Consider the following 72,089-nt stretch of genomic DNA (forward strand, 5'->3'; position numbering starts at 1 on the left):
AGCTGCAAGTATTACCCGCAGTGCACGATGCACCACACTCACCGAACGTGACCGTAGGGTGCTATGAAGAATATGTAATATTCTTCGTATGTAAAAACTGCTATTCTTCCGCCGACACTTTGAATGCGGAGTTCTGGGCATTGACTGGAACACGAATCTGCACAAAAACATTCAGAACCTCACCTCACATTGATTTCCATGGTAGGATCGCAATTTGCAAACCCCACATTACCTGAACCGCATGTTGGTTCAGGTAATGTGGGGTTTACAAATTGCGGACATACGCTCTTTGCGCTTCAGTGATAGTATGTAGCGGGACGTAGAAGCTTGGAAAGTTGTGTTAGAGCGACGAATCACGGTACCGAGCAGTTAGAATGGCATGGGTGTGACGGATGCCCGGCGAACATCTCTTACCAGACTGAGTAACCCTAAGCATGAAATTCGGAGGTGGCGATGTGATGGTATGGTCCGATTTTTCCTGGTTTGACCTCTGAACTCTGTTTGTGATACCAAGAACATTAAACTCTGAGAGGTATCCGAACATTCTGGAAAATACAATGCTTCCTTCTTTGTGGCGTTTCTACGGAACTGACCGTTATCTTTAAGCAAAACAGCACACCGTGTCATAAGTTTGCTGCTGTAACTGCGTGGCTTGTGGAGATCAACGTCACAACCCTTGACTGGCCTCCACAGAGCCCTGATCTCAACTCTACTGAACATCTTTGGTCTGAACTGGAGCGCCGGGTGAAGTCAAGAGACCGGACTGCAACATCCAGTTCACAATGGTCGAAAATTCCCATCGATCGCTATCGTACAATTGCAGAAAGTATGCCCCCGTAGGATTGCTGTAGTCAGTGCAACGAAAGGAGGTCCTGCATTTTATTAAGGCGGGCCCACATGGCTGTTTGTTTCTCACAGTACAAAAAGTCCGTTGACTTCTTTTCAAGCAATATATCAGTCTGTTATAAATGCTTTTCCCCCTTCTTGTTTAATTAGTAAAAAAAAGCTCTATTCTGTTGTCCACATAGTAAATGCAATGTGGAACTTCTAGAATTCTGTCACGAATTCACTTTATCAGTTACAAAAATCAATATATGAAAAAAAAACAATAAAAAACATGCTTTTATTTGGAAATTTGCTTTCACGTTCTTATTAGTCTTCTTCTTTACTGCAACGAAGTACAATATGGTAGTGTAGAGTAGAATGCTAATGAAATCGTAGCAGTGAACGGAAGTCTCACTGCATAACATTATTGTGCTATTGAACTTAATTCCTTCTTCGATCCGCTGATAACTGATTTTGTTCACTTCTTCTTTAGTCATATTTTCACCTAAACAGGTGGATAATACGACAAGTTCTCGATTCCACAGTCCATTATTGCTAACGCTGATAATAATCGCTCTCGATGATGCCAGTGTTACCCGCGTTAAATAATCCAACGCTGGATCATTTTAATATATATTTTCTGTTGCTTGTCTGTGGAAACAATGGGACACGTCTTGTTAATATGGCATAAAGTATTTTAATTAAAAAACAACTATTTAGGAAATAATAATTTATATTAACCTTTACATTCATTTTTTATGTTTCATATATAACGTATTTACATTTTATAATTACATACTGATATATAATTCTGAAACAATCTCTGTAACGAAAGTGCAATTTTTCCCACTTTTTTGCCTCACGCCAACCCTGGTTCTCGTCAAATTATGATATTTTAATTATTTCATTCCATGGTTAATTTAGAAGTAGGAAAATTTAGAATGAAAAAACTAAATAAACTTATCATTGTTTACTTGAAGTTTATTTTTTTAAAGCTATTTAGATATTGAATTTCTTTTAAGCTAATCTGTGTAGAATGAAAGCATTCATGGAAGCTTCATGTCTCTGTGCACACAAAAACGAATCTCTCATCTTCTTTGCCTCGTTTAATGCCTAGATAGCAACGCCTCTGATTTTTGGATCACTTTTATGTGATCATTTCTCCCTCTTTCTCAGTGCTAGCAATTAGAAGTTTATTCTCCACAAATGTCGGTCATTAATGAGATTCAAGTGTCATGTCGAATAACTGCGAGTGTTCCACCTTCCGACCGATATATTTTACAGAAAGAAAACTCCTCTACCCCTCTATGAACCCATCTAACTCGGCTTCAACTGAAAAGGCTTTGCAAAGGTTCCTTCCTCGTAGATGAAATTCGAACCAACGACCCATTTTCGGCTTGTTTACGAAAATGAAAACGGAAGAAAATGCAACTGAAGAATGAACTGGCAAGGGCCAGCGAAGATAGGGACGCCAACCAGTAATATAAATCGAAGAAGTCGATTCGGCCTGAGAAGAGGAAGAGGAGTAACCTTTTCGGTAACTTGAAGGAAGGTGATAATTCTTGGGGAAACAAATGTGTTTATCCAACTTATAAGAAAATAAAATCATCACTCTATCAGAACACTGGTTTAGTAGCTGCGCCAATGAAATAAATACTTTAAAAATTACATTAGGAATTAGAATTTAGCTTTTTTTTTCCGGTTCCCATTACTGAACCAGTCGTACTTGAGTTTTCCATTAAGAGAACCATTCTTATTGTGTGATCATATTGCAATCTTTTATTGAATTTGAAGGAACATAATGACAACCTCTGCCTCTTGTGGAACATTTCAGATACGAGAGTATTTTTTTCTGTAACAACAAGGAACCTGACCTAATTTAATCCTACCGTCGATTATAGAGATGGCAAATCTGATTTATTTTGAATCCATTTCGCTCCGAACTTAAGGATCACTCACCTAACAGTACTCTAGACAATGGAAAATACGTTTTCGCCTAGAAAAGCCAATTTCACCAGAAAAGTGGAGAATAAAAGACATGAGAACTTGATCTACGACTTGAGAATAAATCTTATCTTCTTTGAAATGAAACACGTCCTTTTTTTTTTTTTTTCATTGCAAGCGAAGATAAAAGAGCATCTCCCAGAATAATACTGTTTAACTGCTCTGACTCGGGACATCCGAAACTAAAGGAAATCGAAAACGAAAATTTCGGATTTAAAGTATAATAAATATATCTACGTTTCATTTTGAAATAAAATTCAATAATGAATGAGACAAACGGTTAAGCTACAGTTAAGTTAATAACATATAAAAAGAAACATTATTCTTCGAATATTAAAATATCAAAGACAGTAACTCTTAGTGTGAAGATATTTTTCTTTCTAGAGGTCACAATGCATCCATTTATTTAGACAAAGCAGAAATAAATAAATAAATAAATAAAATGAAGATGAGTTAAGTGGATCTCATTCAGAGGCGGAATATTTCTCTTGGAAACTCGAACGCAGTATTTTATTCTTTAAAAATCAAACTGCCCAAGAATATATGTAATACTACACTTAAGAAATTAATAATACATAATGATATTCAGTTCATAGACATTATAGACTGGTTTGAATAGCCTTATCAGTTTCTTTCGTTGTAATATGTTCCAATCCAGCTCGACACAGAAAATTAAGAAAGAGGAGTTTTGGTATAAAAATTTGGATTTCGAAAGTATTATGATCACAGGTGTCCCTCAGATATCGTTTAATTATAATATGAGTATTTTTCGTCAAATTGGATTTACAAAAATTTCATATAATCGCCTGATCGATTAAATTATTACGTAAAATTTAGTCTTCACGATTAATGTTTATGTTAAATTTCTCGTTTATATCTTAAAGAATAAATTCATTTAAACAAGAAATAAATTTTTGTGATATTTATATATTTAAAATAAATTTATATGCAGTTAAATTTGTTTTGTTACTGTTATCAGTTAAAAGAGATAAAAAAAGTAAGAAATTGAAAATGAATTATCAGATTCATTAAGTATTAAATTTTATAAATATCTGATTCACTTTATTTTGTTTAAAACTGTTTTTATTTGGCCGATTAACGTTAAAGAAGAACTTTTTTCCGAAATTAATAAACCTTGAATCAAGGCATCTTATAAAAGAGTTCCATGAGATAGTCAATCCACATCAGATAAGTAAATATTGCATTGAGTTATTCTGTGCTAATTTCATTCTTACAGCTACGAGAATTATTTTAACGTGAAGTATGATTATTGTCAGTTAATTCCTGATTTATTTCTGATTTAATGTAATAAAATTATACTAAATCAGTTTTCCACTGAAGTGAATACCGCGGTGCACTCACTCTACGCTTCCAAATGGAGTGTACAGATGAGATCAACTTCGTGGTCTCTATACTCTTTAACAAAAGACTTCCAGAAATTAAAGAAAAAAAGGAACCTATTCTCACAATGACTGAGAAAAATTCCGCCCACGGTAATTTCACTAGCAGTTTCTCATCACACTTTAACATCGATTATTTTACTGACTGTAGCACTTGTTCTCGGTTTGCGTGCCTAAATGAAAGGAATATCAATCTTTCTCTGTAGCAAGCGTGCAACCTACTAGCACGGACATGTTAGCTCGAAAACAGCGAATGGCACTGTGGCAAATGAATCTAATGCAAATGGAGAAGGTATTATAATAAACATAACAGCGATTGAACGTTGAGGAAAGGCCACAGTGTCGCAGTTTATGAAGGAAAGTTCCGGTCTAGAAAATGAGAAACTTCCGGTGAATCAAAGCATGCTCTTATTAACTTTATCGAAAGTAAATTGTGTTTCCATTGGATGAGAAAACTTTTGCATTCTTTCGCTATTACACGAATGTGTTCATCGCTGTAACACAGTTCACGGTATGTTATAAAGACAAGTTCAGTGCTGTGCTTGCATGGCATTTGCATGACTAGGCATGTAGAGGTTTGTTCCGTATGACCTAAGTAAAGTTTGTTTCGTTATTATCAACTAGTCAAATTAAACATTCATGACAGGCTTTTATTGTTGGTCTAGTGTATATCTGAATAGAATATTTATTCTCACATTGAGATCCTCTCTGAAATACAGATGAAGAGTTGAGTTAAAATGAAAGAAAAAAAAAAGGTGTTTAACTATGACATTTATGTGGTTATTTTGGAGAACCTTAGGCATAGTTGGATTTCATCTGCTAGTAAAAGACCTCCACCCAACTTACTGAAGGCATGAAGCGGCTTGAAAAAGTTCAATCTTTGGTTTCTAGAGCAGAGTTTCCCTGCTTTTTCTAAGAATATAAATAACAATACAAAAAAAATAATTCTTTTAACCACCTTTCATTGGTGGGAATCGCCTTAAAAATGAACAGATATTCTTATCTTTAGAATCAGCAGTACTTTTCTTGTTTAAAAAAGTTTTTGAAGTTGATAAGATTTTCTTTAACACTGATTAAAAGGAATGTTCGTAGTGGTAATGGTTTTATTCAGAGCAGAATTAAATTAAAATTGAATTATTATTATTATTATTTGATATAATTTAAAAAAAAACAGATTTTCCTTAAATATCCCCCCCCCCCGAACTATCATTGCGATGCTCATTGAGAACAGATACGAAGAGGGAGCGTCTTCTTTTCATTCCGAAGATAAATCATGAAGGGAATAAAAGTGACAACTTCAGTATTTAATAACACTTTTCCATCTTCTAGCCAACGGCAATCAAAATATACTCGACATCACCATTTTTAAATTTGCCACTTGTTATTTTCACCAAGTACGAGTAGAACGAATAACACCTTTAACTACGGGAAGAAATTTAGTCTTTATTGCTACATATTTCGAACTATTTGTAAAGTTAAGAAGTAAATCTTCGGTTATGTTTAACATTTTGTTGTGCGACTTTCTTCGAAATTGTGAGCCATTTATTCATTACCACAACGTAATTGATGAAACGGGCTTGTGAAAAATGGAAGTTTTGTCTGGATGAAAACATGATAAGTGAGGTCAGTCGCGAGACCGATTATCTTAATAAATCCACGTTGACTTGAGAAATATCGAGAAATCTAAAAAAGAAAAAATCTGAAGAGTTTTGAAATCTTTACACAGCTCGACGCTTAACTGCAATTTAATAAATGGTGTCGACGAAATGTTAAAGATTTCAGTCTCGTAAGTAAATTGTTATAATGAAAACCTATTGCTCGTGAGACGAAAAGATGATTGTAATGGAATTTCCTTGATCGTTATGAAAGCAATTATATTTTTTATTTAATACTACTTTGCGCAATTAAAATTTTCCAACACGGAAAAATCTGGTTCAATTTTTCTTTACTACGAATAAGAGGGAGAAAGATAGAGAGAGATAATTACTAATTTGATAGAAGTTATCGAGAGTGACAAAAACAGGAAAGAAACATTAATAAATGATAAATGGATTGGCAAATTTTCATTGAACGAATGCAATGGATGAAGCAGAGAGCGACAATTGTCATCATAGTGGCAAAGATCTGAATTAAAAGTCACATTAGTTTGAATGAATGAACTGCTCGGAATACGTTTAAAATGAGATAAATTACAATGGAATGCAAACTTTGTTCACAAGACGTTTCCATATTTAAAGAATATACACTTAAAATATTGCTAATATAATTAACATTTCGAATCCTGAAAGAATTCAATTCTTGGAAATCAATAGTAACTGATTGATGTTATTAGAAACAAAAATGTTAATTCTTTTATCTATGAAATATGCTGCTCGTTACTGTGGTACGTATTTTAAAGAAACACGGAAGGTGATTTTTAAGTACCACATGACTATCGTATTAACGATATTACGAACAGAGCAAATCATTGCATCCTGTGCCTGTCCTACCTGAGCGTTAGCGACAGATTTAATCAAGCTCTTATATCTTGGTTGGATGGATGGTTGGTGTGGTTGGATGTACAGTAGAGGAATGAAAACTTCTTCCATCTTCTTTGGGAACAGGTGAATCAGTTTCAGTTGAAAGGCTCTAATGAAGGTTGTTCGCGTCCTATACATGATTCAGATCCAGTGTGTATAATTGTGTGTGTGTGTGTGTGTGTGTGTATTTTCAGTATAAAAGTAACCGTTGGCGTCTTACTCGCAGTATCGCTACAGAAGTCCGTATGTCTGACGCATTTTATTTCATACTTCACCATTACAACCCAGCATTTTCAGTACGATTGTGTCGAAATTCTAAGATATGGTATAATCCAAATCTGGTCGAATCTCGTTGAACAATACTACCTGTAGAGGTGTCCACGAGAAGAAAAATAAAGACGCTTTTCTTTCTTTCTAAGTGCTATGGTTCTTTTACGTACTGGATCTTATATTTCTGATTTGGTAATCTGCTTTGTTAAATAATTCTGTCGAATAAAATTAGTAAATGAATATTATTCATCTTGTTTCACAAGATCGAATTTAAATCATAAGGATTTTTATAATAAGAGAAATTAACTACATAATAGTTAACTAAATGTTGATTTGCAGCATTGGTAGGCATAATAGTTACCGCTGTAACTCTTGATAAAAATATTTTTTTTGAGAAATTATTATAAAGTTGTATTTTCACTAAAATATACTTAATGTAATCCTCGGGATATTCGGTGTAACGCAGTGTTATGTTTCACTGATCAATTTTCTGTTTGGAGACCTGTTTTGAGATTCACAAATTTCCCTTTCTCAAAAATGGATTTAAGAGAGAGAAACACAGATGAATATTACAGATAATTACTCCAACATCACATGCCTAGGTAACTTGTTTACATTTTCTAATATGCCTGAAAACCAAATTTACGACATCAAATTTTAATTAAATGGGAACCTTTACGATGCATAAATATTAAAGCGCGGACTTTAACTACAATTTTCGCATTATTGGATAATGAGATTGGTTTTGTTTATCCAATAATACTGGAGATAATCTGCTAGGCAGCATATGTGTGCAACCTATTGTTTCTATGGTTTTCACGGATATATTTCTCCATTTTCAAATTTATTTTCGATTTTTTTTTTTTAAATGGCGAATTTTGTTCCTTAAACGGATTGCAATAATAATAATGAGGTTTACGTGCCTTACTTTTGCTTGTCTTTATTTTATATTTAATTTAATGGAAATTAGAGTTTCCTTTAGAAAGTTGTCGGTTATAGTGCGCCATTTAATTAAAAGCCAGAGGGGAAAAAGAATTAAGGTGATTAACCAGCAATTGAACGATGCTTGTGCAATACATTTGAAATATTGAAAGAATCCACATTCTTAGAGGTCAAAAGGAGCTGATTGATGTTCCTAACAATACCAACTGTAAAGATCCACCTGCATGATCTATTTATCATAGTCACAACCTCCTTTAACGTCACACGTGTGAATAATTTGTATGCTTTGCTGTAACCATTAAGAGGTAGCGTGGGAAACAACCAGTAGCTCACTTTTATTTATTGGCACGAAACGACAGGACTAGGAGAAATGAAAAAAAAAAAAAAAGCTTTCGGAAAAAGATGCGGTGTGTACAGAACAAAGCTTGGTTGGAAATCTAAAGGGACACATTCACGTTTCCATCGCGTCAAAATTTCATAACTGCAAACATTATAATGTCACCTTAAGGAAATGCAAAGTTAGTCCTACTCGAAGTAAACTCATTTTCGACTCATTCTCCACAATCAGATTAATTTTGTAATAGATCACAAATCAACTTAAAAATTCAGTGCACATGGAATGATTCAGAAGTATGTATTTTGAAAATATTATTAGTGACTTAGACCTACTCTCAATAAGAACTGACTGTGATTAATATGCAGATTGCGTGAATTCAGTTTTATCACACGAAATTATGCTAAACGAAATTCGTGTCAGAAAATGTGCAGTGTGAGTTGGTTAAATGTAAAAAATAAATTCATAAGTATTTTTAAGTGGACACTGTCTTCTACAATAGCAACACCAGATTAGAAACTGCTGTTATTTTCATTTATGACGAATGAAAGAAGCCACTGGCGAATATAATAGTGGACGGTGATTTCACAATAATGCATGAAAATTCCCTAATGATTTACGAGTGGTAGGGAAGAAAGGAGGTTCTCTTTTCCATTTTAGCACTCTGTTCAAAAGACAAAAGTGACAAGAAGCGTTCAGAATTCTTCGTATATCTGGGACGTCTTGGGCGATGTGTTTATATGTACTATTTCCTAGCTATAAGCTGGATGGATTAAATATTTCTCATCTCTGAAATACGTTTTGATTGGACTAACCCATATAGATAATTTCGGCGTGGCTGAATTTGAATTATTTTTTAAATTTATTTAACAAGGGGTACTCGTTTACAGCAAACTCTGATGTAAATTCGTATTTAAACTTTCATTATTTAAACTTTCATTTGCAAACTGCCAGTTTTCGGTTCTAGTTTAAGAACCGAAATCATTCAGTACATCTTCGACAACTAACTACAGTACTTGAATTAGAAGCGAGGCAAAAATATTAAAGCATCGATATGTTATTGCTGTCAAATAAGGGATGATTTTGCTTTCCTGTAGAGCGAAACGAAATAGCTGTCGTAGCCCGAATTCGTCACATGCATTTTCCTGAAAAATACTTAGAAAAAGGTTCCTCGATAGGAAACGAACTTCCCATCGACTATCGTCCGTATCACAGAAGAGTATTTAGAAAGTTAATCATATTGCATTTCATTAATTGTTCAAATGACGAAATAACAAAATCTCCAATCGTATTTGTTATAAAACTGTCCCTTCGTTATCATTGCCTGTTTGGAGGATAAAATTCTTTTAATATTTTACGATAAATCACTTTCCACACCACTCAGAAACGATGTTCTTTTTCGGCCAAACAGTATTCGTTCGCCCTGTCGGCGTACGGGCCATGGATAATGATCCGCACTCCGATGCGTGATATTTCAGACATTTCTTATGTTTAATGCAGCACTTTAATTCTATGTAATGAACTAGTCTCTCCAGACAAATTGTTTCATGCAAAACGTCGACCTTCACAGGGCTAAAACTAGTTGTTAAACAACGAGAATATTTGAAAGGTGGACGCACTCATTTTAAACTGAATGCGTCTACCTCAAGTGCGATTAACATGCAGGGAACAATGAGAGGTTTTGCATCGAAATGCTGCTTTCTTTAGGCACATACTTGATAATCAACAAATTCACACTTAATTCCCATATAAAAATCGCATGATAATTTTTAAAAGATCCGGAATATACAGTTTCAAGAAAGATAAGTAAAACAAAGTTCGTTCTCCGTAATATAATTTCTGTTTCCGTTCCGTGGCAACCCTCCAATAGTTTGTAGTACTACTACTACTAATAATAATAATATACACTGTGGATGGTCAGTGGATTTTGTATATTGAATAGCAACCAATTAATAAATCCTCTAATAAATCGTCAAAAAGAAAGCGGTTATTTTTATCCCCAACTTTCATTGGAGATGCGTAAGTCGTTTTCCACATTTCATATAGTCGTAAGTCGTTTTCCATATGCTAGATGGGAGGCGATGTTCTACAGTAACCAGGATGTGATGAACTGGAGTCTTCTATTCTATGGTAGATTTTGTTGCAGGATTAAAAAGTCGAGTTACATGAAAAAAAAAAAAACTTATTAGACATATGAAGAGCCAAAGGCTTCAATTCGGCGACATATAACTTGTTTAAGTTAAGGGATATATATATCCCATATCGTTTCTTAGCCAAATAAGAAACTCAAAGAGTTTCATGCCGAATATAGTGGAAACTATATAAAGTTCGGCGATTCCAAGCGTAAGCAAATACCTGGATACTGCAGCAACTGATCATTAAGGTAGTGCAAGCTAAGGCAACTCATGTCTAAGGTGGAGTAAGATCCGATCACTATTCTTGATATTTACCCATAATGTGAACTTAGCAAACGATATAGGATATATATCCCTTAACTTAAACAAAAAAAAACTGTTTACCTGCATCGAACATTAACTAGCTTTGAAAATGGCTGAAAATAATAAAACAGCTTAGCAAATGAAACCCTTTCTTAACAAATTTAGCGTCACCTTGAAAATATGTATAAGAATTAAAAAAACTATGAAGCAATTAATCATCTGTAATTGAACCATGATAACTGCTATTACTGACCCCCCCTACTAAAATAAATAAATAAATAAACAAACAGAAACAAAGGATACAGATACAATATCGCATTGGTGTTCAAATTGCGAAATAAAAATATTTTTATTTTTATAATTAGGATGACTATCCAATTTGAATTATACAGCACTACAGATAATAAACGAATTAATTTATTTCTTCAGGTAAAAAATAAATCCCTTTCTGCATCACAATTCATAACCGATTACTTATTTCCTCTTAGTTTCAATCAACCACAAGAAAAGTCTGTAGGCATCATCAAGAAAGATTCGTTTCTGGAACTCTCGTACGATTTGTACCGAAAATAACCGCACATGCAAAAAAGAAATTTCAAACGAGATTATTCTTCATACTTTATGCTGAGCTTTCTGTAGTCAGCTACGAAATCTAAACAAAAATTCCATCATGGAATGACTGACGATTATAGTAAATTCTGTTGACGGTTTAATGTTTTCCAGTTGATTCATGGATCGAAGAGGTTTCTGAATTGAGCGGGGTTTGCAGAAACTTTATTTTCTTTCAGTCAAATGCATAGATCATGAATCTGTGTATGACACGCTCCATTGATGTGGTGGCATGTTTAATATAGAGGGATGCTTTTAGAAAAGATTCCGTGTTTTTCATTTCTTCCCCTTCTCCCCTCCAATCTGTTGCGATATAAATCGATTGGGAAAACCAGGTGGATGCAGTTGCATACAATCTCTCCGTTCGGGAAGGTTATGGTTTTTTCCCAGAAAGAGGGTCTATTACCAAAGCGAATAATGTAGAGGTACTGGATTAATTTGTAGAATATATCGGAATGATGAAAACAACCGTATCAGGTATGACCGAGACAGCTCTGTTACGAAAAGAATGATGTCCGTTTTATTCTAAGATGCTCAAATTTTAGTTGTCGAAATAGCAGAATAAGTTTTCCATTTTTAGCAACTAAAATGTATTTCATTATTTTATTCTATTACTTATTTGATAACCGAATTTGAAACCTTATTTATTTATATACTTTTATGTTTGATTTATAACTGAATGAATTTTAAGTTTAATTTCTTTCCCCAAATTGCAAGAAACACAACTAAACTTCTAAAAAAGGAATTATGCTCGACAAGGCTAAGCCACAGTTAATTTCAAGTTATTCTCTCGATATCAACATGTTTGTGTCCGAATCAGTAAATTAACACGCAAATTGTATTATGTTATTATGGATACTGGTAACGAACTAACGAGTAATGAAATAGCATAATGCTAATAGTAATAACACATGCGTTGTCGATTAGCAGCGGTATATACGTAAGGTGCATACTAATTAGTGGATATACAGTTTATCGAAACAGCCATATTGACAGTCAACGTCAATATCATTAGTTTCTCATACGAATAGTGCTACACGTAATTAATATAAACTAGATCTGCATATTATTTAGGAGTTTTTATATTTTGATAACTTTATCAAAATTGAATATATTCTTGAATATATTCTATATTCAAGATCAATAATGATAGACCGACCATTAAAATTAACCAACAATCAACTAACATCGATGTTGTTTATCAAAGTTAGCTTGCATTTTCATTTACAAGAAATGCACACTACACCCGACATTTACGTAAATGTGCATTGCTGGTAGTAATTGGTAATTGGTACACTTATATCTATCATGATAGATATAAACATATAATAGGTGTGTTTATTTCGATTATGATGAAATGATGAAATTCTCATATACAGCATTACATTTTAACTATCGTGTTTCTAACAACAGCTATTGCTCCAAAATAAATATATGCAAGTTGAAAAGAAATAAGAGCTGAGTGATTGCCAGAAAATAAATAAATAAAATAAGAAATAATAAAATAAAATAAAAATAAATAAAAAAGACATATGATCCATCAATCATAAATGTGCATTTATTATGACTTAAAAATGACAGTTAAGTAATGAAACCCTAATTTAGTTGATCTTAATCGGTGATCTTTGAGTCATTAAGGATTATTTAGTACTTTTAGTAAATTTTTTTCTTAATTAGAGTTTGATATGCTAGATGTAACTTAAGTCCGTTTCCACATGTTCCACATATTCTTCACCGTAAATTCAACAATTGTTTGTTGTTAGTTTATTTTAAGTTTCTTTTTTATTGTACTTTGTGTGATTTTTGAAGGCTTTTTCAATAAGTGCTATGCTGAATTATTAAAATGAAATAAATATTTAATCAATATAAAGTCTGAAATATTTAGTAAGCATTATTTGCAAGTGCAATCTATGATTTGTGATCTATCTAGTAACTTTAGATCATAAAGGTTAATTTTGCGTTTACGATAGAATATTTTTGAACTTTAACACCATTTTCTGTTTGATGAATAAGCCTCTCATATGTTTGTACATGCCTTTATTCTAACAGAAAGATTGTTGTAATTTTTTGTTGTAATTAACTTCAGCAGTTATTAATGGCCAACCAGTTCTGATAGCATAGCTGTTGCAGTGCAGTTTGCTTTTTTGTTTCTAATTCTTCACTGCGCCTTTTTCATATTAGTTTAAAAGCTAATTCACTCGATTAAATATGGAAGACACCTCATCCTGACGAATTTAATAAAGTTCTTGGATACGTATTTATCTTGAAATGTTAATTAGCTCGATAGTCTCGTTACCTGGAAGTTTTCTGAACACTCTAGTAATGGCCTAAGATAGTTTAACAAGGATTACAGTATAGGAATATATAAAATTTTGGCAGTTTATTAAAGAGGGCTGCGAAAATCCTATAATTAATTCAGGCCATGTTTGGCTGCAATGATATGGAGAGGAGGCAACTAGCTATAGTAGTAAAATAAACCAGGGCACGATAATGTAATTATCTTTAGAAAACCGACTATGTAAATGATTGTAAACACAACAGTGTCAGACTGGAACATTAATATCAGGTTTCACAAAACGTTCATTACGTCGTAACTGGATGGATTTTAAGGCGTCTCTCAATACAGCGAACGCATTTTAGGTTGCTGTAATCTAGCCGTAATGCGATGAGAAACAAGAAAATTAAAGCTTGATAGACTAAAATAAAAATAAAGATTAATGTTTCTTTTTGCAGACACTAGATTTTGGAAGAATGGAAGTGATACAAATTCGAAAAAGTCAAGTAATTCGCCCCCGGTTTTGACCTAATGTATTAGACTACGAGAAGAGATGTTTCAATTATCTTAAGAGAATTTCATCTATCTAAAGGTTTAAAGTACCTCACGGAAATACAAAAGAAACCTAATAATACATGAGTTAAAGGTTGCCTGCTTTATATGTTTAGCGTAATCACAAAATCATCCCGAGATGAAAACACACTATGTTGATTTATTTCATCTTTAAATAGTGGTTTATATCTTTGATGGTTCATCCAAGGCATGTTTAAAAACCCTACCATGAACTTTCTAACAAAACATAATAAACAAAGAAGGTTTTCTTGAATTAATAAATCTTGAATAATAAAAATTGCCGAAATATTTAAAATATAGACAAATCGAACCAATTTGAAGTTTATTAGCAAAAAGTCAAATTTACAAAATGTGATAGAGAAAAATGACACCGTTTCCTCAAGACATGCTTAAAATTAGTCAAGTAGAATTAGTCACACTACGAATCAGCTGGGGAAATTGTAAACTCTCTCATCGTACGCTTCAAATTGTTTTAGAAAGTCTTGTCAAGTAATTTCACAAAATAATTTGAACTAATGTTCTCAGGGCAGTTAACCTATAAAAAGTTTGTAGATTATATATATTCCTTGACCTGTTGTCTTGCAAGATAAAATATCTTGCCACGACAGTATGAGACCGGCTAGCTAACCAACATTCACTTAAAAAAAAACTTTATTAAAGATTTTCATGTTCTATAAGTGAACTTAACTACGGAGTTTACTTGACTACTTGACTTGAAACAGCAGCTTAATTTTAAATTCCTAATTCAAAATCTGTCGAACGCAAATAGAGTCCAATTGTCCAATTATATTTGAATTATTGCGGCAATTGAAGATGCAAAAGAGTTAAAACCATGAGAAAATTTAATGGGAAAGCATAACGTACTTTATAGGTATTTAGTTTTTGAATTCTTGACAGGGAAGAAGGTTTCTCTCTGATCTATGAGCTTCAAAGAATTTTTACACTTTATATCATAAATTCTTATTAATCATGTAACTAAATAAAATCCTGTTCACATTTTTGACAAATTTTCATTCATTCCTAAAACTTTACAAATATATATATATACGTACCATAAAAATAATGTGTTTTATTGTAGAATATTTGGGTCAGTGATTCCTGCGAAAACGAAAGCCGAGATGAATCTGTTATACTAATTTACATGATGAAATTATCAAGGGTGGCATTAATGAATTTAAAGAATCTGACAATGTTGAGAAGCGTATATCGAAACTGAGGCATTTGTGAATCATTTTAAAGAAGTTCAAAGAAGTCTACTCCGGGTTCAAGTTGACTTTAGAGGTATACTTCAAAATCGACTGCGGTATAAGTCCCATAAACTGCAGATTGTTTCGTGTATTTCTGAAATTAAGAGACAAGCTCATTTTGTATTCGCTACATTATGTGAGATGAGAACAATTACCTACAATTACTTCTGTATATGTAATTGTAGGAAATTGGGCTTTTGTTTCGGAAATTTTGTTCATTTTTGGTCAAATGACAAAATCTATAAAAGTGGAAAACCTCGTTAATGCGTTGGTTAATATGACCTGCCGTAGATACTTTTCCCTTTAACTTCCCGAAGAGCTAGTTTCCCATTAACAAAGACACATGCGTATAAGTTCATTACCATCAATGTTTCTTAATAAGTACCTGATTATCTTATTCAATGGATATAATTCTCCTTGTTTCACTCGTTTAATCAGTAATTATTCTTAAAATAAAATGTAGAGAAATATAGCTACCTCTTAAACAGGAAGAAGGAGTCATTAAAATGAAAATATGGAATGTTCTCAATTTGAAGAAGAGATATTTAAGATGAAAAGGTCTGATACCTTTAAAATAACACGTAATGCAACAATGGCCTTTTCAATAATTTTTTCCTCGCGTCAGGTGTTGAACCCAATGGAGAAAGACAAACAATGGGAATGATGGAGGCAGAAGTATAAGAATAGCAGGGAACTTCTCTTTTAACTCCCCTCCCCCCACCCGGGAAACTCTGTCACGAGATAAAACTGGTGCCAATTAAGAAGACACAATACTCTAATTAGCCTGAGGCAGAAATGTAAATATGGTATGCCTAACAAAATTAATCCAGTCTTACAACTGATGAAGCAGCCCTCGGATAAAAAGGTGTATTTGTTGTAAGTAAAGAACACTTGGACAGCATCCAAACTATTAAACAAGAATTCTTTCGGGTATTTATTGGAGAGATATTTCAAGCGGAAAAACATCTCACCTAACCACACAGATCAAAGTAATTATCTAACGGCGTATTTATCAGAAAACGATGAATAAAAAAATGTGGATCTTAAAATTAACAATACTCATTAATGAAAAGAAGTTTTCAAGAAAACAATTTCTTACTTTCGTTGCGCGCGGATACTCAAATAACGTTGCGTTTTAATGTGATTCTGAAGCCCCAAATAAATTTAATATCCTATTTGGCAAATGACTACTCGAAAGAGGAGTGTCCCGCCAAGAGCTTCTAAATGTTTACTTAAATCATTAGAAGTAAAGAGGCTAAATTTGTAAGCCGCCTGTCATATCTGAAAGGAGAAATGGCGGAAACATTCATTAAAATGGTTTATTAACATTCCGACCGGAGGATAACAGTTCCGTGATTACAGGGTAGCATGACGTACGACAATTGTCTGCAGGCTTTTTTTTTTCTTTCTGGATAACAAAAAAATCGCTTAAGTAGTATTCGCCTTGAAAATGCAAACAGAAAAGTATTTAATGAGTGTTTGAACATAAAGATTAGCAAACAACATCTTATATAGAATTTTAAGCAATGATATATTATTACGTATTAATCATTAGAATACTCAAGTAGTTAATTACGGTGAATTTAAATTAAAATAATTCCAATAAATATTATTTCTAGAAATTTTCCACGTTACTCCTCTAAAAGGGATATTAAAATTTATGGCTATTTTGCTTGTTTCCTTAAGGAGTACCCCTTATATTACATCATCGGCTTTTTACTCCAATTCCAATTAATTCTTTCTCTGCAAATCATGTTGTTAACGATGTCATCAGATATTTGTTTACTGTGTTCGTATTTGGAGTTATGGAAACTGAGATGTAATTCGAACTAATATTTGGCACACATGTTTAATATTGCGAACATCAGGAAAGCAAGCAAATTAATCGTGAGTCAACACTATTCAGTGTAATATATCAGTGTTTTACTAAGACGCTTAGTTCCTGTTTGCAGTTAGGAATCAGCTCCATGACAGAGGAGAGAAAGCTAAAACCATTGATATTAGAAAGCTAACTGCGCAGCTTAGCACTGAAATATGCAAATTCGCCTGATTTGTATTAAATACGTTAACTATATTGCAGTTGGCACTTAGGAAAATAACATGATTAGAACATTAGTCCTAGGAAATGAAGAAATCATTTGTAAATATTTTAATTTCCTGATAGAAGAACATGTGTCAATTACTTTGATCCCAGTAATGTGGCACGGATCTATTTTTTTTCTTTTCCAACAGAAGTGAATTAGCTGTAACGATCATACCTAATCAGCTGTGAGGGTAATCAGGCAATCAGGCAAATGGCGTTGATTCCCTTTTGGGAAATTCAATTTTTGTACGTCTCAAAAAAAAAAAAAAAAATCAAGAAATAGACACGCAAGACGCCTATCCCACGGCCTTAGATAGTTTAGAATAATACCAAACACTAACACAAAAGAAGTTTTACAAAAACAAAACTTCTTTAAGGAGTTACCTTTATCGACACCAAGGAAACATCATTAGAGTAGAATGTAAGTAAGTATTATATTTGAAGGAAGGTTTTACAGTATGATGTTTCATGCTGTGCAACTATCCTTATACAGCATGATATTATGAAGAATTCCCGAGGTTTCTGATATTAGTTCTTGTTCTTGTATATGAACATTAATCTAACTATAACTCATTTACATATTTAGGTTTGAAGGTATTCAGTATAAATGCATACATTTATACCGAACAGTAACTCTTCAAAATATAAATCTTTATATTTTTACACCAAATAAAATTTGTTTTTTTTCACAGCTAATCTTTACATGAAATAAAAATTTATATAAGATAAATATAAAAAATAATAAAATCACATCAATATTAAATTAAAGCAATGTAATGCAAATTTATTAAAATATCTTGTTTAAAAGTCTGTGTTCATTTTCAAATTAAGGTGATAAAATATTCCCTTTGTTTCAAGGGAAATTTCAAATACAGATCCTATTATGTATTCCCTGGTGTATATCTGATGAACTGTACTTGAAGTGCAAGGTGGTACCTTCATGATGCATTTATTATAATGTTCGTCCTTTTATAGCTAACATAAGGAATTTTTTACTTAAAATCTTAACATCGCTATTATATATTCATGCGCGAATGCACCTGAACAGTGCGATATAATAAAACTACGTGTGAGATGTGTGAATATTGTTATGTCGAAAGCAGCTTTTGAGTTCATTTTTATGATCTATGGCTTGAAAACTGGAAGAAGTCACATTTCTACTTGGGCTCTGGAATAAGAAAACTGGTATTATGTGGGATGCTAAAAATACTCACATAAGAAACAACACTTTCATTTTTCTTAGGAGAGAATAGAGAATATCGAGGAGAGAGAGAGAGAGAGAGAGAGAGAGAGAGAGAGAGAGAGAGAGAGAGAGAGAGAGAATATAGTTGGCTGAATAATAAATTCCATTTACGGACACAAAATAAGCCAGCTGAAGCTTTCTAGTTCTCACGATGAGCATGCCGAGAATGACTTTCTTTCTTCGAAATTTTAAACACAAACGAACAGCAACAACAAAACAACAACATCAAAACAACAACAACAAAGTAGCCAACTTCCTTGCTTTCATTCCTGAAATGGGTTCTATGAAATATCATATAAATAAATGATATTATTCAGGCTTCCTTTTTTTATAGCAACGGATGTTAATATTTAACATTGAGGTGGAAACATGAAGCTTTTTTGTTTAATAGCGAAGTAAATCGGAAGTCTCCATGGTATAGCATTACTTGGTTGTGATCTGCAAACGAGGTCGAAAGGCGGGAGTAACCATAAGTGTCAAGGTTTAAGATCAAATCGCATTTGTATGATTCTCCACAGCATCCGTAAACAATACATTAAAGTATTTTGGAAGCAAGAACTATTTCAAATTTAAAACCAGGCACTTAAATGCTCTCTTTTTGTGATGCAGTTGGGGTTGCGGCAATATTACTAATGGTGGGGAGAATTATTATTGCACTGAAAAATAGTGAGGGAGAACAGGAGAGGGAAAGAGATGGAAGAGGAATGCATCGTGTTTTCTCTGTGGTAAACAAAAGAAAAACAGATTAACTATAGATTATTTTGCTTAATAACATATTTTTATTAACTAGTAACTAATTACAAAATATTAAACTTGGATTTTATTTAAAAGATAATTGTAAATTAGTTTACAATTTGTGATTACGCTCATTTGTGATACGCGCATTCCGCGTGGGATTGTGAACTATATCGTCATTACTCATAACAGGAAACGTAAAACATATATCTAATATACGTAAAGCGCTGTGTAAGTTCAAAACAAATAACGTTCGATGTTTTCAACTACATAAATGCTATGAAAATCGCACAAAGTGCCTAAACAACAAAATACTTATCTGAATAGCCAACTCTGGTAAAATACTTCTATCGAAAGAACATTGCGAATGAATAACTAATTATTTAGATAAAAAATATCGATATTATACACTGCATCTCTTTTTTTCTTACTTAGAATTAAGTAAACATCTACTAACGAGTTCATATCCATTTCCTGTGAGAAATCGTGAATAGATGATATATGAGCAAATAGGTTAAGGAATGGAAAAATTCTGTCTGCAAATATTAAGAGAGAGAGAGAGAGAGAGAGAGGTACGCATAAAACACACCTAGACACATCTGGTAAATCTACTCCATCACATCAAATGTAATGGTATCACCATCTTCATTTAAGGTTGTAGATATCATTCATTGCCCACTACGACACTGTTGAGTAAAAATGTTCCGTGTTTTTGAATGGAAAAGAGCATCTGCTTTCTCCAAGGGGATGCTCTTCCCCATTCTGAAATACAGAAGGAAAGCAGTTTTTGCTAGCTGCTTACACCAATTTGCGTATCAAACATTGAAAAGGTTGTTAAAAAAATTATATATATAAAAAAATCGTATTTTGTCATATTCACGTGATTTTTGCAATATGTTAACGCTATGTCGAATCGTGCTTTTTGCATCACTTACCTGTAAAATATCTATAATTTATTTATATAAATTGCATATATTTATACAATTAATATAAATTTATTGTGAACATTTTAATTTCAATGTAAATTAACGGATAGGTTTGAAAGTGTCAGTGGGATGTGGACGTGGGCTACTGGTTGTGCACACCCACCTGCACTACAGTATCATTAAACTAAAAAGTTAATTTCCTGGTGTCATATACATCTCAGATTCCTGCATTAGTGATGCTAACTACTTCCATTCGGTATCATTCAGGGATCTTTACCAGAGCGAGAAGAAAATTTGACCGATCGAATAAGTGTCAGCCTTCTATGTGTATTCCACCATTTCTTTTCCACACATGTGTTCCATAATTTTTTTTTTTATCATAAGCGACCTGTTTGCCACTCTAATCCATTAACTGACTTTTGTAGCTTAGGAATCAGCTTATTAAATCCCCTCAATGAAATTCTCGGCAAAATTGAATACAGTTATGGGTTTGAATCCAAACCTGCTAGTTTTAGAGCATTTTTGTATTAACCACACGGACAAGTTGCGCAGCCTAGTACACTGGAGTTCCGTGTTTGGCAAGATGTTAATAACAGAGAAGGAACCCACTAATGTCGTCTTTCCTTTGTCATCTTTTGATCAGAAATTGCTCAAACAACTTACAAATCCGACTAAACGCCTTTCGGAAGTCTAGAAAAATAGCGAAGCCTGCCACCAATTACAGTTAATTGTGGACTTCTTATTATCCTCGAACCTCTGTAATAATGCAGACTATCTAAAGTCTGTTCTCTCGCCTGCCTCCCTTTGTTTACTCACACTAAATCTATTGATAATTTGAAGAAATAAGTCAGAATGCCGGAATATCTACAACCACTGCTTAAATGATCATGATATTCAGTAAAATTCTTCAAAAGAAACAGAAAACAGTTAATTGTACCATACCACCAAAAAATGTAATGTTTTAATCTAATAGAAACAGAATCTGATTTTTATATCTAATAATATTCATGCTTTTAATGATTATAGTAACAATAATAAGAACCTCTCCTTTTCTGCTCTGGGCTTAATTCTCTCTCTCTGCTGAATAATGAGTTTGAGTGTCCCTCAGTATATACAAGCGTTTCTCTTTTTTTTTGTTTCTTTTTTTTAAATAAATATACGGTTTGCTTGTTTTTTACAGTTTGGTTTTTAAAAAGTGCCGCTTTTTCATTTTGTGTTGTAATAGTTTTTTCTGCGAGTTATATATTACAAAAATTGAGGTTTTTGCTTCACAAGTTTATAGTTTATATTTTCACAAGTTCATATTATTCGCTGATAGTACGATTTTGTCTTCTGGGATTCCATAACGAAGTCATATATTACTGTCAAAAAAACACACGAGCGAAGAATTGTTATCAGATTTATTCATCATATTTGGTAGTGATTTATCTTCACGAATCGTTTAATTAAATGCTCTATTGTTCAACTGTTGAGATTACAAGTCTGCATATTTCCATCAGCAAAATCTTCAGTCACTCTTGCAAATATTACATTCGTTCACTCATTTGCCGGAACTATGACCTCATTCCGAGACAGTATTTTGTAGCACTGGGTTGATTTATGGACATGCACGTTCTGTTAGTTATTCTGAGTAACGTAGTTGGGAGCACGTGCTAGAAATGATGCATCATGCCATTTGAAGCTGGCGTTGCCGAGTGGTTTAGTGAACAAATATAAGGAATCAAAAGATAAAAGAAAGAAAGAAAGAAATGCAAAGCTATTTACAAATGCTTTTTCACTTTCCTGCCTGAAAATATCGTGTAAACAAGCATGTATAGTAGGATAATAATGTCCAGTTTGTCATGTAAGGAAGTTATTTTAAACAGATTAGAAAAATGTCGTTCAGTGTTTAGTCAGAACCGTCATATAGTTCATAATAAGCGAATGTTACTCGTCTCCTCAGCTTTGTTTTTCTTATCTTTCATTCGGGATATATTTGACACATAATCTGTGCGATTACTATTTAAAAGTTGAATAATGCGAGCTCAAATCGTCTAGACAAATGGCCGTGCTTGGCCACAACGCAGATGGTAGGAAAGGCCGTGAATTGAAACTTTCGTTTCACTGGCAGCAGTAAAAAGTTTCCAAACAGCCTCATTGTTCAAACTTATAAATATTAATAAATTGTTATTAAATGTGAGCATCACTGATACATGAAGAGATTGAATATTCAATAAACTCCTTACACAATTTCTAAGAAACTAACTAGATTATATTTCTTAACTTTCTTTATTCTCAGGCTAGTTCTTTTAATCGACTTAATGCCTTTCTGGATAGGAACTTTGTCATCCACGTACGAGACTAGATTCGGTTTCAAGTCTGTATAAAATCATTTCCAACAAAGCTCACGTCTTTCTTTTGAATCCTCTATGAAACGAAGACGCTTTTCAGATCAGTGCCGCAATTTTAACTCAATAATATTCTCAAATATATTATTACACTTATTTATTTATTTATTATCTCCCTAATAAATAACAAAAAGTACGGATGCTTCATACAACTGGTTCTACAATTTTAATTGCTTTATATGGTGCTGCTAGGTTAGGTTGTTTGGAATTACAGCCAAAGCAATTAAGGCCATAAAGATTCACTCAAGACGGTTTGCCTGTTTTGCAGGATACACTAAACTCTACAGCCGCTGTATGACACCTTATAACTCACGTTGATAAAAAAAAAGACCATTATAAAGATTCCTTGTGTCTAGGACGCCATGATTCCTTATAAGTACTCTCGACTGAAGTGCGGGAACTCTTAATGCTGTGACTTAACCGGAGTGGATATTAAAAAATACTCTCTTGATTTCTCCGGGATTTCTGTCGTATTGTAACTATTTTTCCACATTTCATTTTTAAATGAAACAAAGATGAAACATTCACTTTCACGTTTTCTAATTTTCACGTTTTCTAAGGTTTTTCTGAAAAAAAAAAACGAACACCTATTATTAAATTGCAAATCCTACTCTAGAATTTGAATATGTTAATGACTGCTACTTTGTAGCCTACAATCATAGCTAGACATCACGTGACTAACAAACGATCCTTTTATGAAAGAGAAACGGAATAATCAAGTTCCAGATGAACCGTGTGAATCTCCACTTATTGATGTGATCTTTAAACTGTTGTGAGGCGCACAAACGAATTACAATTTTTTTGAAGAAGTAAATGTTTTTTCTTTATCGTGCTAATTAAACGATTCCAAGAATTATTAATTTTATGCATTTGCCTCACACGCACGCACATCCATTCATTTTCACATTATCGAACCTAAATGGGCATATATGTTTGTAACCTCAATAGTAAAGTTAACAAACTTGGATAATTAAAATGGGGATTGCTGTGCGAATGAAAAGATTATGTATGCTTCTGATACTTTATCCACTTCATTATCTATTAAATGTTCCTTATAAAATCTATATTCGAGAGAATTGTCGACCAACAGCTGTGAGGGATTCAGCAACTCTGTCGGATATGTATTAAAGCATGTTAATCTGAAGTTTTCGTTCAGAACATGGATGCTTTATTGCAGCGTGAACCACTTTCACATCTTTTTCTCTGTTTAAGCATGATATATCAAGGTTCATGTACGGCTGCAGGAATAGTTTACACTGTGGGCATCTGTGAGCAATCTTCATTATAATCTCGGCAAGCTGCGCAGGTGTCCGAGGAGATCCACCATATAACATTTGGAGCATGTTATTATAGCAGTGTGGAAATCAATAGTTCCGGAACGCGTTCTCAAGATGGAAAGGTAAGAGGAAACGAAGCGTTTGTTAGGGGTTTTGATAGCTATAAGAGTGCAAACCGATGTGGTAGTTACTGAAATAGGTGATTAGCCTAAATGATCTGTTGAATACTGCACAGCATTATTGACGACATGATATAACTGATAACTGTTGAGCACAGTAAATACACGGCAAAACTGATTAAAATGCAACCCATTAAACTTCAACCGTCTGCAAGAATTAATTTAATACATAAGTTGAAAATTACTGAAAATAAAATAAGCAGTAAAACATGAATATTATAAATAAACAGAATTTCAGCATGTGGAACAGATTTAGAAAATAAAAAATATATATATTTAGTGCATGAATCTAAGTTTTCACTAATTGGTGTCAGCATATTTTAATCTCTAATTGTTATGAAACGCTTTGCATTATTTTTTATTTTTTTATTTTTTTAAACTCATGTCCGTCTCGATTAAGTTACAATGCTAGAAAGGAAAAGAACAGTTATATGAACAACAACAACAACAAAAAAGTCACATATCATATTATAGAGCTATGTTCTAAAATGTAGTCATCGTAGACATAATGTGCACCCCGAACAAACGCAGTAAATATCAATCCACGATTGAACAGAGTGGGCATAATGTGCTATCTGTTCCTCGCGTCTCACAAGAACACAACAAATCATCGACAATCACGCTGCGAATGAATTATAGTAATATTATTCATGCACCGAATATCGGAATATTATCATTCGCTGTTATATTGTACTGTATTCAGCGTGAATATCAAAATATTATTCGCGAAATACTTCCGAATATATCGATGTCATTACTTCACCACGTATGTCATGTTCGTAGCATATGGTGAGATATCTCAAAGGTATGTCACATCGACTGTTTTTAGAAATATTAATGGTCATTCCAATTATTTACAGGTGGATGGATTATATACTGATGCTAATAATGCTTTTAATTGCTGCAGATCTGAAGGTATTTTGTAGACAAAAGTGAGAAAAAACTCACTTTTTAATTATGTGCATTCTGGCAGGTTTGCCTGTTCGCATGTCAGATGAAGAAATCTTATAAATGTTCATTGCGTCCCAGAAGGGATTCAAACCCATCTTTTTATGTATAGGACAATATTGATTCGAATCCTTTTTACATAAAGCACAGCATTATTTTGAACTTTAACCAATACATTTCTGGGAGGACGAGTACTGAAAAGATTAAACTTTTCACCATTCTTATTATTCTGACAAGCATTCTTCCACCAAAACACTTTCGACCCAAAATTCTACCAAACGTTGGGCTAAGTGTAAAGAACGCAGTTACAGCGAAATTTTCCCATGAATGGAAGGATCAATAAAAGGGGAAGGCTACCTCCACTTTTATTGCTATGCTAATATTTTATAATTAAATTTTAATATTTTAATTTTAATAATATTTTACAATTTCGCACGAATTAAATGAAAAGGATGCTGTAATTAAAATCCCTTGAATCATCACCGAACGCAGGTTTTTTTCTTAAATGCTATTTGCAAATATCAAATGCAGATAACAAATCAGCCGTTAGTGTGGAAATTCAACGCTAACTGCTGAAATTATGCAAATATGATCATATCTGCTGAATTACTGCGTCACTATATATTCCAATGGGTTATCACAGAAACTGACAATATCGCTCATCAAATCGCTAACCACTTTCCCCAAAATTATTAGAACGACATTATCTTGCAGGACATTGACACTTGATAGATTTTGACCACCACGGAGCGTACAGAACAGCAGATGTGCTTTGGATATCAGAGAATATCACATGATGTTCGGAGGTCTACATCCACACATTTTACTTCGTTTCAGAAGCGATCCAGATCATAGCTTCTCGTTCACCGCTTGACCTATAGAGACAACTGGGGCTGCTTTCGTCCTAACATCATTATGAAGGCAGCATGAATCGTGACACGATGGACAGCGCAACCGTCCTCAATTAGTCACCACTTCAATGTATGCGTTGTCGGCCACTGTACGTGGTACTCTCAATTAATTTGTGAAACGACAGGTTTGCAAATGACTGTTATACTCCTCTTTATTCAGTTCTCGAAGACTATTTGGCTGAAAGCGCCTCCGTCCTGTTGACTTTCTCAGTGATTGCGTTTAACTGATTAGCTTCAGTAGTGTATACCAGATGTCGATTTCTGTGTTCGCCAGGACTGTTTCTCTCCTCCACGAGAGATAAATCTGGAAGCTACCTCCTCTCATATACTCAAGTGTAACAAGGATTCCAACAGATAAGGTCACTTTGGAAACTATCATCGGCACCAGTTAAATCATTCTAAGTCATGATCAAAATTTGTTTATTCATACGAAGAGATTTACATGATAATACTATGCTCACTCGCATCAACTTTTTATTCTTCGGGGGAAAAAAAGCGAAAGCTCATATAATAGTATTGATGATAACAACATAACTCGCTGATAATAAACATACAATGTACTTTTATTACAATTCACTGATAATGTTTTACTTAACCGACCTGACAATATTAATTACTAGATTGGATGACATTTCTCCTCGACAAACATATCCACAAATGCGCAAGCTATTCGCTTTCATAGAGATAACTGCAATTGTTATTAGTGTTTATAATGCTGAGTTATGCAGAAAGAATTAAGCAGAGACTGTGTCAGAGATGAAGTCGTCGAAAGAGTAACTTTTTTCATATGCATTAATCACAGGTGTTAAGCATATTACAGATCTATCATATTTCATACTGGCATTTTGAGATTGTATGTGTTTCGTTCCATCAATAGGGAAGCTATTTATAAATCATTTTTAAACAGGATTACTATCAGCCATGTATCTCTCTGTCTTCTTCACGCCAAAGCAGTGAGAAACAAAGCGAAAATGCTCGTAGTGATTCAAAATCGATCCCAAGAGTTTTATGATGCCTTGCCTTTGTTTTTTCCAACTACTTGCTTAAAGAAATACGGCTGAAATTTGTCCTCAAGAAATAATAGCTTGTTATTTTTATTACTATTTTATACTGTTAACTAAACAGCAGTAGTTTGGCTACTAGTAATAATTACGATGCATCGTTATATTTTGATTTTCTCTTGTGAAATGGGGTTTTTCTTCCTGAAAAATAGGGCTGTTATTTGTGAATTACTGGAAAGAAATAAGGATGCAAGAAAACTATATTATTCTCCTGTTTTGTAAATGAAAAATGAAAATAAAATAAGTTTCGGGAAGAAAAACTCTGCCATCTACGTAAGAAAACGTGTAATTAATTTCATCTGAAAGTCCTTATAAAAGGTTTCGCGTCTTAGATTACAATCGAACTCAGGTCTTTCCAACTAAAAGACATCGTAGTTATCAAAAGAGTTAAGGAGGGGAAGCTCCTGGAATATGTCAAACGAACTCTGAAATATGTCTTTAGAATGTGGTTGTCGTTGAGAGAGAATATTTATCCACCCTTTCTTTAGATTCGCGGAATGGGTTTGACAATACCAAATATTCAAGAAGCAACTAGAAAGAAAATGTCTTCCAAACAGGAATCGAAACCTTCTTAATATCAAGCTAAGTGTATACAACACTGTATCCTATTTGAAGTAGTTCTTCCCTTTTGCCATATCAGTATCATTGGGAATACAATCTAACATCAACGCATCATATTTTTAAATTTTCCAATACAGAAATGAGTAAATATTCAAGAAAGGTGCGTACCGAAGACCAGAAAACATCATTGATCTCATTACTGTCAGTGAGATGGGCCACCTTTTAAATAAGGAATGTCACAGTTTTACTCGCTTGCTCATTAGATTCCCGGTGGTTGTCTCATGTTAATATTTATTTGCATTTAACAAATAAAATAAATAAATAGTGTTCCATTTTTCGTGTTTAACGCAAACAGCTCTATCTCGCGTGCAAAATGTAATATGTTGCAGACCACAGAAACAGCACGAATAATTAGTCGGAATACTTTGCTGAGCTGAACCTGATTATAATAGTAGTTCAAACGCATTTGCTTCCTTGTGAATATTAAAACATTAGTCTGTTTAAGAAGTTAATTGTCTCGTTAATCATTCACGTTAAGAAAGCCAAACAAGTATTATACAATGAAAAAGTATAATCTGTTGTTTCAAGAAAAAGTTACTTCCTGAAAGCACGCGAATAGTTTTGAAAACAGAGTTCCTCTGCTTTACTCCAGCGAAAATGGCATTACACAGAATGATTTTTAATATCAATTACACTCATGAGATGCTGCAAAACCTAAAGCACATCCAAGCCGTGTGTGGGAAAGGAGAAAGAAGGAACCTGTTGATATGGTTTTTAAACAAGTGAAGATTATAGTTGTTAGGGAAACACTCTGTGTGGAGGAGCAGTGTTTCAGAGAGGTAGAAGATATGAATGATGACTACGAGAAGATGGTGCGATATATTTGGAGCTAGGCAGTGAATGGATATTGACCAATACCTGCTTGTGTATTTATGGGTTGAGGTAAAAACAAAAAAATAATGTCAGTCAGTTCAGAGGAACGACAACCACGAATATCTCTAGAAGTACATACAGGAAGTCTATGCGTTTAGCAGAGTGGATGGGATGAGTTTTTGTGAAAGCAGTCACCAAGTGCCCGAATTCCTTTCTGGACAGCATTAAGCATTCATAGACAGGTTTGTGGTGCACCACGCACTATGTGAGAACAATATTCTAAAATATGACAGATTTGGAACTTATACAGTGTTGGAAATCGAACAAGTGAGAAGTCTTGAACTTAAGAACATACCTGAAATTTTGGATGGAGAGGAGGCAATGAATATGACGTGTTTGCTAACAGAGGCAACAAGTGTAAGTCCATCCAAAAAGAGACATGTCGTGTGAAATTGAAGAAAGGAAGCCATCCACGATCACACATGAATGACTAGAGAAGAAATTGGTAATCAGTTTGAAAAGGTTGGCTGGTTGACCATGCGGTAGAAATATGGTATGAAATTTGAGCAAAATCCAATCGAAGGCGTTCGAAATATTGAGAGCTACCACACTGACTTAAGCAAGTTCGGATCCATAGATGAAACCTACAGTTGTTAACTGAGAGTGGTGGAATCCATATTGGTGGTCGCTGGTTAACTGTTGGGCTTCTAGGTGGTGAAGAGGTGGTTGTCGATGACTTCCTCCATTATTTTCCATTGAACTGAGATAAGTGCAATGGGACAATAGTTGGATTGCTAGCTTTAATCTTCTTTCTTCGGAATTGGTTAAATTTGTTTATGTGGCTCCAACCCACGATTGGTTGATTAAGGTTTTTTGTTTCTATTCTTATTGATTTTTAAATTAGATTAAATTTTTTTATTAGTGTGGGGTTCCTCCCGTTCCTCGACCACCACTTAGGACTGGTTGAGCCCTCCTAATGAGGGATTAAGTACTATTATGTCCTATGACTATAGCCTGTGTGTTCACGGGGCCGGTTTGCCTGCTTGCGGGATGAAAAACCCAGATAAACTGGTGAGGTACCCTGCTGTCCACGCCCAAGACCGGTTAACTTGGCTATGGCTAAGAAAGATCCTTAAGCTCCTCATGTCATCGACAGGAATCGAACTTAGGACACTCCTTCCCCAGGCATATGATTGCGAAGTGCATAGCCACTAGGCTATCCGCGGACTAATTTTTTTTTTTAATCCGGAAACCCTGCTATAGCTTAAAAAGTTCCATGTTTGTCCGCTAATCAGGGAATTCAGACCTCCGATAACTGAGGAATGGTCTCACACTGGCCTATTAACTTCATCTCTCACCTGAACTAATCCAAAATATCCGTGCCCACGGCGGGATTCGAACTAGCATCCTGTTTGTTGGGGGAGTGGATACGCTAACCACTCTGATGACTAGGCCAGCAAAACTGAAGGCAAAACCAAAATTAATAGAAAAGTGTTTGTTGTGCCGCTTCAATAAAAAAAAAAATGTCATACCAGGAAGTTTTAACTGTCCGTTACGTATGGGTTTTTAAGATAACCGTAATAAACTTCCAGATAAAGTGATAATTTGTGTAGCGATATCAAAATCCACAGATTATCGGAATGTAGATGTTGATCATACAAGCAGATTGTATGATCAAAATCCGACTACTGACTTCATTTGCATATTCAAAGTTTGCATAAAAAATTTTAATGAGAGCCGAATAAAATTTGTTTTCGTATTACTGATTAAGAAAAACTGTTATAGTTTAAACCATGATGAAGAAAAGTATTTTATTACTGATTACTGATTACTTATTACTGATTAAGAAAAACTGTTATAGTTTAAACCATGATGAAGAAAAGTATTTTATTATCTACTTGTTCCCGTTCCCACTGCATTATACAACTGGAATGGTAATTTATAGAGTTCATGCACTTCTCATGATGGAGATGTCTCCCGGTCGAATGTTTAACTGATAATAATAATGCAAATTTGTCTCTGTTTTCTTTATTTCAGAGGATGGATGCATTTCATTTCCCTTCTTCATAAAATAGACCAGTTCGGAGTTTAGGTTCGCCTTCAGGAAATGCAAATCAATGGATTACTGGTTGCGTTGGCTGCAGTATGAAATTATTTAACGATTTAGATATATGAAGTGTGAAAAGGCTTCGCACTCATATTACTTGTTTATACAATACATTATTACAATTTTTCAATATAGCGCACATAGTCGATAGAAATGCATAACCATCTCAAAATAAATAATCACCACAACATAAACATCATACAAGCATGTTCCAGCACGTACAGAGGACGATTTCAATAACTATAGAAATCTTTAGGTAGGAAAGATGTTTGCTGAACAATAATAATCGATTTTAATCCAAAAAAGCAAGCGAGGTGCTTATTATATCAAATCACTTGGAAAACGTGAGGTGGAAAGTAAGTTTGAAAATGTAGAAAAATCATTTGCAGGAATTACATAGTAAATTCTCTTTAAAAAAGCGTGTGAAGGATAGAAAGAAGACACAAGTAAAAGATAAAAGTTGTGTTATCTGAAATGGCTTGGTCATTATTCTAACTTCGGGAATTTGGTGATGAAGAAATGAGAAAAATTCGAAGTTAAGATCATTATTGATGATCCAAATAAAATGTATTTTAATGCAAAGCCAAATAGGATACTGAAAAATGAAGTTCCTTGTCCACTAATGCACAATCATCCAAAAGCTATATATTCGCATTACTGAACAATATATGTAATGTAGGGAATATTTGGATCACTTACGAGTATTACAGATGTTCTTTAATGCAGACTTTAAACTATTATTAATTCATAATGACATAGAAAAGACCGTTCCCGAAATGAGATGAGTTTGTCTTCTTTTAAGGATTTTATGAAATGCACTTTGACTATCTCCTTTAACACAAAATAGAGCTATGCTTTTAGATCAGCATGCACAGTGAAAGCTAGTTATTTTAAGCTGCAAAGATACTAGAGTGATATGAAAAAAAAAAAAAGAGAGGCTCTAAACAGTATTACAACGAACGTGTCTGTTATATATATCTTTTCCTTAAGATCTGTAAAGTTGAATGGGATTACCTCTTTCTCAGCAGCTATTCGTGGACTGCAGAGTAAAGCTCATAATAACTGTTATGTTACCTTAAAAGTATGAACAAACGAATTAGGCAGTAAAACAATGCACTACTGTCAAGCTTGTTCTCACCGCTTTTGCTGATATTGAAAGACATGGGACATAAGTTAAACTTTGTACATTTCCGCGTGGATAGTCCGCAATCCCCAGGGCAAACACAATAAAACATAATCAGCTTCTCTTTTGTAAGATCAAAGATCTTACGATGCAGGTAAGTTTGCGCTAAACATCTTAAACGAATAGCACTTAGTAGCTACTAGAGCACGTGTTTTTTAGTTAGGTTACGTTTATGTTTTTTTTTATTGAAACACAAACATGAAAGCTCGCAAAAGAGCAAAAGATTGATGCCTTTTGGATCAACCGCCTGCAGCGAAACAGATGCTTGAACATTTAACTGAAAACAGGTGGTTATTACATATGAATAAATTCCTGAGTGATAATTTGCTACGGGGATGAAAGGCATCTTCAACAAAGAATATCTTTGTAGGAACTGGTGTAATGGATATTTTGTGATTAAACATTTTGAATATGAGATGTTATTGTATTTAAAGTCATGATGTCATATCTACGCCTCACATTCAAATCGTAAGGCAGTGTCCTAAAAGCTCAGAGAATCATGTGTCTGGAAAGATTCACAAGGTATATTGATATAATGGCGGAAATGACTAAAGTAATGCTCCATGGAAACTATATGCTCCCGAATCTTTAATATACCAGATATTACGCAGATTAATAAAACAAGCGATCATGGATTCAGGGAACAAGCGATCATGGCAACAAATAAATAAAACATTAAAAGGAGGTACCAACGTATACATTTGAAATAAATGATATAGCAATTATAGACATCTCTTACTACAGTTATTCTAGAGCAGCAAAGCAGCTTAGTTTGTTAGAGCCAAAGCAAGTAAGGTGGTTTTGCTGTTTTGGAATTATAGCGGAAGGAACTCAGCCTATGATATTAGTACAGGGTGGCCATAAATTAACTTTCCCCCTTTGGAGGTATCTTTAGCTAAAACTAATACACGGAATGAGACCACATTTTATATCGAGACTTTCGAAGGCATGGGAAGATGAATTCCGCGAAAAAAAAAAAGATTTAGTACCAAAAGTCGCCGATAGGGGAGATTTGGCGCTGGCGGAGTCGAAAGCAGTCAAATATTTGCAGTAAACACAGGTAAAAAGGATTATGCAAATTTTACTGTGCGTATGTGACTGTGACAGTAGCGCCACCAATTCCACTTAAAAAGGGATTGGGAACGTTCAGGCAGTTATTCGAATGACTGACGAATTGTGCTCAATATGCATCCTACCTTGCCTAAGCGGGCTTTACCTGTTAAGTTGTTTTACCTTAAACAATACAATGCCGTAGCGTCCCTTCGGGAATTTAGAAGGCTTCATAACCAGCGTACAGGTCCTATGTCAGCTGTAGCACTGAGAGCTATGATTAAGAAGTTTGAAGAAACTGGATCACTAGGAGTTAGATCTGGCAGGGGACGGAACATAGTGCAAGAAGAGACAGTAACAGACGTTGCTACTGTGGTGTTCGACGACACAGGGACCAGTACTAGTCCAAGAGCTCGTGCCATAGCTCGCAAACTTGATATGGCTTATGGTACAGTCTGAAAAATCTTACGGAAAATTCTTCACTTCTATCCGTATAAGTTCAGTCGTGTGCAAGCACTAACTACCGCAGATTATGATAAGCGCATGACGTTTGCACTAACGTTTCTTTGCCCGAATGGAGGTCGACAATGACTGGCCTCGGAGAATATTATGGGGTGATGAGGCTCATTTTTATCTGAATGAGTCGGTCAACACTCACAACTGCAGAATTTGGGCATCTGGACATTTCCAAGCGATCCAGCAAGTACCACTGCATTCTCCAATAGTAACCGTGCGGTGTGGCTTCACAGCCGATTTCATGATAGGACCATACTTTTTTGAGCGTATTACCCCTACAGATCCTGTGATCTACTCCATTAATGGAGAGATTTATCGAGGAATGCTGGAAAATGTTGTCATTCTGCATGACAAAAGAGCAAAGACAATGTTTGGACTCCATAATTTTTATGCAGGATGAGCACGGCCACACATTGAACGTTCAGTACAGCGCCTTTTACGCCAGCATTTCATTAATGAGAGGGTTATCAGTCAGTTCATTCGGACAGCATGGCCTCCTCGATTCCCGGACATCACTCCATGTGACTTTTGGCTGTGGGGGTATTTGAAATCCGTTGTGTATGTTGGTGGCGTTCCCAACTTGCATGTCTTGAAAGAGAACATAAAACGGGCTGTTATGAACATCCAATCCGACTCCCTACGCTCAGCTGTAGAGCATGTCGCACATCGGATTCAATTTGTTGTACACAAGAAAGGTCAGCACATTGAAAATCGTGTATGTGGTGCAGGGGACCCTGATTCTGACGAATAAAACATTATTTCCTGTGAATTCAATCACTACATTAATTTCTGTCTCTCTTGCAAGTTGTTGTTTTAGTTTCTTATTATTCTTATTATCATTGTAACGCGCCACATATCCAGATGGAATGAGTGGCTGTCGCTTACACCGTCGAAATGTTGTTATTCCATTTTTCATTCCAACAAGCGAATAATTACTTTAATGTAATTATTCGCTTGTTTTCGGAGGATAGACATTCCGCCTCCGTATGAGACCCTGGATCATACTGTGTAGAAAAAAAATATAAAATACTGCGTTCCATAATGGTTCAATACATGGATTTTCAAAAAAGAGGGCATTGTTATGGTTAGTTTTTAAGATTACACAAAAACAAGTTCTTGAAGAAAGTGTGTTATATTTGTAAATGTGGGTGTGTTCTCTCGTCGTTTTTTTTTTCTCCCCTCTTTTCATGTTTGGTAAACAGGTTTGTATGTATTGTGCATCATCGAACTCTTTTCATCCAATAAAACTGCTTAATTTAATTTTATTAAATGTAGATTAGATTACTGTTACTGTAGATTAGCTCACTGTTAGATTACTGATTACTCCATTAGATTATATGTAAATTACTAATCGGTGCATTAAATTCGATAATATGATGCTACAGTTTTCAGAGTGGAATGGAGAATCTTCGATTGTCTTCAACATGTGGTAGGGAGGAATCTCACTCAGGCATGGAATTACATATATCCCAAACATAACACCATCCCACCATTCTTGCTCAGTTCAACAGATCCCAGAAATCGACCCACATTTTCTTTACTGAAGTGCTAAATATTTCCATTGCTTTGTGAATGCCCATTAAGCGTGTCACCAAATATTAAACCAATGAATTTCTTTTAAATTTTTTCCCGAATTACACAATTTTTAATACCTTAGTTTATTTCTTCAGATCATACTTTATATTATTCCTGAAATAGCTTGCCGAACTCTGCACAAGTAGGTTCCATACCCAGCTCTGTGGATGCAAAGCTCAGCAAGCAGTGTGAAAATATCCTAACCAACTTCTTGTTAGTCAACGGTGCCATTGATTAGTATACCTGGAACAAAGTAAATTATCTAGCGAAATAGAGTCGGCTGTGAAGCATGTGAAAAGATATATATTGACGCTATATTTTTTAAAGTGTACGGATAAATGCTAAAGTATTTATATATTTATTTTTACTGTGCAGGTGAGTGAAAGCCAGTTTAGAGGCTCTCTCAAAAAAATAAAAAAATAAAAAAAAAACTAAAATGCACTCCAAATTTGGTGACAAAGCCCTGTTCGGTGTTTTATTTCTTTCTTCCAAAACGAACGCCATTCTCTTACTGACCAACGCTAAATGTCAATTTCTCTTAGAGCAGATATGACCCAAGCATTCCAGTGATCAGTAAGACGAATAATATATATATATATTATTCGTCTTACTCAAATATATATATACTGCAGATTTAATAATCATCATAAAGGAACTAAATTAAAAAAATTTATGAATTAAGAAGTTTGGCAGAATATACTACTCAAACAAAAACAGATGAGTTTCTTTCATTGCTAGCCTGAAACAAGAAATTAAGGAACAGAAACTGGGCTGAACAAGAAAACCTAGAAAACTTAAATTTGTAGCTGCATAAAAAAAATAAAATTGAATTAAATAAAAAAAAAGAACCAGTCGATGACCTGGATCAAAAAGTTATAAAATCAAACCTGGAAATTGTTGTTGTTTCCCCACTAGCCACCTGAAAACTGAAAATATGCATGATATAGCAAAGAAAAAGTTACCTATAATGAAGATGATACTGAGACGATGCGTCGTGTTTCTAGTGGACCGAGGAACAAAGCTATGCCTGTAATTGCAATATTTAAATCAAAGGCGATTAGAGATAAGTGGTAGGAATGACACGTCAGTTATAGACTGAGCATCAATACATACAGCTGTTTTACTGAACGCCAAATATATTTAAATGAGCACCTGATTGGAAATATAAAGGATCAACTATTCGTTGCCAGAAATGAATTCCTAAAATGCCAAAATGATTCCTGAAAACTGTTCCCCCCCCCCCCACACACACAGAGAGAGAGAGAGAGAGAGAGAGAGAGAGAGAGAGAGAGAGAGAGAGAGAGAGAGAGAGAGAGGGTGGGAGAATTCAATTATAATCGCCAAATGTGGCGATTATACAATTGAATATTCTCAAATATTCATATGAAATTTATTGGTCGTTGATATGCCATAAAAGGGAATTTGTTACAAAAAAGAAGGCACCATACTTCAGATCTGATGCATCGATTTGGAAGAAGTTGGAAATAGGTATGGATGACATTAGCAGTAACGAAAGTTATAGGACAAAAATGTAGCAAATAGCTCGTGATTCTTGAAAAGAACCACAACCACAAAATTGAACCTTGAACTTGTGATAAGTTCAAGGTTCAATTTTAAAAAAAGAACCACCTGGATTAAACCATAAGTGAAAGAATCAGTGAAAGAAACTGCACGTGTTTTTTTTGTTGATAATTAGCATTCTCCAGACGATATAAATATTACTATAAAGATAACAATCGGCTAAACGAACTTAGGTCTGAGTAGCAGAGAACTGTTTAGAATTCACAGTTCACAACAGCAGCTTCAATATCGACGCTCACGGAAAAGCAAATACGATGGTTGAACGTGTGTCTATTATACTAATTATTGTATCCTATATTTCCGGATTACCATACAAATGATAGAAGTCCATATGTTTTGTTCAAACTTTAACACCATAATAGGAACCTAAAATTATGATGTAGGTCATGTTTATTTTACAGTTATGGGTGAAAAGGTCAAGGTATTAGTGTCTGTTTCTTACAATGGCTAATTTTCTATATATTATCACACGATGTCTATCAATCTACTTTTTTAAGGATAGAGCATTGGTATTTCCGATTTGCTTGCTCAGAAAGTTTTAATTCCAAAGTAAATAAAGGATGCACTGATTATTGTCACAGACTGGATTATCATGCCCTGAACTATTAAATACTTTTTTGTTTTTCTGTATTTTTTATATTTTCATGAAATGCCTCCCCCTAGAAAAAAGAAAGAAATGAAAAGAAAAGAAAATATTCAAGAATAGCCATTCAGAAGCACAGAAAACAATTTTGGCATTCATATCTTAAATTTGATCAAATAAATAGCATTTATTGTTATCATTTAAATAATTGTAGTATGAAAAGGCATATTATTGTTATTTCGTTAGAGAATGTGCGATTACTCATTTATAACGGACATGCCATGATCCTTATTTTATGATGCATTTTAATTATGAAATCAGATTTCTCAATAAAATCAAACACTGAAATGTGTGTCAAATATCTTCGATCTCTCAGAAGTGCGAAGTAATTGAATACTTTTCTTGTATTTCAGATTATTTTTAGAAATATATCTGAAATATGTATTGAGGGAGGATGATAGTCCAACAGTGAAGAAGTTGTGCTATCATTCTTGTTCATTTGGGAAGTACGGTGTGATAAAAGTGACTTCACTTCTGAAACTTTATTTGCTGGCATCAATGAACAGTGAGGCTAATCTGCGTGTGTGTGTGTGTGTGTCTATTAAGAAATACTATCAATTAACTAATAGTAATTAATATTGTTAATTGCTCTATGAACAATAATAGTTAATTAATCAGTCATTCAACTAATATTAATTTTATGGTAGTCATTAGTTAACATCACCTAATAACCCAAATTAGTTCATAGCAGCCATGAAGATAATGAAATGACCAGAAAAGCTACTGCTTGACAATAAAATACTAATTTTTAATCACCTCTTCATTATCGTAGGTAATGCAACAATTATTAAATGATGTTGACATTTGGAGTGAATGTACTAAACGCAACCTTTGATGAAAATGACGACATTAATTATTTACATACCTTCTCCCAAAAACCCGCATTTAAAACTAAAGTATTATAAATAAAATATGATACAAATCTTAATTCAGCAACGATCCGCCTGATTGGTTGGAATTTCGTTCATTTAACGTGTTAGGCTTTGAAAATAAGATAAGTTTCAACGACCCAAGTTCTCAATTTAACTTTTTATGAAAACCCTATGGATTTCTGGCAATCTTTAAAAGCACATTCATGCCAGGGAATGGACGGAATATGTTAAGCGCTTGGGAAATCATCGTTCTTCTATAAGTGCAAAATTTCGATGCATTACTTATTCTGGGTTTCCCGAGAGATTTCCTGCATTTTAAAAGTTTATCATTTGTTCTTTAAAACTATTTGCATTTTGCAGAGAAGAAAATGTTCTTAAATGCTGGTCTGATATCCATGAAGAAATGTGAATGCCGAAACAATCTATTGGAGCCTATCGAGTTCAATGAAATAAACGTAGTCTTGACATTTCTGCTTGAAAACTTCGTCTGTTATTATGATTTGAATATGCAGAGTCAAGAATTAGATAAACATATTATCAAAATACTTTTATAATTTATGAAATAAAAATATTTTTATTAATTGTATTTATAAAGTCGCACACCTGAAAAATATAAAGGCATTGAAACACAGCATGAAGACCACTGACATCTGTTGATCTTAACAACGAAATAAACAGTGAGAATATCAGATTTTTAATCTGATTTCTTCTCGATTTCATCACATAGGAACGCAGAAAATTCACTACTACCTCTAATTCTGCATGAATAGCCTAAATAGGTTAATATATATATATTGTAGAATTGGTTCGAGGATACATTGTGGTTGGTCGGTGAATTTAGCGCTCATGTAAAATTGATAATTTCTATCTGTTTTATTGTTTTTCCCTTAAAAAAATAGTGTTTTATAGTACATTAGTGTAGATTTTTAGTGTTTTATAATATATTTTTATTAAGCTTTTTCAATAATAAATATAAGTTAAAATGGCGCCAAAAACGCACAAGAAACATAATGCTAAAAATGATATAGCAACGCTATAATAAAACAAGCTATTGATGAGCGAGTTATAACGTCAAGTTTTCCTGGAGCGAAAATTAAGAATATAAAGGAAGCAATTCAGAAAAGAAAAGTAAACGAGATCCTAATTGTAGTAGGTAATGACTTATATAGCGATAAGCTATATAAGTCATTACCTCGTTCAGCATGAGCGAGGTCATGAAAGGGCTGTTGGAAGAGGCGAGAATGAAGAATGAGAAAATGAAAATCGTCAATATTTTACCTCGATATGATAAAAATGATTTAAGAAGAAGGCCTATGATGGCAAACGATTCCATGCGTAGGCGGTGTAGATGTAATGGATGCGAGTGTTTGGATGCGGGGAGCGAATTTAAAGTAAGATCGGATTTGTATAGTAGAGATGGCCTACACCTGAATGCGCTTGGTATCAGGAGTCTTGAAAAACGAATAACTGGTATGAGACCGGGTCAGGGAAACTAAATTATAAAGGGAGGAATGGTGACAATGTTATATAACTGTGTTAACGAGAAGCCATGTTGACGAGAAGAGAACGATTTCGACTTTGTGTTCGTCCGGTTCGGACCCATCAAACGTGTGAAAAGATGTCCGCATGTACGAGTATATGGCACCAGAGAAGAGAAGAATCTGCAAGTTGTTGTGAAACCATGTCATGCGGACTGCAGACAAGAGTATACAAAACAACATGCAGGTAGATTATTATATATGTACACGAATGCGAGGAGTATCAGAAGCAAATGGGAAGAGTTTGTCACCTTAGTCAATATGTTGAGACCTCAGATTGCAGGCATTAGTGAGACCTGGCTATCAAAATCAGGCATACTAACTGGTATCGAGTGTAAAGGGTATAGTGTTTTTAGGAAGGATAGAGAGGATACATACGAGAGGAGGGGGCGTGCTACTATTAATATCGGATGACTTGAACCCAGTTAGATTTAAGATCTATGATTGTAGTACTACTACTAACAGTATTTCATGTGGCAGTGAGTTTGAAACTGTCTGGTGTGAGGTGAAATCTAACAAGATCAATTAGGGGTGTTGTTACAGACCTGGTGGATGGGTTGCTAGTGATGAAGAAATACGTTACCAAATAGAAAAGAGTAATCATAATGGGAGACTTTAATTTTCCGAATATTGATTAAGTAGCAGTAGAATCTTTTGAGAAGAATGAAAATGAATTTATTGAGTTATTGCGAGACAACTTCCTCAAGCAGCATGTGACAGAAGGAACTCTAGGGCAAAGAGTGTTAGATTTTATTATAGTGTCAGAGGGCATTTCAGTTAAACACGTAACTATTCTGCATCCGGTTGGTGACAGTCATCATGCGGTAATCACTTGGAAAGTGACTAAGTTTATGAATGTTCCATTCAGAAAAGGTTACATGTTGAACTACAAAGCAGGAAATTATGACCAACTGAGGAGTATACTGAGTTCAGTGGATTGGGCAACATTGAGCGCACTACTACCTCTTCATTGGATGAAGAACTCAGGTGTATGTCGACAAGGTATTAGAGCTGTTGCACAAACTGAATAAGAATTCAGCAATAGGGACTGATGGGCTATCAGCACGTGTGATAAAAGAGTGTTCAGGTGAACTGGCTATCCTTTGGTGCAAAGATCGATGTATCAAACTATCAAGCAATTATTATCTCAGGAGCGGTGGTGAATATTTTGGAAAAATTGGTTAGGACTCGCATTCAGAAATGGGTTGACAGTGAATCTCTACTTTGCAATGAGCAAAATTGGTTTACTAAGGGAAGGTCATGTTTAAGCAACTTGCTCACATTCTATAACAATGGTACCATTGAACTGGAAGAGGGGAATGGATACACCATGATACTTTTGGATTTTGCTAAGGCATTGGACAGAATACAGCATGGTAGACTGCTGCATAAATTGGTGAAAATGGGTTGGTTATACAATATTAGCATGGATGAGAGGATGGCTGAATGGCAGATGTCAAGAAGTGATATATGGGGGATGTGAGTCTGCAAGATTTAAAGTGACAAGTGGTGTACCACAAGGATCAGCTTGGTCCACTGTTATTCAATCTGTACAACATCTGTAATGATATTGGGAAGGATTTGACAAGCGACATAGTTATTTGCTGATGATGCAATGATAGGTAAGGTAATCAGGAATGCTGCTGATATGCAGTACTTGCAGAATTATTTGAATAGGCTGGAATTGTGGGCATGGGAAAACGGATGTCAGTAAATGTAAAGTCATTCACTTTGGCGTGATTAGATATCCAATGTCGTATTATATTGGTGGGATTATGCTATAAGAAACTGATGAGGCTAGAGAAGGCCATGCAGCACAGATTGCAAATACACTCAAAAGATAATTGCAATGCTGAAAAACGCTTACATGTAAAGATAAGGATGTCTTTTGCCTTTTTACGAATCCTTGATAAAGACCTCACTTGGCTTACTTTGTTCAGGTCTGGTCTCCTGGTTTCCGATGTGATTCTGATATAGTGGCGAGAGTGCAAAGGAGAGTGTTAAAAATGATATCAGGATTGTGGAATACTGATAATGAAGACAGATTGAGAATTTGTAGACTGCAGACACTAACAAGCAGGAGAAAGAGGGGTGATATGATTCAGACCTACACACTTCTGAAAGGGTCATACAGGACTCGATTTCATTTGATGGAATGTTTCAATTTATGGAGGATGGAGAAATGACAAGAGGGCATCCTTGGAAGCTGAGAATGAATGCCGTTAAGAAGGCGTAAAGAAGAGAGTTTTCTCTCATAGGGTAGTGCGTGATTGGAATGGATTGCCACTGGATGTTGTGAGTGCAAGCAGTGTGAATGAATTCAAGAATAAGTATGATAGCTGGTGCGTGTAGCATGTGGCCTCTCTCGATGAGTCACTGACTCCTTGGAGGTCTCTTATAATAATAATGGTAATAATTATTATATATATTATCTGCTCTCTTTCGACTAAAGGTGAGTTAGCTAGTCTCCTACGGAGACTAGCTAACTCACCTGATTTTTGGGGGTCCATGTGCAGTATTAGCCTCAGTGTTATATTATGGATTGATCCACAATTGCGAAAATTCAATATGAACCTTCAAAAATGTCACTTCAGATGAAAATGATACATGTTATATTTCCTTTGAACTTTAGCTAATTTCAGGGATATATAACTAATATATATGGCATAAAAATACTACCTTTAGAAATAATGATCTCTTCGTTAGGTCGTTGATGAGGGTTAAACCATAACATCAAGACGTTCTTCAAACCCCTTCCGAAACTACGTTCAATTTTAAGTCGTCCTAAAACTAAACACAATAATCTCAAATATCCTGGTGTTTATAAGATTCTATGCGAGTGCGGTAAACCGTACTTCGGACAGACGGAGAAATCAGTCGAACTACGTTTAGAAGAACATCAACTACAGAAGAACTCCTCCCAGTGCCTTGTCATGCTCTATTTTCTGTTAAATGGAATGAAGAAAACCTTCAACATCAGGTACTCTGCGATAGAACTGACAATATTTACCGTTGTTGTGACGAGGTAGAGAGGAAAATTATAGAATAGAATCTAAGGAAATAATACCCAGTCCCATCCATATTAACAACAATCTAAGCTATAGCCTACCGGACTCTCACAGCTCTACTATTCAAATATTGGCATGCTTGAGATCTCATACGCACCCATGTGCAAAATAATGCAACCAGTTTGTTCTTCTTTTTTTTTTTTTTTTTAAATGAAACTGTAAGCTGTAATCTCTATAGTTTGTTTGATATGTCTCTTAGTTTTGTTTTTTAAAATGCCGGTTCCTTTCCAGTTTTGATGGTATTTATCGGTTGTGAACCTTAAGAAGTCTGGGCTTAGACGAAACTAGTCGTTCAAATAAAGTTTCTATTTTACCCTCCGTTCAAGTCATTCAATATTATAGAATATGTTATCAAACCGAGTAAATCTTCAAATGAACATATACAGTATATATAGATATATATATATATTGTTTTGTGAAAAAAAATTGAATGACTAGAACCGAGATTTAATTAAAAAGGTTTTAATATAAACACACTACTAGTTTCGGCCTGTAACAGCCTTCTTCAGGTGACATTATAAAAGAAAAAACACTAAACATTGAGGGTTAAAAGACTATGAACAACATAGACAGTCTTTATACATAATTAGCATTAAAACGTTGTAGTTGTATTTGAAACTGTTCTTTCATTTGTTGCATTGTTTGGAGAGTGCGTGCTTGCTGCATCACGTGAACGCCAGTACATGATTACAGCTGAATGACTATTCGGGAGGTTGTAGCTTAAGTTGTTATTTAGATGAACAGGATTGAAGATGATTTCTCTCGATTCCACAATTTTTCTCTCTATTTCGTCACTGCAACGGAAGATGTTTGTAGATTTTTCCAGCAGACTTTGTGAATTTGGTTCTCATCATTAGGATTAGCCGAGAAGAGGATATGACTTGATAATGCACTTGCTCGCTGTCTCTTGTAATAGAGAGAAAAATTGTGGAATCGAGAGAAATCATCTTCAATCCTGTTCATCTAAATAACAACTTAAGCTACAACCTCCAGGATAGTCATTCAGCTGTAATCATGTACTGGCGTTCACGTGATGCAGCAAGCACGCACTCTCCAAACAATGCAACAAATGAAAGAACAGCTTCAAATACAACTACAACGTTTTAATGCTAATTATGTATAAAGACTGTCTATGTTGTTCATAGTCTTTTAACCCTCAATGTTTAGTGTTTTTTCTTTTATAATGTCACCTGAAGAAGGCTGTTACAGGCTGAAACTAGTAGTGTGTTTATATTAAAACCTTTTTAATTAAATCTCGGTTCTAGTCATTCAATTTTTTTCATAAAACTATGTATGTTAACCGAGTCAATGATCATTCTGTCATATATATATATATATATATATATATATGAGCTCTGTAGCTCAGATAGATCCTATTCCTTCAATAGCTATAGCTACTGAGGGAATAGGATCTAGGAAATATAGCTATATAGCTACCCCCACCAGCCGTATGGTGGGGGTAGGGATGAAAATCCGAATTTCAGGGGAAAAATACCCTCCACATCCGTATGAGACCATTTAACTCACCTTTAGTCGAAAGAGATCAGATAAAGTTTCCTCACGTCATAGACGTGAATCGAACCCAGGTCTTTCTGACTAAAAGGCTTCGTCTATACCGACTGAGTTACAGAAGAGGCTCATATATACGTGGGTGGTCTGAAAAGTTCTCGGCCTAACAATGAAAATACGAATTTATAATTTAAAAATAATTTTTATTTTTCAACATAATCTCCCTTAAGACTAATACATTTATTCCAGCGCCATTATCCTGTTGCTGTAGTGGTTCTCAGTAAGATCTGCAAAATACCCTCTACAGCTGTAATCACCCCTTGATTCGTAGAAAAACGCTGACCAGCGAAGAAGAGTTTTAGTTTTGGGAAGAGATAGATGTCAGAGGGAGCCAAATCTGGGGAATAAGGTGTATGTTCCAACAATTCATTGTGCAGATCCCTTAATTTTCCCATTGCCAAAACACTTTTATGGCCAGGTGCATTGTCTTGATGAAAGATGATTTTTTCTTCTGCAAACCTGGTCTTTTCTCACGAATTTGTTCGTTTAGTCTGGTTAAAAGATCGTAATAATATTCCGCAGTTAGTGTTTGACCCTTTTCAAGATAACAAACAAAATGCCTTTAGCATTCAAAAACACCGATGCCATGACCTTGTCTTCTTTGGCGCTGATAACCGGCTTCTGTCCACTGATTTGACTGCTGTTTGGATTCTCGTGTGTAATAGTGAATCCAAGTCTCATCCATAGCAATACATCGAAGCACAAAATTAGTTTTATTCTTGTTAAAACGTTCCAAACACTGTTCAGAGATTTTCATGCGAGTACGTTTTTGATCTGCGCGGCACCTACTTTGCGCAAAGCTTTTTCATTTGCAATTCTTCATGCAAAATATATTCTACATGTTCTTTTGAAATGCCTATAGTCTCAGCAATTTCACACACTTTGACTGGCCGGTCATCCAATAGCATATCGTGCACTGATCAATAATGTCTGGTGTTGTTACACTTTTTGAACGTCCTTCACGTGGATCATCTTCAAGGCTGATATGGCCACGTTTAAACTCAGCAGCCCATTTCTTAATTGTCGAGAACGAAGGAGAAGAGTGTCCATAAACTTTTATGAACTTCGAATGAATTTGTTTGGGCGTTAAACCTTCTGTTACAAAGAATTTTATTACCGCACGATACTCAATTTTATCCATTTCAAGGAATACAGACAACACTTTTGCATCAGACAGATGTAAAAAACAAACTACTTAATAGAATGACTTGAAATTTCACATCGATGCTTATTACAGATGTTCTGCCTTAAAAAAATCTTGCCAATAGTTTTGCCATTTTGCCATTTATAGTCGAGACTGAGAACTTTTCAGACCACCCACGTATATATATTATATAAGTATTATATATCAACTTAATTATCATTCTAAATATCTAAATTCAGTTTTTAGTACTTCGAGGTGTTTTCATTCAATGGAAGATAATGGTAGGATATTTTCACTGGTGATACACTGGTATTATTTTTATGTGATTCCCAGTAATGAAAGGTTGTATGCCTATAGTATATTAGTACTGTGAATGGGCTGTGATTTTTTTCCCCTTTCATATTTTATTATGTGTATTTTTTATTTAATTTTACATCGGAAGTCCTGGTCTAGAGTGCAAACATAGAACGGGTCAAGCCACTGACGGCCTCCAATAAGCAAGAAGATAGTCTCACACCGGGCGATGTAATTCAGCTTCCACCTAAAGACAATCGCATATATTCATGCCCATGTAGGATTCGAACCCGCGACCTGTTGGTTGGAGGGCAGATGCGCTAATCACTCAGCCAACCGCGAGAGAAAATTCTCATCCTATTATCTTATATTAATCATACCATCTTTGTTTGTTTGCATTAGGTGTATAAAGAAAATCGCTTCCAAATGCCAAACGAAACATGTTACATGTGGTATTGAATGACTTTTTTTTTTAGAATGGACAACTATTCACCGCATTGCATTCTTTGGATCAATAACTGAATGTAAAAACGTGAAACAAAACCATAATTCACCTAAAAATTATATGGCAATTCTAAAGACATCAACAAAAACATAAATGAATTCCTTATCTCTTTGTAGTATCCCTGATATAAAAAAAAAAAAAAAAAAAAAAAATCCAGAATGCTTAGTAGTGCTCACATGAAATACTAATAAGTAAAACCAATAACAGTAAAGGCAAGAAACTAAATAATAAAAAAAAGAGAAAGAACTGGTAATCTCGCCACTTGCTTTTATGTGTAAATCATGTTCGGCGTAAACTACATGTATCATGCATGTACAACCCAAAAACATCGGGAAGTAGGTAAGCCGGAAATTGGACTACAAGATAAATAGCACATAACACATCCTGTTTTTGAGGAAGCAACTCGCCAGAAGAAAAGAATAATAATTGCCCCGGTGCCTTTAAATTCCCATCCGTTGATAATAGAAAACGTGTTGGGAACAGCAGACACAGCTTACCGAATGCAGAACATTCACTATAAAAAGAAAAGGAAACTCTGAACTGGTTTCAATTGCCTATGTCTGTTAGAAATTACCATCTGAACAGAATAATACAGACTTTGCAACCACGATAGTGTCACAAACATGTTTTAGGGTGATTTGAACAAAAATAGTTGTAGGTTGTCGTTAGAAACATTAAGCAAGTGTAACACGCATCGTGGCTGCCTAAAGTTTTGCTTCGGGAAGTGGCACGATTTAACGTTCTAGAACTCCGGACAAAATTCATTGAAAGACAAGTTACAAAGAGAAAGCGCTTTAATTTTTTTGCGATAGAGGAAAGTTTCTTGTTATTGAAAGTTTGCGAAGTGCAAAATGCACCAATCACGGAGTGAGTCATTCTAAGATCTGTGACATCGTTTTCCGGCAAAAATCGGAAAATGCCCACTTCTCGCTTATTACGTATTCATGAAAAACGCAGTGGTGTTTCGGAAGTAGTTCAGGTTCCTGTTTACCATGAAGACATCTGTCACTGAGGTTGTAATCATGATAGAGGAGACACGGCTCTCTACATCGATTTTTTTAAAGTCGATGCCAACCCTAACGGACTTATTTATATAACACTGTCAAGCCTTACGCAGTAAAATATGCGTCGACGTTCCCTCTGCCGAACCTTGTTTTATCTCACTCATCTTAGTTCGGCCCGACTGATGCTGATAAGCAGAGGTAAATGGAATTTAATTTAGAATAATATATGCAATAAAATATTCGTTTTTCTTGAATTATTGATCTGGAGTGCACAGACCGTTCAAATAACAGACCTGAACCAGCGGAATGTCTTCTGTCGTGCACTGTAATGCACACAAGGTTATGGTAGGTGGGCGGTTAGGGCACATACACGAAAGCGAATAATCTTTTAGCTAGGAAGTTAACATTTCAGCAAACCTAAAATAAGTAGGAAGAAAGAACATGAACTTTGCCGAGAACAAGATTTAATAGTACGAACTTGCTTAAAAAAAAAAAAAAATCGAGAATACGAACTTGACCAAGCTATCTTGATATAAATAAGAACACATTTATGAAAATGAAATGCTGAAAAAACACCTTACTCTTTTCACATTTCTATCACTTATTATAATAGTATTTACTAATTATTCTTAACTGATATCTAATAGAAAAAATAAATATAGATTTTTAGAAAGGTATACTCGTTAGTCTCAAAGAGGAAGAATATCGTAGAATGAAGTAACTGACCTGTTATATTCATTTGTTTTGGTTGATTTCAAAGATGCACCGCGTATATAATGTTCATCTTTCACATTACCCACTAAGTTTACAATGACAGAATTAAGATCCTAGATGCTCACCAAATCGGTGAGTATCTAGGATTATATTCTTATTATAATAGTATTTATTATTAATTAGTAAATACTATTATAATAAGATCCTAGATGCTCACCAAATCGGGGATAATCAGTAATCCCTATCCAAAATAACTCGTGACTATTATCTGGACTTCACAGCAATCTAACGCAAAGAGAGTGAGCGACCAAGATAATGAACTAACAGTATACCTTCCCGTTTTGTGAAGATAGATGATACTTATGAATTGGCAAAACGGAAATAGATCCAGCAAAACTAATGCAGCACGGAAAAGCAAATACTGTAAAAAACATAAAAAAGAAAACTGCCTAATAACTCTGCTGAATGTTAAAAGATATTTGTGACACGACAGGTCTAAGCATTATCATGGCTCGAGAAAAATTATATTATGATTTCTTTGAAGTTTCATCTATCGATTTGGAGTTGAAAGTCTAATCTTAATAAAATTCCTTAAATTTAGGCATTTTCTTGAAATAAATTTAAAATTCGTGTAGATTAACTACATGTCATTTATTACATGAAAATCATTTGCAATCATAAAATGACATTGCTAGGCGCCAGAGAGCGAAAACAAATTCTTCATATTTACAAAGTTGTTAAAAAGAAAAGCTGCCATTTGAAGGTTTGGCTCTTACAGGCTAAATAGGAAGAAATTCAACAACAGTCTCAATAAGACTCCCATGAAGATAAGAGAACAAAGTGAAACTTAATTTTTTAATATTTGGTTTTTAATGTGACGCTCACTCACGAAAGGATGTAAACCTACAGTACATTCGTATCGCTAGTCTTCAAAGGATTGTTTTTTCTATTTTTATGACAAATTTATATAATTTTGTATTTTAATGATTTTTTTTCATAGTCCTAAAATACTCTAGAGATCAAAATGAGACATTTTTTTCAAACCTCTTTAGGCCTCCAATAAACGGGGTAGTACTCTCGTACTAGGCGATGAAGTTAATCTCCCATCTAAAGACAACCACAAACAACCATGTCCGCAGCGGGATTCCGACGCCCAGCCTGTTGGTTGGAGAGCGTGTACATTGACCACTTGGACACGGACTGTTTGATTGGTTGGTTGTTTATATGAGGTCCAAGAATATAGGACTTTAACTCTAGCATATCTTCTTCTTCATATTATTTTAGAATAAGTGGCCTGTTCCAGTCGTCTCATGTTATCCCTCTCTTGGCCTTCAGTACTTCTTTTTCCATTTATTTTATACCGTATAGTATTTTTAGCAGTTTGCTATTGTCCAGTCTATTTAGTTTCTAACCATTTTTGTTTATAATTACTTATATAGTAGTTAGTTGGTTTCATAAGCAGGGACTATAAAATTTCTTCATTTGTTTTATGGTCCCACTTGATATATCTAGCTGTTTTTCTAAGAAATTTCATTTGTGCTGTTTGAATCAGTTTTTCATTCTTCTTTATGTTTCATGTCTATATAATAAAGTTGGTTTTGAGAGGACGTTATATATTCTGATTCTGGTGTGTATTTTTACCAAGGTGACTTAATATATTATTTATTATGCCGTTTAACTTAACAAAATTCTAGCATATATCAGGCCTGTAAATTGCGTACATTTTCTGGACATTTTCAAATTATGAGAGACGAAAAATCCCAGATGATGATGAAGAAGAAGAGAAGTTCTAGTGACGTCTGGGAACTTTTTTTTCCCAATATTTTTCAGCTGAATTCTTCCTATTTGAAAAAAAAAAAAAAGATTTGTTTTCTGATCAGCAAAAGTTTTGTTTTAAAGCTTTTCATGATCAGCCAGTTTTAGATATAGTAACATTTCAAGTTATTTACACTCCAAGGAATCTTCGGAATCTTCTAAAGTCGCTTCTTATAAAAGCTTCAATACAAAGGAAAGCCACGCTGAAACTCGTAAACATATCTCCTTGGACTGTTACCATCATCGCAACTGCACTTTTGTTTTAGAATTTGCGTTCAAGGGATAAAGTACATGTGTTGATGGAATATTGCAAAATCCGAAATAAATACGTTATTTGTTTCATGATCAAATAATCACTAACTTTTTCTCCAGCAACTTCCATGTTATTGTGGTATATCCTGTGTCTTTCCCAACTGCGTTGCCAGCTTTCTCTCTAGTAACACATTGCGTGTGATGGCAGATGGATAACTATGCTCAAACTCTGTCAGTAATCGGTATGCCACAGGACTCCAATCTTTTGCTATCTCTTTTTTCAGTACATCAAAGACTTTCTCTTGCTAGCTGTAAATCCAACACGCGATTTTGTTGATGGCAATACACTGAATTCCTCTTTTTCAATTTGACAAACTTTGTACTACACGAATAAAACTTCTAAAATATTTACAACTTTAATTTCTGATATCTGAAAACCTTTTTTCAGGGTATTACTCAAAATCTTAACTTCAATGCTAGCAAAATGCAAAATCAAGTTACCTGAATTTCTGGATGAGACAATTTTCTTGGAGTATTTTTTTGGCTCCAAAAATATATCACAAGCATTGCCTTCTCGGTGTCCAAGAAAAATTTTTTTTTCTCAAGTTTCCACAGCGTCGACATTCACTAGAATCAACATCAATATTTTTCTCCTTAAGACCTGCACAGCGGCTAGTGAATAACCATTCACAGTTATCTCCATACCCATACTCACAAACTATTTATTAACTTTCCATTATTCAAGGCTAGGGAAATATGTTAATTAAAAAAAAAAACATTTATGCCAGTGTATCCTACGAATGATTGAAAATATAATATATAATATCATAGGTTTATTAGTGTTATGCTTGGTCCGAGTTTTGCTCAGTCAGAAATTCTAATCTCTGTTAAAAAAGAGTAGTATTAATTACTTTAGTCAGATTTACTGGTCTTCAGAATACTATTAAAGATGTTAATGTTCATATCTGTGTATGAACATTAACTTATTATCAGTGTATTTTCAAATGAAATGTGCACATTCAAAATATGGTTAACTAGTGTGGTTGGTTTGATGTTAGCGTGTGGAGTATTGCTCTTCGCCCCATATTTTTAAACAAAACCAAATTACCTGAAATAAACAGCGAAATCACTGAAATAATGGGAGGTAGCGATCGTTATCGTTACGAATCAGTAAGGGGAAAAGCAAATTAACTTATTGCTAATTTGATCTCTTTCTCTCTCTCTCTCTCTCTCTCTCTCTACAGAAAAATTGTTATGCTTGATTTATATTGGACCCCTAAAATGAATATTCACCGTCACGCAGACTTACGACGAATAACAAATCGCATCGAAAGATACGGTGGTCAACAACGCTACCACAAATGAATAAAGCGGGAGGACTAATGATCCAGTAAGAGATAATTAATTGGAACTAATCACCATTGCTTTCTAAATGACTAACCAACCACCATTTGTAAAGACAACAACATGCATCTGTTGAGTTAAAGAGGAAAAAAAAAACGCCATGTTCGGCGAATTGGTTAACCATCTGATACTTTCATTCATTCAAGGCAAAATTAGCAGTCGAGATCATTTCTCAAATAATGCTGGCAAAGAACGAGGCTCTCTCTCTCTCTCTCTCTCTCTCTGTTTCCTCCACTGTTCGACAATGCGACCTCTTATGTTGATCAAGCTCTGTAAATGAAGAATCCAGACCATCAATAACCTATTGCTGTTTACAGCATGAAAAATACGTGTGAAACGAACTTTCAACAACATCGAATTAAGTTTATTTTAATTAAACAAGCCTCTCTCTCTCTCTCTCAAAGAGAGTTTTAGATATTAAAATAAATATCTAGAAATATAAAGAAAGAGATATTAAAATAGTTTTCAAGATGTTAATTGTTCAGAAATAAATATTCACCCGAATCATTCATTCATTTTGAAAGCATTCTGAGAAATGTGAATATATTTCAAGAAGGTTTTGTGGTTGACTCTAAATTCGAGTGTGAGAGTTTATTAATCTGGCAGCTAAATTTCGTGTTAAAATACAAAAGTATTTTAAATAAAGAGGATTATTTGGGATGGATTTATTTTTAGGTATATTTATTCTTAAGTTACGAAAATTGGAAATTCGTTATACCAGTCTCATTTGGGATTTTTAAAAACAATTTTGAATTAGTTTACGAGGGAGTCAGCAAAAATCCAGCAGCAGAAAGAGAAGAAAATAATAATAGCTAATAATAATAAACTTTCCACCCGATACTTCGCAAAATCATTAATTATTCCATGACAGAAATGTTTATAATATTTCAAATGAAAGCAATTTGCGTTCAAAATGCTCACCCTTAGTATGCGCAAATAAGAACGACTAGAGTTTATAAAAACAGTTGTGTGAAAATAATTCTGTAAAACGTTTGTTAAACTTCTTATAATACTTCAAAGGTGAAGATTTTTCACTTCCTTCAGTACACTTTAGTAAATTCAAAACGGTTTTTTAGTTTTTCACTGTAGTTTTTCTAGGTATTTTTCTTTTCTCTCTCAGAAAAAAAAGTCTTATAGGAATAATTTCCGTTATGAGTCAAAATGTTTCACGTTCGGTACATCATCTGAGAAAGGATGAAAATATCATCGACTCAGAGTGAGAAATTAGTGGTGATAAGCATTTCATTTTTAGAGTGAATATAAATGTGTGACAAATAATTTATGGCTTACTTTTCAGTTTCCTTCTCGGTATATTTCATAACACGTATTATAATTTTTTCACAATATTTCATGATATAATATATACCTTCAGAACATGTATCTTTACCAAAGCCATTAATTTTGTATCTAACCGATGGTGATGTAGAAATATAATAACTAAATATTCCATCTTGAAGAGCGATGGTTAAATTGGCAAACGATATATTAAGGTGAGTCCGTAGTTTTATCTTTCAAACGTAAATTGAATTTTCCCTGAACATTTTAAACATCTTACTATAACGACTAAATAATCACCCATCCATCAAATCAGTGGATTTAACAGGCACTTAAGCACCAATAGCCTTCCAAGTACCCTTGGATTTCTTCACCGTGATACGAGAATAAGGCGGTTATCCCTATGCCTCCAAGTATTCTTGTCTGTAAATTGCGTGTGTTACTGGCCAGTTTTCTGTTCAAAGGGACGAAAAATCAGAGTTTCCAGGAGAAAAGACCCTCTACTTCCGTATGAGACCAGCTAACTCACTTTAGTCGAAAAAGATCAGATTAAGGTTCCTCACTTCGTCTCTACCGACTAAGCTACTGAGGCTCTCCACTAATTAATCATGGTTTTTAATATCTTAAGTATAACTCTGTCTGAGATTGGAAACTTTGGAAATTCACCGATAACAGATTTTTGCTTTGAACCATGAACCGTCTCAGTCACTGAACGAATGTTAACATTTTCTTGGCCATAGAGATTTCGAATATATTTCTTGGAAAGCAAATAGGCTGATCTTTAGAATGCTGGCAATTTATTAAACATACAACGGAACTTCGGTTGCCTTTTACTAGTATAAAACAGGATAGAGTTCCTCCTTTATACTATTAAAACAAACAGGAAAAAAAAGGAAAGGGCGACATGTAACACTAAAAAGGCAAACTACATGAATACGAACCTTGTTCCTCCCAGGAACAAGGTTCGTATTCATGTAGTTTGGACATTAACAAATTCATGTTCCTTTCAATATTGAGTTTCCAAAATAATTTCTATCTCTCTAATATTATTAAAGATTATTAAAGAGTTTCGGAAACTAACCTCAGACTAGGAAATTGTATTCGATTCAATAATTAAACGCAATTATATAAAATACTATTGCGAAAAATTCCTCCTTTTGGAAAGTGCATTGAGAGGTTAACTTGTCTCTGTAGCTAAGATGGTAAGAGCTTTGCAGATACTTTGCTACAAAGGGTATGGAGGCGAATTCATAAGAGACAGGTGGTGATAAAAGACTGTTTTGGTCTGTCATTAGTTGTCGTTATGGCCAAAGTGATTAAAGTTATTAGGCCAGTATGTTGTGCTGCTAAGTTGGTTTTCTTTAAGTCAAAAAGTTAGTCTGCCTCCTGTGCACAAGAAGGTAAACTAACGTCCCATCAGTTGAATTCCTTTAGAAAAGTATCTTGCATGCTAGATGAGATTACAATCCAGGTCTTTCCAAAATGGAAGCGCTAATGTCGCGACACAAGCGTTATTCAGAGAGGCCTGCACTGGGAAAATTTATTTAGTTAAATAAGCCGGGTTTTTTTTTCTTTCAAAAAAAACCATTTTACCATGTCTAGAAGTTATGTATCTGTAAGATCACACAATTCTAACTTGGCACGCATTACCGTACAGATAATAAGACTAGAGGAGTAAACTCAAAAACGAAGTTATTAGAAATAAACGAAACGTTTTCTTCACCTAACTATATTTTCTCAAATTCTTTTCGGCTTTTAGTTGGCATTACGCAGTTACAATTTGGGACTATCAACAACTTTGATCGACTAATAGGTTTCAATTCGTTGTTACACGTTCTATTGAAGAGTGGACTGAAATTTCGTTTGATTTTTTCACCAACCTGCTGGACGTAAATCGATTCATGCAATCCCATATCTTTATTATACGTATTTTGCAAGAACCGCACCATCCTAACACACTTAAATATTTTATTCCTTACAGCAGCGAAATGGACTGAATGAACAGATATAGCAGGCAGAACCTCTCTCTCTCTCTCTCTCTCTTATCCCTCTGAGAACGAATAGAAAGTGAATGGAAACTTCTAGCCGCAATAATGACAAAGATAATGGTTCCCAAGGACACAATCAGTGAATCATTCCTTGAAAGAGCGTTTTTCTTAGAGAGAGAGAGAAAGAGAGAGAGAGAGAGAGAGCGATAGATAGAAACTGTAACCTTCTGTTTATCTTGCAAAAATATAATGAAGCAGCTAAACTCCTAACTAAGGTTTATCGAGTACGTTCGTGGCGATTGAAGTCTCATTTAAGAAAATGCAGCCCAAAACACAATAATATTAAATGAGTAATTTACGAAATGCCTCGAGGCGCACAAAGAAATCATATTTGGCAGAAAACTGGTAAAACATTGAACATTACATTAAAAGAAAATGTGTATCTCCCTCACGGAAAGACATAAATAATTCAACCACAATTTTCTGTGCCATCAGAAAAACACGAAACGGGCTTGAAAAATATTGCACATTACGAAAATGAGAACACAGCAAAAAACACTGAGGAGGACTCTCAATCAAGACGAAGCGTTTAAGAAATAATAGAGTACACAGATTTTAGGAGGACAGTCTATTTTGTATTTAATAAAATAATAAACATGAAGGAAGTGTTATGTCTAGGTTAAGAAGGCGTAGATTTAAGGGATACATATAAACATTCCCTTTTCTGTAGCGATAACATTTATAAAAATTTAGCAAAACCGAATTTGTACATGAGTGGAGTCTACTATTGATTTAAATATTCATTAAATGCAACTAATTACAGAGCAATTACCTAGAATCTAATGAAAAGGAATTTCTGTTTTCATATAAATGACATTCGTTTATATGAAAACTAAGAACAAAGGTTTCAAAGCAGTATCTAAGACGGTTTAATTTCAAAACAGTAACCCTTGCTCTTTTCAGTTTACCAACAAAATCCTTCCTAATCATCCAATAATAATTATACCTAAATATGTGGATTTTTTGTGGACAACAAGCAAACAGTGCTAATCAGTGTAAAAGAACTAACAATCTACCTGAAAGTATATTCTCAATAATCCTTCAATCTGTTTATTAAATGGACAAGTATTTCCAGCTAAAACGCAATTACTGCGATGTTTCTATTGTCTATAACTTCTCTGTACTTTTCCCAGTTACATTGTGTGTCTAAGAGTTCATTTGTCTCTTCCATCCTCAGAATGATCAATATCGCAATTAACACACACACACACACACACACACACACACACACACACACACACACACACACACACACACACACACACACACACACACCGAAGTGAAACGTATTGTATCAGAAAAATGAAACCGGGACACTAATCTAAGTGATTGTAGTTTGTGTATTTTTTTCATTGCAAAGTCGATGAGGTTTATTTAGCCTGACAGCAATCCGCTTAACCTTTTGGTTAAAGCTTTAAGAAAGCAATCAAAGAAAATGCGACGGAAATCTTCTGCTGAATTACTTTCAAAAGCACGAATTGTCTATCAGATTGTTTTCTACCTTTAAGTAATCTTCTTCTTTACACATCCTCATCCTTTTCTAAAAGAATGAGAAGCACGCGATGTATTGAAACATATCTTTAACATTACCAGCAAGCTGTTCTTTTTTTTCTTGCAGATCTCTAAAGGAATTCACCCCATTGATAGTTCATTATTCTGTGAATAGTTTTAACCAATATTCTGAAGTAGATTTGTTCTTTGTATCGCATAAATGCCTGTCGTTTGCATCTCATCTCTCCTTAAGAAATCATTCGGAAGTGAGGATTACAGCTCTAATTTGTGATTTCTTCTGTATTGAATGTTTTTTTTTGCTTAAATAAATGAAAATGAATTACATTTGAACATTCATAAGCGAAGGCCGATAACAATATAGTCATGAGCAAATGCTTTATTCGAACTTCTTCATATCGGTAGCACTCTCTGTTACAAGGAATTAATTATTCACATATTTATGATACATTTAATACACAACTCCATAGTGTGTAAAACTTTAATTACTTTAATCGATTTAATTATGATTTTTAATAATATCAGGTTATGAAGAATTGAAAAGACAAATAAGTCTTCCAGTTTATGGCCCTTTTAATGTACTAAGTAATTTTCGTAGTCCTGTCTAAGACCATCTCCTAGTTCATTGTTGCAATCTGTATTACCGAGTTCTCTATTACTGATCTACTCTTTTTAGAGATAATCTATCCTCTTTTTTTTCTTCGTTTTTTAAAGATATGCACACCATGACAACCACAAGATAAAGAAGATAGATTTGCGATGGGTGAAGCCTATGCTTTGCTACCAAAAACTATAGGTAAAAATGTTCTTATGGAAAGGAATGAATTCATGAAAAACTAGTATTTGCATTTGTAAAGTTATTAAGACCTTCCTAAATGAAGAGAATTAATTATAGATACTTTTGGTCAAGTGCGACACCTTGTTTATTGAAAGACTAAAATTAATACTTCTGATATCATTGAAAAATCATCCATTACGCTGATAATGCTATTTTAGAGTAATTTCAGCGTAACAGAGAGGATCCAGTTCATTTAATTTGGGAAATAAAAAAAAGGAAAAGTGTGTGACTTTTTTCAGTGATTTAAAAATAAATTAAAATTATATTTGTTTTTTTAATTTTGACAAATTTAATAAATATACATTCTATGTATAATAATAATTTGTACATTGCATACTTTTAACAATTTTCGGAGAGATTTCAGCCATTTTACCACCCACACCTTATCTCTCTCTCTCTCTCTGTCTGTCTTTCTCCAAGTGCTAGTCGGTGTTTCTAATGGAACACCTATGGTTGGAGTTCATGTAATAAGTCCGTTCGAATACAGAGTCACGTTTCTACCGCATTCTGTATCAAAACTGTAACCAGAATATTACTACAGTATTAGGTTTATTCCAGCTTGTGCTCAGAGTGATTCATCCTAAGTGAATTAGTAAATCAGTTACTGTATAAGAGATATACTTCAGTAGTACATTTCGAGATTTATTTCAGTTTAAAACGTGCGGAGTGTATTAGTAATCATGAAATAAATAATAAAATATCTGTTATAGCCTGATGTTCGAGGTGTTGCTTTAATTATTGTAGTTAAATCCCTTCACAAACAAATTGCATTTACAAGAGAGGGCGTATATTCCAGAAAAGTACACGATTTGTTAATACAATTCGCTATTAATATATTAGCATTTTTGAGTCCCCGCCCATTTGAAAACGAGAACGAATATGATTAAGTTTGGAAATAGCTGTGTTACGGAGGAGTAAATGCAGATGTTTCCACGGAATCAATTACGGAGGAGTATGTAGATATTGCTATGAAATTAGTTCCATTTCTTTTCTTGTTTCGTACTGCAGTGATGGTCAAATTACGGATGCGGCGTAATTTTGTGATGAAACTTTAGCTACTTTTTCTTTATAAATGCATGATACTTAATAAGTCCTAAGACAGCATTCTTTACTAGCTTTTTTCATGCTCTTGCTATCATATCCTATCATCCATTACTTAGAGAACACTGTCTTCTTTTGAGCCATTTTTTTTATTGTTTTGTGCTATCTGTTTTATTGCTGAAGGTGCTTGGGAGAATTCTTTCACTGTTTTCGCGATCCCTTTTCTCTTATTGATAAGCGATATGTCATTGTCCCGAAAAGCAGCACATTTTTCTTCCCTAATTCTCTCTCTCTCTCTCTCTCCCCTCTGTTAAACTTCGTGATATAGCCTTTATGTTCACCCAAAGGGATCTCTCTCTCTCTCTCTCTCTCTCTCTTTCTCTTATGGGGTTTTTGAAGAAATGTTCCAATTGACCCACTTTACAATTTTTCCAACCCGATCACAGTGGCTATTAATTGCTTTAGGTAATGCCCCACGCCAAGGTTTCTAAGTTTTGCTGGACGAAAGGGAAAGGCTAACACACACACACACACACACACACACACACACACACACACACACACACACACACACACACACACACACACACACACACACACACATGAATGAATAACAAATGATATTCATTTGTTTTGAAGAACCATACTCAGAACTATTTTATATATTATGACTTCAAAGTATCTAGTTTAGGTAAGAATGAATAAATAAACGGCAGTTTATTTAGTATATCATTCAACTTTTCTTCGGAACTATATAGGAGATTTTTTTTTTCAGCTAGTGTTTCTTGATTTAATTTTCATTACCACTTACCTCAAAAGTTAGCTAGTCATGCCGTATGAACTTGATAATTTAAAAATGTAGATATTTTAAAGATATATGTCTTTTAAAAAGGAATTTTATTTTCTTAAATTATCTGAATATAGTCCAGTCTTTTAACCACATATATTTGCAGTCGGAGATGACTACTATAATATACAACTTTATTGTAAATGTTTATTTTTTTTAATCCTTCGTTACATTCACATTATCTGAATTTTGTTGTTACTAACATAAGCTAACAGAAAAACGAAGCAGTCGTTCAAGTTTAGTAGTTATTTGTCTCGTAGAGATTTATCACTCAGATAGTGAGACGCAATAACCCAGTTTCATATCCAAACAGCAGCACCTGCTTTATTAAAAAAAACAACAACAACAAACCCCTTCTCTCAATTGCATTTAAAAGAAAATCGGCTGTTTAACTTTCTGCTTTTAACACTTAAGAAATTTACTTGAAAAGTTGATATACAGCTCATTAAACGCTGTCTAAAACTGCATTTATCGCTGAGCGTCAAAAGACATTAGTTAATAAGTCATTAGGTTCTTTGCATTGAAAATTAATGTTAAAATGAAAACATGAATAAAAAAACGTAAAATAAAGAGGACATTCGCAATTTGATAAATGGCCATTTAAAATTACCGCAGCGTCTCTAATTAATACACGGCAAATGTACTGCACTCAAACAGCGGCATTAAATTATGGCTGTGTCAAAATATTTTAGCTTTCTCTGTTCGTTGCTCAATTCTATGTATTGTCCTAAAGGTTCCGGTGTTCATTCGTTTAAGATCCTTTTCGAAGATTAATCGCCGGCAATTAATTGCGAATTAACGCGTTTCAACAGAACGTTATGTAGCGGAAAGGCAAATCCCACAAGTGCAAATCACAGGTCATTTAAATTACAGCTACTATTGTATAACAGGTTCTAGAAAGATAAGAGAGCAACCAGAAGCATCCTATTGAAAAGGAATTTCCTTCTGATGCTAATAATAGTGCTGCTGTGAAAGGCGAATGGCGAATATTTCTCGGTAATCTCACTTAATCGTTGTCGCAGATATGCTTATTTAACATCTCAATAAAATAGGAAGACTGCGAATATAATGATCTTTATTGAGCAGCAGAGTTCTAGATGCATTTGGATTATTTACACGAATTATAATCATTAGAGATCCAATGAAGTTTTGCAACTGTTCTACTGTTCACACACGACTCCTTAATGAACCTGAATATTATTTAGAATATTTATTCCTGCTATCTAAAATGATACAGACTACTGTTGAACTTATCTGGCCAGAGAAATATTAATATTTTTCGGTTTGTCCGGAAAATATCAAACAAATTATTGACGAAATGTTTCGACATATTTTAAGTAATATCTTGAAATAAATATAAATAAGTGAGTTTCATATCTTTCTAACAGTTCAGTTAGTGTTGTCTCGTAGGTAATAAGAACGTACAACACCTATTATTCGCTTTTAGTCGTAAAGGACACCGCATTCATCTTATATAATTATATAGTTATATTATATTACATCTTATATAATTATATATGCTAATGACAGAAGCTGTTGCAGTTTTTTTCATTTTATTCGCTTGTGTGTAACACGAAATATACAATATTACAGTGTCTTAACGTCTAGAAGTAATCACACGAAAAGCAGCCTTATCTTCTGCGAAAAGATTGCTTTTTTGACGATATGGCTTCAATATCCTGATGCGGAATAAAATAGATAGCAATTTACTTAAGAGATTGACGAAAATTTCACACAAAATGGTACAATTTTAGTAATTTGAAAGCTATCTTTTAAGCAGCAAATGCTTAAGTTCTATCATAATGTCTTTTGTTACGGTTCTACAACTACGGTGCTCCAGGAAAAATACCTAACAAATATTTGTCAGTTTGAGCTCTTCGAGAAACGAAATAATTTCCAATATTTTTGCCATAAAATCGCTTCGAGTTGGAAAAAATGGAAATATTCCGCATTTATTGCAGAGAGGAAATAAAGTACATCAAGATAACACACGATATGAGAAATCTGAAGGAGAAAATTTCGAGTCTTGGAATGTGTTCATTTGAAATCCAGACAAGTAATTTACAGACACTCATATTTTGTTTGATTTTTTAAAATCTTTGAGCGATTTATATTAATCACCAATCTGAAAAGACAAACTTGGAAGTTTGATTGAGATTCCTTTGATTATGCAATAATAACTGAGAGTCTAAAAGCTTTGTGTCTTAGATGTAGGGGAAGGAAGAGTAATGAGAATAACAAAAAAATTACTAAAAAAAAATCATAATTTATTAGCATGGGTCTGATAATAAGCACATGCAGATCTATGGACGCATTTCTTATTGTAATGAGTTTCAATAGTAAAAAAATAAAAATTAATTGAATTATAATTAAAAATTACAATTCTTATTTACTAGAGAATTTTAAAAATCCTCGGCCATGCAATACACATATTGTGATGAAACCAAGGTTAGCTTCTTCAATACAAGCGGTCATCGAAATGTATTGTTGTCCACTGCTCGCAGATGATTTGCGATGGAAACATTGGCGCTTCTGTTGCAGAAACAGCCGACGTTTCCTAATTTTATATATTTACTAAGGGGACTCTTCCCCCCACTGGCGCCCAATCCCCCGAGTTCCGCGCCGGTAAGCCGGAGACAAAAAACGTGACAAAAAACGTTTCAAATTTTGGCTTATCTTTATATATATATATAATTTTAAATGGATTTATAGATTTATAATTTTAAGTGGAAATCACGCCAAAGAAAAGTTGTAACACTGTTGTATATTAATACCTCTCATGGGCTAAAGATCAGACAGTCCTGAAACCTTGCTATTGAGAAAAAGGTGGAACTTTTTTCCAAACCACTTGAAGCCTCCAAATAAGTAGGACGGTGGCGTCACGTCGAGAGGATGAAATTCATTTCTCGCCTGAAGATATTCACCTAATTTCCCACTCAAACATCCATTTCTATGCCAGGATTTGAATTTACAGGATCTTGATTAGAGAATGGGTATGCTGATACGGGTCGGCCAACTAGTTCAGCAAATGGAAGATTTCTCTATTGCAAATCTGCTTAGCACTTTTCAGAAATTAAAAAATTGAACATTTTCCTGTGTTTGTATTTCATCTGAGAGTGTAGATGAACACGCCGTGGCTGAATGAGAAAACTTCATTCAGGCGGTACAGCTGGTGCAGAGGATGGATATGATCCTGCTGTACTACAAGAGAAGGGGTGAAGGACGCTGTGTGGAGAAGATTTCTATTCATAATACGAACAGCAAATTCGGGAATTTGAAAACGTGGGGGATCAAATTTAGCTGCGGAAATTTGTAAATGCTCATTACTTGTCACCGATTGCATCACAATATCTTATTCTCTGCTGAATGTAGCTCAGTTCACGTGCGATGTAATGATGCAGTCGATCACAAGTAATGAGCCATTCGAATCATCAGAACGCTGCAAAAGGAATTTAGAACATCTCTCCAATTAAACAGTTGTGGTCTGGTGTCCTATACGATCAGTTTTTTGGTTAGTTATTTTATTACATATGAAAATGCATCACGATGATCGTTTTCTTGTTCGGGGAATTGGACTAGTTATTCACAAAATTGGACGCCCACGTCTCCACACCTTAACCATTTGCATTTTTGCCAGTAGGATGGAAGAAAGAACTGAGAAAAGTGGAATACTACATGCATTGGTTGTTAGATTTCTGATAGTGTAGTCCGCATAAAGGGCATTCGCCTGATAACCAATGCAATCTGAGGAGTAGCATACACAGAGGAGTTGCACTGGGTTTTGAGGCTCAATGTGTCAGTTCTTAAAACTCAGTTGGAACTATGAATTGTACATTCTTAAATAAATATTTTATTAAGGACACTATGACTTATTTCATAGCAATTTTCTTAACTCGCTTGATATACATGTAAACCTACAGCGTATTTGTGCGTGAGCAGGATATATACGATGTGTTCAGCCCTTATAAAGTGCATCGCGTTGCAGACTGGATATTCGAATCCCCTCTTTTCAGTTTAAGGGCAGTTATAGCCTCGTCCTCAAGACTGTTCTGCAGCAAACCCTAATTCTGTAAGCAAGTGTTGAAAATGCAATTTTATATGAATTTGTTATTCAAAAAATTAATAACATACAAATATTCCCCGTAATTCATCATCCATATTAAGCACACATGCAGAGTAATAGTGTATTCATGATGATCACTTTTTTCTTATATAAGTAAAAAAGGAGTAATGCGAATATCATTATAACATGTTTAACATGTTTCTTTACATCTCCCTCCGACATATTTATTTACATGAGCACAAGTTTTTCACTCGTAAAAATATAAGATAAAGCAAATAGAGTGCGGCGCAAAAAAAAAAAAAAACGTACCGAATCCCTACAACGATGTATGTTATGGAGTAAACGGGTTTATTAACAAATAAATGTATGTTTACACCTGATGATATGTGCAAGCACAACTGGAATCTTGGTCAAATACAGCATTAATGACAGTAGATTAGGTGCTTGAAATGGGCACCTTGTCTTTCAAGACAAGTTTCGTGGCGCATGCGAAGGTTCTCTGTTATCTTGGAGAACAGGAGTTGGGACATCTGTTGGACATATCGTGTAATTTTATCCCTTAGTTCATCAAGGTTTGAAGACTGGTCACAGTGGAATACCAATTCCTTCAACATACCCAAAAGAAAGGCATCGAATGATGTGAAATCAGGAGAACCTGAAGGATACTGGAATTCTGTGAACCTCGAAATGAACCTTCCGGCGAAGTGTTCTGATAAATAAGCTCTAGAACCACGTGATGTGTGACAGGTTGCACTGTCCTGTTGGAATACCTGTGCACGAAATGGAATTTTTTTTGCATGACACATCCTATACAAATCCTGGGTGAACGGAACCAACACATTCTTGATGTAGCATTCGCTATTCAAAGTCACAGTTACACCACTCTCTTCAATGAAGTAGGGTCCAATTATGCCATGGCCGGAAACCGCACGCAATGCGGTGACCTTCTCGCTGTGAAGAGGTTTCTCTTGAACAAATTCAGGTCTCCATAAACCAAGAAACCTGTAGGTTCATATGTTTACCTGGAAATGCGCTTCGTCCGAGAACCAAGCATGATGGAGGAAGGACGGATCTTCGTATAAACATTGGACAGGACGCATGCACCATATTCCCGCCATGCATCGTAATCGGTTGCTGTTAAACACTGACTGAACAAACTGCTCAAAATCATGTCGTAGGCTTCGGCCATTTGCTCTACCAACTCCGTGTGAGCGAAAATAATGCTCAACAATAAACGTCTTTTCTTCCAATGTCAACATCATTGCTACAGCTAAATGTAATGGTGTGGACGCTACACTTGCTCTTCTATTAAAGTGCAAGCAGTTGAACGGCATATCTCATACCACATGTATCGAAGTTCAGTACTGTTTTTTCTTTTTTTTTGGAACCTACCATACTTCAAAAGAAGTAAGGAGAAGCTGAAAATGTACTTTTTTTTTTGTTTGACGGTTTTTTATTAAAGGAAGCCATCAAACAAGGAAGAATAACACACCTCCTTTTTCTTCCTCTCACTCGTGATCACAAACAACTTCAGCTAAGGCGCCACATCAGTATATTTACATTACATTATTTTTTATCATTTAGTTAATTGAACATAAAAACTGGTTTTGCAAACCGTACCACTATTAATCTCTGAGTTCAGAAAACTCTCGGATGAGTTTTTGTCCTCAGGATATCTCAAAGTTGCATTCTCCCACCAGGATACACAGCTGAAAAACAGTTCTGACGCTAAGAAATTTTTTTTCATGGATCGGTAATCCGATTTAAAGTCGAAACTTGGAAAAAAAAAATCGGTTTTTAGTCGTCTTGTGCAAGGTCTACGAAAAGAAATGTTCAGAACATCCGGTTACTCTCTCTCTCTCTCTCGTGCGATGTCCGATTGCTCTTGTGGTATCAGTATTGTCTCTGATTAACGACCAGTCAGTTGACAACGAAATTGATGACAATACGGAAGACCAAAGATTGACGACAAAAAAAAAGTGTCGTGACCTATGGCGTTCATTAAGCAGTGAAGCACAGACTTGCTTTTAAGTCTCCTTAAAACGAAAATAAACGTCATGCAATGAAGTCTACAAGGTTTGGAGGATCACGCAATCGGATTCCATGGCTCTCCGTTCTGTCATCTGTGACGCCCACGGGCTTGAACTTTTGAAGGGAATCATTCGTCAGACAAATGCGATTGGTAATCCACACCTTTAATAGCTTAAATAAGTAGATACTTTCTTGCTAAAGTGTTGCATATCTAATCATCTTCATATAACAAAGAAACAATTAAGAGCAGACTACCTATTAATAACTGTACACGAATCGCATACATTTGCATAGCGTCATTTTCTCAACATTGGCTGTTATCCAATTGTGGCTGATTGTACAGTATTTTCTCAATCAGGTTAATCACCTTTTGTGTAAATGAACATTTCAATTGTCCATGAAATACCAATATGTATGCACATCATAATTTGAATTGTATATTCTGATAACATTTATATTAAAAGGAATTTTACTCAATAAAATTTGCTCGTCGTCTGAGTAATTCAGGTATAGGCTTTTTATGTCTTGTTCCTGCTCTACAGATGAAGTTGATCTTTCAACCTTAATCTTGGACGTCCGCGTCTCTTCTTCCTGTAGGTTTATATTTATATGCTAATTTGGGGATCCTATTGTTATTCATCCTTTCTATGTGGTGTAGCCAATTTTGCTGATATTCTTCTATATCTTGTATGATGACTTTTGTATCTAATCGTTCTCTTATTTCTGTGTTTTTCTTTTTATCTAACCTAGTGAGTCCCAGGAGAGGTCTTAGAAACTTCACTTGTGCTGCTTCCAGTCTTTGTTTCTTTGTTTTAGAATCCAAGTTTCACTTAATTTTAGAGATGGTTTAGAGGTTATATTATATAATATTAGTTGAGTTTCTTTAGTCATTTGTTTTCCAAAATTTCTTTTAATTATGCCATTCATTCTATTGTCAATTTGTAGTCTTGCTTCCAAGTGTGAATCAGTATTGCATTGCGAGATTATATTTCCCAAGTAATTGAATTCTGTAACTCGTTCTATTAATTTATTGTTAAGCATTATTTTGACCTTTTGAATTTTGTTTCCACACATTGCCATTTGTTTTAGAGTTTTCATTTAATTTTTTTTTGTTATTTCATTTAGATGGTCAGTTGCAATTTGGAGTTTATCTTCTGAATTTGAAATTAGCACTTGATCATCTGTATAAAGTATTGTATTTAGCTGTATATTATTTGTTAGCTTAACTCCAATTTACAATTACTCGCAAAGCTCTGAAGAAGAAATTTGCTCATAACTGGATTAAATTAATTTCGAGATGTTGTGACTCAATGTATAAATAAAAAAAAAACGCCTATTTCAAACATCTGTTATTGTGTAGACTGAATTTATAAAGAATGAAAAAAAGGCAGTTTTCTTGCCATCATTTCAGAAATTATTATGTAAGATCGATATTTCGGTATTTATATTTAAGCAATCTAGATATCGATATGCAAGTAATTTGACGATTTTATTGTGTAAACGGAATATTATCAAATTACTAGTATTTCGCTTCAAATCATGTATGCTGTGAAATTTCAAGCTAATTGCATTTTAAATTATTAAATTTTTTTTAAATAATAATTTTTCAGGAATCATTTATCAAAATCTGATTATTTATTAGGGATCTACGAAATAAGTACATCCCAGGGACTCTTTTCAGAATTATGCACAGTAGTTAATTCTAGTATCCCAATGTGTAGTTAATTTTAGTGAATCATTTCAACATAAAACACTGAAAAATATATCTGAACTGTGCTAGTATAATACATTCCATCCTGCCCTTTCACTTAAGAAAATTAAATGAAACTGAGAGAATTTGGAAAAACAGTATTCTCTTTCATGTACATTAAAATCTTTCACTTTCTAAAAGCAATATTCCTTCAGGGCACAAATATTTTAGTACATGTTCGACTTGTTTGCATACAACTAATCGAGGTTTTAGTTTATAGTATCCCGAAAATTAGAAGAATAGTGATGATATCAACCATTTGCATGATGCCGACTCACGATTACCTGTTATCCTTAAATATAAATTTACTTTCGGAATTTACTGACTACGGTGGAAAAATTTCTACCACAATCCTGACCTATTGATTAGGTAATTTTGATTTACTGCGGAAGTATCTAAAGCTACGAGGCCAATAGTGTATTGTATCAGTTAATTTGGGTGTGAGCTTCTGGTCCGTTTTTCTGTTTTGCGAGATGATAAACCTGATAATCCCGAAGAAAATACCGTCACTAAACGAAACCAAGTTATTATAAAGAATCTTTGCGTCTTAGACGGTATTCGAACGCAGGTATATCCAACCAAACGTCAGCGTCAATAGCGACTGATCTACGGAGAATCGTCTGACCTATTGACATTTCGGCAATTATTTAAATAACTGAAAAGCATATCTGAATTTCAAGTTGAAGGTTCAGATTCTCCTCTAATCTGGTTACAAAATTACGAAGATAAATTTGGTGCATAACAAAATTAATGGTGTAAACTAAACATTTCAGAAGATACGAATGAAAACTGAATCCTCAATATTTTTTTCCGGTTATGGCATTCCGAAATCATTCACACTTGAGGAATGAGGAAGTCTTCTGCAGTATTCCTGCTCCCACTCCTAGTGTGTCATACTAGGTGATGTTTATTGGCAGATTTTCCTATATACCGGAAGAAATGTTTGTCATGGTAGAGAATAGATTGTTGTGTTCATAGTTCTCAAACATGTACCGCCTGATGTTTGCAACGTGGAAAGGTATAGTCGGCGTAGAAATTCAACTACTCCCGCAAACATTGTCATTTGGATGATATGATTAAATATATATATATATATATATATATATATATATATAAGGCTATGAGGCCAATGTATTTTGTCTGTATATTGTGTGTGTTCTTCTGACCGATAATATACCTGTTTGCCGGGATGAAAATCCCTGCCACTTCCATATGAAATCGGCTAACTCACCTTCAGTTAAAAAAGTCCTTATAAAGGTAATCTTTTCGTCCTAGAAGTGATATGAATACCTCAGTCTTTCCAACCAAAGGGTATTTGATGTCTGTTGGGTTAAGGATGGTCTCAAAGAAAGAAAAAAAAACCCAGAAAGATTGATAATGATATTCATATTTCAGTCGTAGGAAATATTAAGATAATCGTCTTCATATATCATACGGAACAAATATTTTGCGTTTACGATATCAATCGAGATTTCCGAAACTAGAATACACTAGAAAACCACCATGGTTGGTTCTCATTTAATTTTACGACGGAGGATTTAAAGCCCACAGGGAACAGTAAGCTATCTGAAGAAGTTTTGAGTTTAAGCTGAAAATTTTCTAAAGGCAGTCACTTGCAGTTTCATATTTTGTTGAATATTGACCTCATTAAAATACATTAAAAAGTTTTATTTTAAATATTTGAAATTAATTAAAATACATATATCAAATACCAAGTTGCAGGAAGATTCGTGATATTAAGATGAATTACTTTACGGCTATTACTTAATAAACTAAAAGTAAGAACATTAACACGAGATTATATTCGGTGAGTGTGATTAATATCCCGAGAAAGTGTTAAAATAAAATCAGAGCGCCCAAGGTTGACCCCAATGCGTGAGTCACTCGCGAAGTGAAGTTATTTACTTAACTGGAACAGTAAAAACTGTACTTTGACCTTCGTGTAAAGTGGTAGTTATTATCCTGGTGGTTTTTAACAACAACAACGAAAAAAATCACAACAATTCTTCTTCAACGTCTTAAATATTAGGTTGCATTAAAATCGTTCCATATGCGTTAAGCTGATTCAGGTGGAAGAACTTCCTGATCGATAGACGGACAGATTTTTTTAAAATTTAACTTCATAAAATATACATTGGAAGATAGGCAACAAAAAGACTATTTGCATATTATAAGAATATATATTGCAGAGGGAAAAAAAAAGGATTTTCCTTTCGGATATACAAACGAAAGGAGGCAAAAAAATACATGAGTGGTAGAGAGGATTTATCTTTTTAGTAAAGAAGTCAACGTTACAGTTCAGTATCATTTTTAGTTATATTTCAGTTGAAGTGTGTCGTCATCGTCGTCGGCAATCCAGAACAGAGTACCAGGATTCCACTCCTTTATCAATTTCGCTAGAGTTCTTATTTCTTTGTAATAATCAAGTCCCAGTGAAAGCCTGCTTTGTAGTAGGCTACACGAGGGTTTGTGCTGATTCGGTACTGAATGGGTGCTGGTTATTTCTTATGCGCTTAAGGTAGAAGCTGTAGATGACGGCCTTAGTGTAAATGAAGAGGAAATTGCATATTCTGTGTCTGTTCTTTTCTGCATGGACTAAATTCCAGTAGTCTTCTTGGCTGTGTGTCTAGTTACAAGTGCTAGAGGCAGTATTCAGAGCATAGGTGATCATCGCTTTGTTTGCAGGACAGGCTAGTCATGTGTATTCCAAGGTACCTGAAACTTCGCAGAAGAGACACAGATCCGATTCTCTAAGTTGAAATTTGTACAGCTTAGTAGGAGTTGGCATGATGTTATAACATAGTCTCCCCTGTATGTTGAATCTGGTTTTACACACTTCGATTTATATGGAAGATCTCACTGAAAAATGATAGACGGACAGATAGATATGATAAATCTAATAGTAACTAACGAATTCAAAATGTTAGCAGAGATTTTCTCTTGCTCAGGTCAATATTTATATTTGAAAAGCAGAATTACAGCTCAGTTCAAACACCTTTACAGGCTCATTTGAATGTCCCTCAGACACTTTGGTTCTAAGACCCTAAAGTGTCTAAGGCCCTTGCTAACTGAAAAAGTAAGCCTCTTCCTTAGATAATTTACATCACTCAATGTAAGACTACTACTTTGGAGCGAGAAATAACTGAATCCATATTTGTTATCTAAAACAGGTGTTTATGGATTATCTAACCTATATCCTACTCATTGCACTAATACTAATGTACTATAAGCACAATACTGTGTGGATGTAATTCATATAAAAATATGAACAGGGTATTGCAGAAATTATAGCACATTAGTGTCCTATGCTGACTAAAGATGAGAAAAATAGCTTCCTACAATACATGCTAATTGAAACAGCATAGCGTTAAAGCACGTGGATTCAATGAAGATTTAATAAAAGCTAAGTTCATTGCAGCTTCACTATACCAGTATGTGTTCACTATGGCATCGTAAACAATATTAATCACAAAGAATTAGAAATTAGCGAAGAATATGACTTTTGATCGAGGGACACTAGAACTTATAATTGCAAAATTCCATTAATAAGTCAAAGAGAAATTTCAAACGTGTCATTCTGTTTTCCTAACTTGCAAATAATCTTTAATCAGTGAATTCGAAAATATATTTTTCAAGAAAATATATCGTTCACTATTTAATAGAATTGTTGATTAAAATAGGCTACTTTGCAGCGACTCCCTGAACTCTTTAAATATGAACTGCATTAATATTTTATTTCGCAATTAGGTGTTTATTACGAAGGCTAAAATGGTTATTGTGTGTTTGCGACAGATTTTAATTAACTTTTTAATTAACTTCAGTAGCTGCATTATCATCTCATTGAATAAATCATTAGCGGATGATAGAATTAAAATAAATCTAAACAATTACCGCTGGAATAAAAACAACAACTTTGTCAACTTTATTAGCTAAGAATACTCAAAAGATTAGAAAATGACTTGTACAAAGAGGGCGTTATTTATTAAGAGGAAGAAAAAAAATCAGAATTACATATGGTAGCTAAAGTATGAATATTGCAGAAGACTATCTAGGTATCATGGTCGAATTTTGTCAACAGATGAGAGATTTACTAAGTGAATTGAATATTGCTGTCATTTCGATTCTCCATTGGGGAGATCGCTGGCATTTGAAATGAAGTTTAATTTTACTCCTTTTTATATAAGTCCCTGTAGTTGTTTAATACTGTAGTTGTGATGAAATGCTTTTCTAAAGGTGACCAGTAGCTCTTGAACATCCAGCAAATGATTCATGCTTAAGCGAGAGCTACTGTGCACTTTAGAAAAGAGCGAACGAGAGAGCCTCGAAGCTTAGTCGATTTCGACAAAACCATCTGAGTATAAAGATCTAAGTTCTTTGAATCTCTTTCTAGACGCAAAGAACCTTTATAAGGACTTTTTATTAAAGGCGATTTACCCGGTTTCGTTTCAGACATTGAAACCTCTTCCAGTTTCAACGTCCAATAAAATTAGTCTTAAGTTTCATTCAATGATCAATAAGTTTAATAAAATTCGCAGATCCATTGGGCAGAGGGGATTATCGACTATGGATGAATGAGGTAATGTTCCTCTAAGACATTTCAATATCTTATTAATTCTGTGATACTTTCTAATTGAACATAATCACTTTTTTTTCCTTTATGCAGCTTCCACCCAAGAAAGATTTCAATAAACCTATAGTACGTGGGCTGTTCAATAAGTAATAAGACTAATTTTACTGTGGCGAAACCACTCATCACAATATTATTTTCTGTGGAATAAAGAAATGTTGCTGTATATATTAACAAAAGAGGTTGATAGATGGCGTATACGGGCTGATGTGCCAGAGTGCGACCAGTCTTCGAAATGGAAGCGTCCTTGGAACAGCGTTATGCGATTAAATTTTGTGTGCGTTTGCAAAAATCGGCATCGGACACTTTTAACATGATACGCGAAGCTTTCCACGATGAAGCAATGTCGAGAGCAAGTGTTTTTCGCTGGCATAAAACTTTTAAGTAAAGAAGGCAAAATGTGGATGATCTTGAATGTGAGGGAAGACCTTCAACGTCCATCACAGAGACAATGATCAACACAGCAGCGATTATTATCATCAAGCACGTCAAAAGGAAGCGTCCATTGCTGAAGAATGGCTTCTTATTGCACAACGATAATGCAAGGCCACATATTGCTGGTTGTGTAGTGGACGTTTTGCAGAAGAACAACACAGATATCCTACC

The sequence above is a fragment of the Typopeltis vanoorti genome, chromosome 16, assembly GCF_054136105.1.
Source record: "Typopeltis vanoorti isolate ZY-2024b chromosome 16, IOZ_Tvanoo_1.0, whole genome shotgun sequence".
Classification (NCBI taxonomy): Eukaryota; Metazoa; Arthropoda; class Arachnida; order Uropygi; family Thelyphonidae; genus Typopeltis; species Typopeltis vanoorti.